The sequence below is a fragment of the Anabas testudineus genome, chromosome 8, assembly GCF_900324465.2.
Source record: "Anabas testudineus chromosome 8, fAnaTes1.2, whole genome shotgun sequence".
Classification (NCBI taxonomy): domain Eukaryota; kingdom Metazoa; phylum Chordata; class Actinopteri; order Anabantiformes; family Anabantidae; genus Anabas; species Anabas testudineus.
Genome location: NC_046617.1, coordinates 17588824 through 17660912, shown reverse-complemented (window position 1 = coordinate 17660912; position 72089 = coordinate 17588824). Strand labels below are relative to the sequence as shown.

General features: G+C 40.6%; 2 protein-coding genes across 4 annotated transcripts; both read right to left on the bottom strand.

Annotated features, from left to right (window-relative positions):
• Positions 1-335: 335 nt before the first annotated feature.
• LOC113162829 (SEC14-like protein 1) lies at positions 336-10139 on the bottom strand. The gene is made up of 16 exons (XM_026361056.1): positions 9961-10139; positions 9071-9170; positions 6360-6509; positions 6117-6248; positions 5651-5779; positions 5244-5463; positions 4618-4727; positions 4224-4413; positions 3735-3823; positions 3570-3640; positions 3289-3460; positions 2539-2673; positions 2146-2280; positions 1658-1909; positions 1353-1531; positions 336-1098 (listed from the first exon to the last, which is right to left on the bottom strand). The coding sequence occupies exons 2-16, from the start codon at positions 9131-9133 to the stop codon at positions 996-998; spliced, it is 2130 nt and encodes a 709-aa protein (XP_026216841.1). The 5' UTR covers positions 9134-9170; positions 9961-10139; the 3' UTR covers positions 336-995.
• A 13603-nt stretch (positions 10140-23742) lies between these two features.
• On the bottom strand, positions 23743-69838 carry LOC113160348 (alpha-1,6-mannosylglycoprotein 6-beta-N-acetylglucosaminyltransferase B). Of its 3 annotated transcripts, XM_026357604.1 has the most exons (18): positions 69417-69838; positions 68212-68324; positions 59132-59276; positions 55089-55198; positions 53794-53867; positions 52205-52372; positions 50839-51003; positions 47098-47267; positions 38598-38729; positions 36447-36580; positions 35195-35325; positions 34411-34416; positions 33431-33586; positions 33098-33244; positions 32761-32877; positions 29476-29550; positions 24771-25036; positions 23743-24429 (listed from the first exon to the last, which is right to left on the bottom strand). In XM_026357604.1, exons 1-18 carry the CDS (start codon positions 69482-69484, stop codon positions 24231-24233), a joined length of 2376 nt encoding a protein of 791 aa, XP_026213389.1. In that variant the 5' UTR covers positions 69485-69838; the 3' UTR covers positions 23743-24230. The 3 variants fall into 3 exon arrangements, with proteins under 3 accessions (XP_026213389.1, XP_026213555.1, XP_026213470.1); XM_026357685.1 differs by lacking the exon at positions 34411-34416 and having other exon boundaries at positions 24231-24429; positions 69417-69484; XM_026357770.1 differs by lacking the exons at positions 59132-59276; positions 68212-68324; positions 69417-69838 and adding an exon at positions 55323-55390.
• Positions 69839-72089: the final 2251 nt, after the last annotated feature.

The window sequence follows — 72089 nt, the reverse complement described above, 5'->3', positions numbered from 1 at the left end:
TGCTCTTTTTAACAACCCTGACATGCCAGCAGTTAACCAAACTCCTGTTCAATCAGAATCTCAGAAAAGTCAACCCACCTGAATTTGAATTGTGATGGGATAAGGAACATGACACAACTTTGCAAAATAAGAAAAAATAATTCCAGAGGAATTTAATTAAGCTTTAACTCGAAGCATCTGATAAGTTTATAGAAATTAAAGTTTTATGTAAATCAGTTGTCTGCCTGGCCCAGTGCCAGATCACAAGGGGCTGCACTATATTGCATTCAAATTAGCTGCCTCAGAAAACTCAGCAGCTATGCCTAACAAGCCAAAAAACAACATTACATGGAATCTAGAGAGTGCTCTGCATATTTTAATAGATACTTTATATTGTCTGCTTGCCACACTTCATCTTTTGCTGTAAACATGATTAATAACCCTCTATGATTGTTCAAAAGTATTACTCCAACGCAGCACCAACAAGCAGTCGCTGTTGTCTCAGAATTCAGTACAAAGACACATTCTGGAGGATAACATCAATATCAATTCTGGTGAAAAAGTCTTTATTTATTAATTATTCTTTGGATTATCTAGAATACCAGACAAAGTGTGAGTAAAACACTGCAGAAATGAGAGGGATTCGAGTCACAGAGTACACTGACATCTTGTGGACAAAGAAGAACACTTCAGGGATTAAAACTGGGTGCATCAAACATACTTTCAGTCTTACAATGTGCAAAAGATAATCCTCTGTAATGTAAAAATTTTAATCAGATATTAGACATGGATGTGCATTTGTTATATGTACTAATATACAAACAAAATGTTACAAGTCATTTATCAAAGACAGAAAACGGCTACTTCAAGTACAATATTCTGAAGATAACAGCAGCATTCCTGCATTCCTTCTCTCAACTTCAGCTGTCAGATCAAATTCTAATTTGTATGAAAAAGATAACTTGTTTGTCAGGAGATTTTAGTTAAGTGTTGTCTCTGAACCTCCTGGACAGATGCTACCTTGAGATGGAACTGGCATGTGATTGGTTGGAGGACGTAGTAGCAGCACTGAGCTGGGAGAAGCTGCTTTGACAAGACTCCAGACTGGTCATGGATCCCCTACAAATTATGTGAAGAAAGAATTATTATTAGACAAGATTGCACTTAATCAAAACAGCTGAAAAACAGATTCCACGAGCACAGTACAACAGGTATAAAAAAATACATATATCTTAAACAGGTCTGTACAACTCATCATTTCCAGAAATATCACTACATTGATTTTTGATAAACCCACACTGGACCAGTGCATGCTGTGTGGAAGACAGCACCAGTATCATACAAAGAAAACATGACCAGAAGAATAAACTGACCTGAAGTCATGGGAGGCCAGCACCTCGGTGTAGTACATGATCTTACACTTGTGGGAGGGGACCTGCAGAGATGCCAGCACATCATCAACACGAGGAAGGCTGGAGGCGGTGCAGGCTGGGGAGCTGTGGAAACGCCACTGGAGAATGTAGAAGCCCGGCCAGCGTGTTATGTGGGAGCCCTGTTTGAAGAGAGGAAACCTGAAGGATCAATTTCAATTTCTGGTGGTGAAGGATTAAATACTTACAAAGTTTCACTAAAACTGAGAAGACAGATTTAATATAAGCACCACCATCTCCCTTTTCACCTGTACACTCTCTCCCTCCCTGCAGGGGAGAGCTTTCTCCACCATGCTGTAATCCTGGCCCAGCACCCAGCTTCTGTCTATTAGCTGGGCATTGACAGCCCCTAGGGATGCAATGCCATGGGCTCCAAGCGTGTCTTTCCTAGCAGGTTGAGGGGCCCTTTTGGAATGGTAGATGTTGAAGATCACATCTCCTTTACACACATCGAAGTCCCAGGTAATGACGGAGGAGGCCTCTGTGATCTCAATCAGCATCTGTAGGAAGGTGTAAAGAGATTAGAAACACAGAACAGCAGACAGCAAGTCATTAATCACATTTGTAGTTTGCCGCAAGCCTGCAATGTAGATTTGTACCAGATGGTGGCACTCTATTCCACAGTATATAATACTGTATGGTAAATGTAAACACACTGTAACTATCCCCTTGTTTTCACCTTCATGCACTCTGATAAATGTTGATCGGGGTGCTGTTTTAAAAGCTGACACTGTACCTCATAAGGAGCTCCCTTAAAGATACTGGCACTCTTATAGATGGAGTCGGTCAAGAGTCTATTCTCCTCACTCTCCAACTCCTCTGCTGTCCGATAGAGACATTTGGGGACCATGCCTCCCTCAGGGATGTCACACTACAGAACAATAACGATAAAAAGTAATGAAAAAACACAGACAACTGTACATTCATATGTGTTAACATCTGCAAGTGTGTCTGCTTATTCAATGTTTCAGTTATTCTGTCCCATTCAACTGACTTCTAAGGTTTAATAGGAATCCCTGTGAGAGTCTAAGTAAGGCAAGTGAAGGAAAATCAAACACTGAAAATGCTTTGACACACATTTTACATGTGTCTTTATTCTGAAAATCGATATACTGAAGGATAAACTCACCATGCAGTCTCCTCCCAGGAAATCAGGGATGATCTCTTTGTTAATGTAGTCCACTAAACCTCCTGGACCCTGGTAGTCATTTCCAGCATAAACGAGAAACTTCTTACGAGTGTTCTCATCGATCAGAGGGCTGACCTGGAAACAAGACACCAAGGATCCTCAGACAACATGAAAGCAACAGCAGGTTCTCTTATTATGAACTGTAAAATTCAATTCGACGTCTGTGAATTATTAATGTTTGAGAAATAAACAGGTTGGCTGGTCGATAATGTTACTAAGAATCCATGTTTATATTTTCTATTGAATTTATCATCATTGTGCTCTGACTACTTACGGTTTCAATTTCTATTTGCCAATCACCTTTAGCACAACATTTTAAAAGTGTGTAAATCTTTAATGCTGTACTCTTATTAATGTGTGGGTTTATTTTCATATACCTGTGTCCTTATATTTCTACTAATCTTTGTTTGTTTGCTAAATGCCATTAGTACTGTATCTTACTAACTATACTACTGCATTATGCTATAGCAGTGAATTTTTCCCATTGGGATCTGTTTAGTCTCTGCATATTGCATGGCTACAGTCGTCTTCAGTTGTTGCTATTAGATTTCTCTTGTATTCCTCTTCTTTGTTTACCATTTCCCCTTATGCACAATACTTCTACTTATACCATGTCTTGTGTATTGGAACCTTAAATAGAGAAATGATTAATTAAAATCACATTGACATCTAGTATTATTATATTCTCACCAGGGTCCAGAGCACTGGAAAAACTCTAGGGGCCCTCAGTATGAGGAGGCGACCCAGGGTCTCAGGGTAGTTGGCTTCCACTACTTCAATGATTCTCAGTAGAGCTTTAATGCCTGGTCTCCACAAGTGACGCATGTTAAGGCCCTCCAGATCCACCAAGCAGGTCCAACAGCTGATCAACATGATAACACAGATATAACTACACATACTGTACAAGCAAGATTGATTGACTGATTAGCATTAAACTAAAGAGAGAGAAATTAGAGTTAATGTTTCTGCACCTAATGGGTCGGCCGAAGACTCTGGTGTTTTCCTCACATCGCCTCAGTCCCTCCTCATTAATGGACAGAACCTGTGTCCACAGTCATCAAGTTGTGGTTAATACAACTGAAGATAAATTAAATAAAGACGTTGAAGCATTGAAATTGTGAATGTATTCAACTCGCCTGTCTCAGCAGAGCCTCCTCACCCAAGGCTCGCACCAAACCCTTAGTGTCCATTTGACCCAAGCGCAAGACATACAGAGGACGGCCATCTAAACACACATCGAACACATCATTTATAAAGTCAGATCTTTTTACACAGTTACCTCGTGTATGCATAGGACTCCTTATTGACTACATCAAGGTATTAACTTAGCATGTGAACATTCAGTCAAGTCTTAACTCTAACCAGAATGATCAGCTGAACTGTTAGAAGCAATGAGTCATTTGGGAGCTACAACAGATGGTGCTTTGACTTTAGAGTCAATAATTAACAGCCCGCTTCAACCAGTGTGCATTTTAGAAATACAGAAGACTAAATCTTTTCTCCTTCTTTATCTTTAACTTTCACATTCACCGATAGGTGTGTGGATAAACCACAGCGTAGAAACTGTGAGCAGTGAAATAATGTGAAAATCTAATGAGGTCAACAGTACATTGTTCACTTTGTACCTCTGTCATGGTGATGCCAGCCTCCAGTGTAGTAGTCATGAAGCACTTGTGGGCGCTCCCATGTGTCTAGCAGGAAATCCACCTGATGTTGCTTCCTCCAGGTAAGGGACTGGCACAAAAGCTCTCTGGCCTTGTCCAGGTTGAAATCTCTGGCCCTCAAGAAGCGCAACACATGCTGATCCTTAGGAATCTGTACAGCAACAAGCAGGGAAGAAAACATTTAATGCAAAGTTCTGCACTAAAACTGTACAGATTGTTCTCATTTTATATTTGTAATTTATAAACTCTAAAGTGTGAAAACTTGAGTCTTAGTTGAATGTGTGTAGAAATAAATGTATATTTATATAACTGCACAAGTGCTCCATTTTCAAACAACAGTATTTGTGTATATGACCTTGCCCTTGTGGGTCTCCTGAAGCCACTGGCGCAGTCGAATAAGACAGCTTTCCTGCAGAGGCGTTAAATCACCTAGGTAACGTCTGATGTAGTCAGCATCCAACTTGTCTACAGGCCCAAACACACACAATATACAGTGTAAAGTTAATATGTATTATATACATATTAATTATAATATTATCCATATTATATATAATATGGATCAACTTCAGATATCAGGCGTTGTGAACTAAATATGAAAGAGCACTTTCAACATGAGAATAAATTTAAAAAAAGTTCTTTCTACAAGTTTATTCTTAACTAGTATGTTAGAAAAAACTACCAATGGATGTATTAACTTATTAAATTAGTGGTGTGGACATATAGTCCATATTTACCTCATAAAATAATACTTTTACAACCATTGGATCAATAATTATTTCCAGGTATTCCCAGTTTTAACCATTACTTTAAAAAGAAGTGCAGTAAGTTATTTTAGCGCTCCGTGAATATCTCAGTTCTTCCAGAGTTTGTTTACTCTATGGTCTGGAACAGCAACAATGAGGCACATCTTTTAACTATGACACTGCACGTTTGTGTTGGCTGCAGTTGGTACTTAAATGTGACTAGAGAATACAAACTGACCATCAGGAGAGCCAGCCACTAGCTCTGTGGGACAGGCTGGGTCTTTACTGTGTAGCCCATCCTTGGCACTGTTCACTGGAATGGCTCTGGCAGCAGAGATCGGTGCCAGCTGAAGCCTGGTACTGCCAGTGCCAGAGACAACAGGGGGGGTCCAACGAGGTATGTAAGTTACTCCTTCTTCCTCCAGCTCTCTGAGGTAGTACTCAATAATTTCTTTACCCTGCAACAGTTGAATGAGATGAGACCTTGGATTAATGTGATTGTCTACAGGACACTACTGTAAATACATGTAAAGTCAGAACAAACCAAATCGGCCTATTGAAGAACACAAATACTGCAGGCAACTGCAATTTAACTTTGTTTAAAAAGAAGTCTACGAATGTGCTGTGAAAGTCAATGGTGCAGACCTTTTTAATGCTGCCAGCGTACTGTTTCATAGCGATCTTCTCTGCTGTGCTCTCAAAGCCAAAAAAAGACTTGATATCCAGACTGGCTGTCTGTTCAAAGCACGTCCAGTCTTCATTCTCGGGGTGAACCTGTGGAATAAAAACAAAAACGTGGAACGCACAATGAAAATTTTACTTCATAGCTGTTCTGTGTCATGACACAATCTCAACAGACGTTCAGTAATATTCAATAATTCTTCACCTCTGATTGTCATAAACACACAATGTGACAAAGAATTCTTACATTTAACATCTTTATTAAACACATCCATTAAACTTTCAAAGTGCTGGTGGAAAAGTAAGTGAAACCTTGATGTAATAACTGTTTGAACCTCTTTTGGCAGCAGTAAACTATCACTTGCTTAGAAGAGTTGAGGGATTGTGATCTTCATTTATGTATAAATGAAGATCTGACTGTGAGACTCACCGTGTAGTTGCAGCACTCCTGGACAAGGACTCTGTTGGAAAAAGTCTCATTGTGGACCTCGATGCGGAGTGTTCTCTCTCTGCGGTTCAGCGTGTTCTTTTGAATAAAATACAGGTAGTCTACTCCAGCAATCTACATGTAGAAAAGAAAAAAAAAAAAAAAACTCACTGAAGACGTTTGATGTCATCATTTATTGTGGTGCCATTACACCTGATTAAAATCGTTTCAGAAGAAAAAAAATACCCGTTTGAGGAGTCGTGGAGCATCAACGTCAATCGTACAGCGTCTCTCAGTTACCAGCACAGATCCATCCTCACTTTGGTTCTCACTGATCATCTCACTGTCTACAAACACTGGGATCAGGGGACACTTTGGGAACCTCCTCACATAAGCCTGAGAGGAAGAAACAAACCATAAAACATCTTTCTAGTGCCGTTCCTGTATTATTTGTACCAAATTTCTCTTACGCCTGCTTTTGCCCATGAAGGTCACTTACTGTGTATTTTGCCATAAGAGTAAAATAATGAGAGTGTTGCTGATTACATAGACAAGCTTTTCATTTGGGTCACATGAATTCTGTGTTAGGCTAAGATGCATTTAACAGGCAATAGCTTTTACACTTAAATTGTTACTGCAGCAGTGGTAGTTTTACCAAGCAATGATTACTTTTGCTTTACTGCTCACAGCATACTATATGACCATCTGTCCAAGCCAGGACTCACTTGTCAATATTGATTCAGTTGCTGAACAAGGGTTTCAGGATCCTGTATGTAACTAGTAGCAGTAACCGAGGGCTAGAAAGGAGACACAGCATCAAGAGCTGTCTGTATAATCTTTGAAACGATAGATTTGGTTCAATTTCTAGTAAGAAACTACTACTAAAACTCTCTTGTGGTACACCGAGTCCTAGATTTGACAACCACTGATAAACTGAAGTGGTACATGCATGCATGGAGTGAGTCATCCCAGTTACCTAAGACTTTAAAGATTTCAAAGTTGTTATGAGCCGAGGCTAAAACAGACCAAAAGCATAAGACAGCTAAAGTTTCAATAGTTTTTCTTCTACAAAATATTGAGTAGCGCACTCCTTATGCTTGTATTGATACAGCACAGCAACACGAGTAATGCAATCAATAAGAAGACGTTATTCACTAAGCAAACTAATGGGAAAGATTTCCTTGGTAAAGGAGCAGCATTGACTGTTGTAGTGTAACAGACACATTGTGCAGGAGCAATATGGGTTTTTTTCCCCTTTCATAGCTATTCACATAAAAGCATAACGGGAGAAAATAAATGTTTCCGCTGCACCACGTTATTATATTTGAAATTAGCAAGCCAATAAAAATCTGATATCTGTGGCTGTGCAACATAAAGTTTTATTTCCTCAGGCAATATTGATTAAAAGCAATTCCACGAGGGTCAGTCGTGTTCAGTACACACGTTAGTGTATCCGCAAAACAAATGAAATGCATTTCTGCTACATAAGTACCCAGGAAAGTCATAAAGTGGTGTCATGAAAAGGACAACAAGGACGTCACTGGTTAAACATTCAGTAATATACAGGAGGACACTGATTAGCACTGTTACCCAGAGTAATAACAGTCAGTGGCAGGATCAGCTCGGGGACTAATGAGAACGCCCGGAGAGAAATGGGAGCAGAGGAGGTGAATTCTTTTCACCAGATTCTTTCCTTTATGCTCCTGAGGCCTGATTCTTTTCATAGGAGCTGTTATTTACTTTTCATAAAAGGGCTTATTTCGAGATCCCTTTCAATAAAGCGCATTGATGCAGAAAGAATTTTAGACACAAGATGTTTCATGGGAAATTAAAGCTTGTGTAGGTGTTCGCTTTGGACTGTGTGGTGAAGGAGTTTCAGCCGGCAGAGCAAAGTGTCACTGCAGCATCTCGGTCTTTAACCCGCTGTGAGGACATTGCATAAGTCTTTAGCTTAATATATAACTGCAGAGAACAAGAAACAACAGCAAGAGCAAGAGCAAGAGCAGACTGTGGGGGAAAGCAGACTGACTCCCATGGAAATCCACTTTCATTTTAGTTTTGGCCTAGTTTTGCAGAATTCCTGTTCTAACTTTAAACACTGCAGGTGAAGTTTTCTTTTTTATCATCACAATAAGAAACTTTTCATTCAAGAAACCTAAGTGTCGCATGTTGAATGGATGTTTAGAAATCGGGATGTAGCTGGAACTGCTGCAATAAAATCTAAATCTATTGGAAGTTACCAGCTGGAAACATCTCTGCGGACAAACTCTGCTGTGGCCATTTTGTCAAATTATACATCATATCAAGCTAATCAGAATAAGACAGTTAGCTGGAAATTCAAAGCATTTCCTGTCACTAATAGCTTTTAACAATCACACAACATTCACTCCTAACTTCTTGAAGTCTGATTAGGTTTGACAACAAAAAAGCTATTCAACGGCAAAATCTAGGCCAGTAAAAAAAGGCATTTAAAATGAACAGGCTAGCACTGAATAAAAGAAGAAAATCCTTCTGCAAGTTGCTTAAGAGATGGAAAGTTTAATAAGCAGCTTTCTCACAGTGTGCTCTCTACTGTATTTGCCACAGAGGCAGAAGGAAAGAGGGCACAAGAGGTTTCGCTGCATATCCTGTACAACCTCGCAGCATTTATCACAGTGAAGTGCACAATACATCAAGACTGAGACTGATGGCCCTGGGAGGCAAACAAGGCCAGAGACATGTTGTTGGTATCTCCTCTATAATGTCACAGATGAGTGAAAGCTCTGCATTAGATTTCTTATTTTTAAATGGAAGTCAGGCTGTGTTTAAGTAGTGCACACAGAGAACAGTGCACCCTGTCCTCAGGTTGGTTATGTAAGAGCCTGCAAAGAGATAAGGTTCACAAACACCGTCTTAAGAGTTCAGAGGTGACAGACGTGTCTGTCTAAAGGAAAAATGCCTAGAACCACAATACTCACCGCCATTATCAACTCAAATGGATGCTTATAGACCCGAACAGGGGACTGGTATTCCTGCACCATGGTTGAAGTGTGGTCCCAGCAGCACTCAGCTAGATAACTGAGGAAAATACAGTAAAATAAAAGAAGCGTGACAACAATTTATATGAGTTAATGGGTGTGTTTCTGCAATAAAAAGTCACATTATGTCAGCTGAGACAAGCATGTGTGGAGCTCCAGGCTGCAGCACGTAGTGCAGCTAGCCATCGGTTTCTTTACAAGTTTTTAACAGGCGATGTTTAAAAAAAGCCCAGAAGCTCGTTTAAAAACACCTGGCATCGTTTTGAATGTCTCCTTATAGTTGAAAAAGACTCTTCTAATTATCTGGTTGGCTCGATATTCTGTCCATTAAATGGTTGAAAAGAGTTTTAACTCTTCTCTCAAAGAGCGACTGTGGTTTTGAATAAAAACAAACATGGCGGACGAACGACTGCGTTGATAGAGCGGAGCGGTTTACAAAACAAGCGGAAAATATTTCTTTTAACATGCAGAAGGTGACATATTTACATCCAGATAGTTAGGGAAGCGTTTACATATACTAGAGATATATTCAGAAGAGCTGTAGGTGCTTATAAACGAGTGTCTGGGTTTCTCAAACTATGGCGGTTACCTGACTTCAACACAAACCAATAGTTAGCATAGGAATGAATGCTAATACAAAGACTCACAAAAACTTGTGGCATTAGCATTAAAAAGCGTCATTCAAGAAGAAGCTGCAGCCGAATTGGAGAAATGTTTTTGGAGCCACATTTGTCACCCTTAAATAAACTTACTTACTGTGTTGACAGAGATACAATCAGAACAAAGTTTGTTAGTTAAAAAACTACACGAACGTCGTAAAAGAGACTTACAGCAGGAAGATTTAACGTCACGGTGCGTCACATAAACTCTCCAACTATCCGTGTACACATACTGTCAGAAGCTGACTGTGCAAAATAAAGACACCAGCAGTGTCAAATACAAAATCAAGTAATGTCCGAAGTTTGTTCCTTTGTCAGCCTGATAACAGCAGCGACTCCTCCTCTCTCAGGAAAACAGGAAGTCACGTCAGTCACATGTACTGCAGAGTCCTGTGATGGTTTGAGAGCTGCAGGGACTGGAAGTTAGTCAGACACATAAAAAGACAGAAACACATGCACATGACTGGTTTGACACTTGCAGATGAGAGTGAATTATGACTCAAATATTATTCCACTGATTGGGGACATGCAGTCAGTGATGGATGCATTAGGCCCCAGCAGTTAGGACTTAGTGTTATTATCCTTTCAGCTGTGAGTTCTCATAGATTTCTGTCAAACACATGCATTAAACATGGTTTATGCTTTTAATCAAGCAGGTTATTATTTGTTCAGCTACTGTACAACGGCACAATGCAGAGTCCTGTGATAGACTGGTGACCTGACCCTGCCTCTTGCCCAGTGACAGCTGGGATTGGCTCCAGCACCCCCACAACCCTACAAAGGAAAAAGCAGTTAGGATGATGGATGGATGGGAAATGCACATGGTCTAGGGCAATATAGAGTAACATGAAAAAGTAGGGTTGTAATGGTAAGTTAAATTAAACTAAACTTAATTAGACTCTCAATTCTTCCACAGTCTTTCTTTAATCAACTGTTATAATTCCCAGCAGCTCAATGCAATGCAATGCTCAAATGTCTTTATTTTGTCCCACTGGTGGTTTTTAATATAATAAACATAGTTATCACTATAAAACTACCTGGCATTGAATAAAGTTAAAAGTAAAGCGATTGATATATACCATGTACAAAACACCTGCAGACATTATATTAGGCTGAATTGATTTTAGGATTGTCTCCCTAACATGCAAATAAAGATGTGAATTCATAATCATAAACATTAGATGGTGCTTGTTGTTTTGACCTCTTAAAGTCTAATTTTACATAACTTTAACTGCAGCTTGGTGCTGAATGCCTAAAGGCACTGAGTCTGACCTTTACTTTTACTTTGCAGGTGTTAAGGCTCCATTTATTTTAACAATATGCACATATATTTTTCATGCAATTCTAGTTTCTTCACAAATGATTCTGCACAACTGCCCTTAACACTGTTACTCCCCCTGTAGTGAAAACCGATTGACATGATAATATTTTATCCAAGAACATTATCTTGTAGAGGAATTCATTATATCTTCACTGCCTCACATTACATTAGCTGTTCCAGGGAGATGCAGCTGCTCCCACACTGAAGTCCTGAAGCAGCATCTGGGGTGAGGAAATTCAAAGCTTCTGGATCTGGCAGCCTACAAAAGGTGCTGGAGTCCAGCAGGGGACATCCTGAGAGCGGGAAGTTGAGTTCAACTAAGCTTGTTTCTTCCTAATCAACCTCAGGCACAAAGAATAATGTTACCAACTGCTGCTCTTGGCAATAGTCTCCCCACGATTGTGGGTAGAATCGTACCACCTTTGTGCAGCTACACAGTCACGATGGAAGGTGTGGGTTCATGTCTCAGCCAGACTTTGCTTTGTGAGTTAAAGCAACAAACTGTACTGTATTTCTGTGTTATTCTGGTTATTTTAGCTTTTTAAAAGATTGGCTTTCATAATGGTATTGTGAGTGTCATGGTCAAACAATATCAAATCACCTTGAGTATGATTACAAAAATGGGACAAACATGTTGCACAGAGGAATGAAATGAACCCGTAGATCCCTCTCTGAAGGCCTCTCTGCAGCGTTTCTTCCTTTTGTTTTCACTGATGGTATAAAAGCTGCAGTGTCATCTCCATTTGAGACTCTAATTGGGATCAAGAGCCATAAAAACAAGCTCGACTCTATTACGATGAAAGCGATTACTCTGGAATTCATATCCTGCCATATCCCACTGCCTTGTCTGAGGCGCTCACATAAACAGTGACTCATCTGTTCCTTCTGATTAAAACAATCACCTATATTCTCAGTTGTTTGTGCTAATAGTCACAAAAGAAAATGTGAACACTCAAGTTTAGGGGTCGTCTAATTTCAGCTCGGCTCATCACCTCCCAGAGCTCATCATCCTTTTTACAATCCTCTTAGCTCCCCCGTCTAATTAACTATAATTGTGATTAAAGCATATTGGATGTATTTCTCTCCTGAACGCTACCCAGACTTCACAATGACTCCGCACACCTTAGAGACTGTTGTTCAGAGCTGAAACCTCTGGCAATAAATCTCGTGGAGATTATGCAGCCATACAGCTTTTTATTCATGCATTGGTGATGCAGAGCATAAATAAACCTCTATTCATCAGCTGTTCAGCTACAGTAATAAAAGATTAATGAGCGCAGAAGATCTGTTCAATAAAACTGTGCATTAACACAGCACGGCCGACAATGACTCCTAAATGAAAGGACTACACTGTATGACCTTCAGTTAGTGATTAAAAAAAGTGAATGAACACAACAATATTATCCCAAATCAACAACTATTGCAGTTGTTTCCTTTTTCAACATAACTTAGATCTATTCTACCAAATAAAAGAGTAAAACGCAGGCGTGGGAATTCAGATGAGGTTGCTTGTAGCTATTCAGCTTGAGTGGTTAGTTTCTTCTGGCTCCTGAAACTTTGCTGTTTCCTTCTCTATTTCTCCCAGGAACGCACCTGAGGGATGAACTCGATTTGAATCAAAATGGGGCCACCTCAAGAAAACGAATAATAGACCAGGCTTTAAGGAATCTGAAATTACTTTTCTAACAAACATAACATTTATCCAGACGCCTCGGAGTTTACCAGTGTGAATTAGAAGACTTAAAATTCAATTAAAGTACCTTCATATCCACCGTTCAATACCCTGAAAAAATCTTCAATAAAATGTGTGTGTGTGTGGTTGCATGACTATGTGTGTGTGAGCAGTGTGAGTTTTATACCCGTGTGTGTTCTATAACAAATATTGATTCCCGACCACGGATACTGCACCAGCTGGCAAGAGGGGAATAAGCACATCAACTAAACTAGACCAAAAACTGAAACTGTGACCTGATTAAAAATGTACTTAAAAAAGATCTTTAGTACATTTACACTAACCAGCGATCAACAGAGCACTTTACAGTAGATGAGCAGAGACGTTCAGTAGCTCGTTAGCAGCGGATAAGTTACTGTAATAATTACAGTAATGGAAATGATAGGCAATAAATAATGGAGAAAGAGAATAGTGAAATGTTTTACTGACATTAGACAACAGCAACACACTGAGCTGTTATCATTGCTCATATAAACAATGAATAAAAACTCCTTAGTTTCCATGCAAATATCTACAAGGAGAGAAATAAACGTTCCCCAATGAGAACGCTTTCATCAGAGTTAATGAACAAGTTGATGTGAAGATTTGCCAGCTGGTCTGAAGAGACACCACGTATTTAGTGTGATGAAAAAAGTAAAGGTCAAACTACAAGGAGCAAGAGTGGGTGGTTGGATTCAACCCCTGCGAGCTCCTGAGATATTCTTCTATTTGTGTGTGGGAAGCTTGTAGGTTGGATGGGGCGGTAGAATTGTCAGGCTGGGTAAACACTATTAACATGGTACATAATGACTGATTTGTCCGATTCACAGGGGTTTTCTTTAGTCTCACACTTACAAAGGGGGAAGGTGTTGTTCATTAACTGTCCACTTGAGGTCCCCAGTCCATTACCAATATATAGAATATAAAAAAAAGAAATCATTATAATAAAAAAGTCCACTTTTTCCAAATGAAGGCTCTTGATGCAGGTAAATATAAAGTGATTTTATAAGATTAAAAAAAAAAAGTGTACTGGTAAAAACATATGAACGTCATGCCAGCAATAATCCTCTGGATGTACTCTAATATCTAGTCTGTCAGTGCTGGAAGGTGGTTTGGTGCCTCCAGGATCAAGCTGACACATCAGACTAAAACATCTTCTCTTGGGCTTCATTCTTAAGACCAGACTGCAGCTGCACCAGACTGTCCGATGCCGGATTAAGATTATAATTTAGAGCAACTCCTGAAAGTCTGAGGTGCCATGTAAGGCTGTGAGTGGAGACTATATTCTGGGAGCCAGCAGCGGAAAGGAAACAACTGAAGGTATCCAGTAGAACCCTGTTTTCTGTGTGAGATCTTTGAACCTGAGGGATTTTTTTAAGGTATTAAACCACGAAGAAATCGTGTAACTGTTTAATTCAACTGGTGCAATATAAATGTAATGTCTGAGGGGCTCTGCTTGTCTTTTTCAACAGTGAAGTGATTTCCTCCCATGGTCTCCTCCACCCACATACACTAACCCTGTGTATTGGCACCATGCTTTTTGCTCAGTACACTCATGAATCTAATCTTAAGGCATGTTGGTGAGGAAAACAGAGCAAGCGAAGAAAAACAAATGAGGCTGAAAAATATAGTTTACAGCTTTGTCCTGATTAAGACTGGGCTTAGATTAATGTCAGACCTAAAGAAATAAAAATAAACATATACAGTAGCCTAGAGTTCTTTACAAATATATATAAAGGGAGCCTGGAGGAACAGTAGAAAGAATTGTGTAGAGTCTTTATTTAAATTGCAAATTTTGCTTTTGTACCCTAAATTCTTTGATGTGATGTGACTGCCCCCTCTCATCACCTTAAAACTAAAATATCAGTATCATCCCACTTTACAATCACTGCAGCACCACAGCACACATGCAAAGCCCAATGAATTACATACATCCCATCGATCTCCATAGAAAAACTCATATCAAACCACTCCAGCTTCTAGCGTGTCCCCAAAGACAAAATTAGGAACAGAGAAGAAAAATGAGGTGTGATTTATGAAGTTCCAAGCCAATCCAAGATTATTTTAGTGCATACTTGTTCAAAGAAACATCAAGCAGAGCCAGAAACTTAAAATTAACCATGTAAAATGAATGTAAGACAGGAAATCACATTATGGCCCAGGAGCGGCTTAAAATAATTACATCTGAGAGCAATACATTCCAACATTGGATTAAAGAGGTCACGGAGAACAGGAAACAGACCAAGCCGAAAGAGAAACGAGATGAGACGTGAGCAGCTAGTCCGCACACGAAGCACTGTTCTGACACAATTACAACAGATGCTATAGTCATGCTTCTTGAAGCTTAACAGGCGTGCCGGCCCTGGAAGCATACATCTCTACAACACCTGTGACACTATTGTACAAAAGTCTGCTGCTACAGAGCACACCAAAATGATCACGGTTAAAAATTGTTATGTAGTTTGGACATGCATACATGTACGGTTCATAATAAGCGCATGGCTGGTAGCGATGCTAATAGGTTAGGTGCAGGTGATGATCTGGGGTGCAGATCTGTGCAGACAGCTATACCTGTCAGAAACATTTAGCTCTGCTTTAGGTCAAATGATCTCAGAATCACTTCCTAGTCAATCTATAATGCGGTAATCGTCTTAATAGCAAGACAGATTCCAATTTTCTGGACGTTGAGGCGCAACATGACAAATTACTCTTCCTCTAATTTCCTCAGAATCAGTCATTATGATGTATGCTTCCAGTGGTCTTTTATTTTGAAATGAAAAAGATGCTGGAGCATGCAGAGGCCAGGCAGCTGTGCAAAGAAGAACCCATTCAGGAGATTTAAAAAAGGGATCATCATCTCATCAATGCATCTTGTCTTGGCTCCACAGAGCTCTACAGAGGCTGTATTCTCCAGTGTTTGTCAGTCTAATGGAGTTTCCACCACAGCATGCTATATTTACCCTGAGTTAGCATTCAGGTGGACACAGGTTATTATACAGATTGACTGTATTTACTGTGAGGGTGTGAGGGACTGAACTGACATGAAGAGCGACAGGCAAATAAAAAAGAAGGGGTTTCTTTACCCACACCCACAGTTTTCAGTGTGTCCGTGTTGGCACCAGAGCTGAGGATGAACAAATAAATCCGAGTGACATGTTACTGACACGTCTCTCCTCTGTAATCTCCCTCTCTGATCAGCCTTAATTGATCTCATTTGAGCTGGTTAAAGCGTCCCAGCACAGACGGACACAGCTGTTGCTCGGCTTGTCAGCGCGCACTAATTACATGTCATCACGATCACGTGACACCAAGTTAACCTCTGACAATAAAGTACGGTCTCAGAAAAACAACAGCCTCTGAATCTCTGCTCAGCTGAGGCTTGATGTCTTTACCTGTGACCACACAGGTTGTGAAGCTCAATGTGAGGTGAGAAAATCAGTAGCTGAAGACCAGACACTGCTGAATCCTCCCCTACACACTGAGCTGTTCATACAGTACAGTATATACATACCAATGCCTCATGCGATATCCTTCATGGTGATAGTTTTATTGAAATTGCCAGTATGAAAAGTGAATACGGCTGTGTCAGCTGTGGGGGAGGCAACACTTTACTGTTGCCACACGGTGAATAACACACACTTCTGCACAGAGTACTGATATTTAGGGGGATGTCAGGTTGTTTTTATTACTTTAGGACACAGTTAGACAAGCAGTTGTCCCCGGTTTATGGTCTTTGTGCTAAGCTAAGCTAAGCAACTACTAGTGACAGCTTCATGTTCAGTGCAAGTGAGAGCGCCATAGATTTTCTTAACACCTGGCCCGAACTTACAACTAATTCTATCATGTTGCACCAGCTTAACAGTAAATGTAACGACAAGTAAATGTCACAAAACACAGTCCCAGCTTAGAATTATAGTGTCAAATATAGTGCACACATTTAGTTAACACTGTTGTATCACATCATCACTTTTATCTATTTCTCATATTAATTTATTTCTACGAGTTGAGTTAGTTTGTCTTCGTAACTTCCTCTTATTTCAAAAAGTCTTGATCAGACCATTATTTCTCTCTTGGGCACTGACAGACATACGTACATGGACAAACTGAGGACGACCTCAAAGTTCCCACTTCTCTCTGGTAACACAGGCCAAGTGTCCAACAAACACTCCACCATCCAACCTTTAGCTGACTCATGGAGTGAACAGGGGAACTGATTAGCCAAGTGTTAAATCATTTATCAAACATCTTTTGCGTGCTAACTGTGAGCTGAGGTACTCATTTGAAGCATTTCAGGCATAAACAACAACTTTAATCTTGGGTAAACATCTTAATGATTTACCACACAGGATGTGAATTTTGGCACAAGGCCATTTGCTGCTGAGGGATGTCTTCAGGAGGGAGAAGCTGACAGAGAAGCTGACAGCAAATTCCAATCACAGCATCACTGAGGCACCAGATGAACACAGGGCTACGCAGGAAAAGCCTTGGGTAGAAACCCTGCTCGTGTATAGATTTACATTCATTATTATTGCTGAATGAGAGCCAAAACCGTCCCTGTAATGTAAAAATGTTTTGCATGATTACTCAAGCTAAACTATACTGTCAATGCTTGTGGAGCATTAATGAACTGAAAGTTAATAAGTCAGCTGACGACTTTTTGAAACTACTCACCAAGTTTTAGCATCAGCTAGTTACAGCTGATTCGACAGTGACAGCTGACAAAACCTCCAGGTAAAAATGAGAATCCTGCTGTTTTTAACAGTTTTAGAAAAAAAATAAAGAAATTCAAGTGATAAATTTGCTGTTATTCTTATGAACTGCTTATCCAGGGTTTGACAGGCAGAGCATTTCACAGCAGGTACGGGGACAGTGTTGGTCAGATAATTGGGCTGTACGGTGAGGTCTACAGCCGGAGATAAAGTGAAGACTGAAGGAAATTAGAGGGTCAAGGCTATGAAGGGGCCCCAGAGGACACTTTTCCACTGCTGTTTTTTGGTATATAATCCTGTCTGGCTTGTTGGTCCAGATTTTAATGATACTGTAGGGTCATTAACCTTGTCTCAGCCTCCCCGAAAGGCAGTAAAAACCTGCTACACCAAAAAGCTGACTAGTGAAAGCTGCCAATTGTGTTCCAGGATAGCAGAAATGTTTGCACTTGGGCACTTTTGACCGATGTGACCCTTTAAGTGGAAGAATTCATGAACAATTCCATCACTTCAGGGACAAACTGCAGCCTTTACTTAAATCTCTCTGCAGTTAATTTCTCCAAACATCCTCCACAGAAGCTGCACAGACACATTCAGTCTCTGGCGTCGTCTCTTCTGCAGCCCTCTCACCTCCTGCATCAATCCATACATCACTAAATAACTCATGAGAACATGCAGCAAGCGGGCTGTAAAACTGCACGATACCTTTGATCTTTCTCAAAACTTTTACATCAAGCTCCTCACAACACTGATCTAAGAAAATGTGTTTTTTTTATCATTCCGATTTCAGAGCTCTGGTCTTTTACTGTATGGACTTTTTGTAGATCACTTTGAAGCCAACCAGGGAAATGCTAATAAAAACTGTCATGTACACATGCTGCTGTTTCCTCTTCTATTAACCCATCTCCTCCAAACCTCTAATCCTTCAGCTTCAACTCTTATTCCTACGTTTCCATCATTTGCCTTCTCATCTATTTCCCTCTAATTCATTTTTCCTGCAGGACGGTCACTTCTTTTTCACCTTCTCTCTCCCCTACGTCCAGTTCCCCCCCCATTTTCTCAATCACTTCTATTCCAGCTTGACAGTGCTCTCAGACAGCAGGGTCACCGGGGCAGGTGGACTATCTATAAGGAATGAGGACCTCTCTCTCTCTGCCCACCTTTTGGTCAGGACATCAAGATTTTCAGATTTAACTAACAACCTTGAGCCCCACAGCCTGGATCTCTACTCAGTAAGAAAACTGCCACTTCTTTTCTACAAGACTGTGGAGCGTTGGTTCCTGTATGTCCAGCGAGCTTCACACTCAGCTGCTTAAATTGTCTAATGGAGAGGCCTTTGCAAATGCACAGAGGCTGACGGCTGTGACAGATGCAGCCTTGATGTCGGTGGCTTCTGCTGCCAGCTGATCCGTGAACGAGGTTGACTCAGTAACTGAGAATGACTGCAGAGTAGCCTCTTGACTTCTCATTGTGCTCTACACTGCCACTCAGAACATGTATTACTGAAGAAATACAAACAGATAGTGCAGGTCTAATTTAAAATGTGTCCATTTACTGTGAGAGGGTGGAATATCCTGCAGAACGAGGCACAGCCTGGAGTATATAACTGTCAGCAGGAGGCTGGAAATGTAGCACAAATGAACCTGAACACATGTCACAAACAATCTTCCTAGGACTCATGACTTGGACCTTTGACATTTTCAATGTAAGTGGAACATTCACAGAGAGTTCATACAAAAGGCACCCTTACTATCTAAAATGACCTTAACAGTGGTGCAACTGAATGTAGGGACAATGAGGCTGAGCACTTCCCCACATTAAGTTACATACAGTAGCTTTAAAGCAGCATATTACTCAAAGCATCCAACTGCTCCCTCAAGTGTAACTTCAGTTTAAGTCAAACAGGCAGATGAGGCTTCTAGCGAACTTAAACTTATATGTTATTGCCATAAAACAGCTTTTATGCAAATAGTGAATGAGATTATGATGTTCATAGTGTGTATACTGTTTCTTCTTTGCAGGTATTTGACCTAAAATACAAGTCTTTGTGGTTCAGTGTCTGCTCTGTTTGCACTTTCCCCTCACACCTACCTGCGATGCGTCTGGTTCTGTTGGAGACAGGAGACCTCTATCATTTACCAGTAGAACTGTCTGAGAGGTGATCCATTCAGTACAGCAGAAACTCACACCTCGAGCCAAGTTTCCATTGCACTCGTTCACTTTAAGTGAAATAGAAATATTAGGAGCAGTGACTGTTGGAGTTGAAGTGAGTTTCTGCTTTAGCCTCAAGTGGGTTTTGATCGGCAGCCATGCTCAAACACGGAGAATGCAATTACAAGAATCCCACGGAAAAATGTCACGTCTTTCATTTTTCTGTAACAGCTGCTGAACTTTACCTTTTTATTTTTAATTCGAATGTGATAAAGAAGCTTCAAACAGTAAGATGCAGAAACAAAAATAAAGAACTGAGGTGGCAGATAATCACTTCTGATCTATTAAAGATGTAACTAAACAGTTTCACTGAGAAAATCCACTATAACTGTACTGTATCTATTGTAACTAACAAACTCCAACATATACATTCAAAATCTGCCCTGGATACACACTACTAACCTCATTCACCACAGCATATTTATTTATATACTGTACATAGTAAAAGGTTTCTCAAATTGACTTATATTTCTACCACTCTGCAGTTCTTTAGTCATAACAGGCAGATTCCATTAAGTAAAGTCCATGAACGTGTCAGTTTCTCAGACACCTATTATTATGGAGGAATGCATCCAGAATACACAGAAAGAGTGGGGCACAGTCATTATGTGTGCTGCATTTATCTTTGTGGGAGGAAGCAGAAGCAGAAGGCAGCTGGTCTCCACTCTGTCACCTGTACTGAAGACGTCTGCTGCGTGCAGAGACAAGCGACTTATCCTCTCATTTTGGGAAAGTGGTCAAAGCATTAAATACAGGCTAATCTATTTAAAAAGTACATTTACACAAATGGTTCTTATGGTTACTACCTCTCAGGTATTTTTTGTTTTTTATCAGCTGAAAGACTTTTATTCTCCCCTTTCTGCATTTAAACTTCTTTTAACAATAATCTTCTTTTCCTTCTTTGTGGTATGATTAGGTTCCTGTGATGCTATGAGTTTGACTATCAGTAAGAGGGTTCAGCTTAAGAGTGATGATTTTCTCCAACCATATTCTATTTCTATCTTACCTTGGCCTGAGAGTGTGGCGGCTGAACCAACCAAATCCTGACAAGCACATTGTTTTTTTTCTACAACAGCACTCATGACCCCTTATATTTGACTCTGAGGAAACTTGGCAGGTCAACATTTCAGTCTCTCCTGACAATTAAATGAAGCAGACATTGGAGTGCTGCAGATGTCTGTTGAAGCTCTTGTAGAGAGGCTGCAGCATTTAAGGCGCTGAGAGTTCAGGGTTGAATGTCTTGTCCGGTAACAGGTTGAATCAATAACCAAACCCAAACCTGAACATGATTTCTACATTTCTGCCCAAGCCCGACCTGAACCCTCAGGTACAATACAAACAAGGAAGGTTTAGCTGTTAAAATGTATAATGCACCATGTTCAGCACCTTGGTTTAGCATGTTAGTATGTTAACTTTAAAGTAAATTGGCACTATACTCATAGTACAGGAAAAGAGATGATTTTTTTAGAAGGAATTTTTCTCTCTCTCTGGATGTTTGTACCAAATGTTTGCACCAGATCTATTTACTGTATTTTCCATATGAAATACAGATTGCTGTAGTATGCAAAAGTCATGTATAATTATGTGCACTCTCATACCTTACAGGCATGAATCACATAAAATACGGTTTGACAAACTCTAAATCAAAGCTCCGTACCTCCAGGCTAAGTTGTGGTCAGCACATATTCCAGTAAAGCGTTGAGATCTTAAGGCGAGCATGTGTGTGTACATGAGTGTGTGAATGGTTTTCCAAAGCTCGAGGTATAACAGGGCTCCATAATCCATTACTCTTTCATTTCAGTCCACTCTGTTACCTGGAATAGTCACTGCTGACTGAGCTCTTTCTGGCACACAGCGTGATCCACAGCAAGGTGTGGAGTCTCCTGTCTCAGGCTGAAGTCAACAGGTTGTCAGGACAAAGCACCTGCCAAAGGAGCACATTTTATCTGCAGGAAGTTGGAGGAAAAAAAAAACCTTTGTGTGATTTCTGCTCATTCTTTACTGTGGCATTTCTTTCTTTTCAGGAAATTACAAAACCTGAAATACCAATCATTTTTTTATCTTTATAGAGCTAGAGAATAGAAAAATCCTAACTGTGGGAGCAGCTCTTTAGGTTTAGCACCAGGAAAATATACTGTATCATTTATATTATTTTCTTTCTTAACGTTCAGTCACTATAAAAGCCCCAAACGATTCACAGGCTTCCTGACAATTGCTGCCACACATGTTCTTTCTTTTTCCTTTGGTTTCTAGGGATCAAGAGAAAGTTCAACATTAGTTCAGAGATTCTAGATTGGAGAGGAGAAATGGGTATACTGTAAAATGGTACTTACTATCAGTCAAAAAGACACTAGCACCATCATTAAACGAAAACTGGCAAATTCCAAGTCTATCTTTTGAGGGCGTCTCATTAAAATCCTTTTATCTAAGTGAAGGGTTTTGGCTTCAGTGGAGCAGCAGCTCACATGATAATGACTTTGCGACATAACATTTCGATGCGTATTATAATGCTCATCTGTAAAGATGATTTAAAATAGCGCTGAATATTCAAATTCATTTAATAGTTTCATTTACAAAGCCCACACAAACAAAAGGGGGTATGGAAAATAGATTACAGTGGAACTGTGCCTGGAAAGTTTCCAGTTGAGTCATAAAATATTTCAGTACATTTGCATCTGAGGACTCTGCAGAGAATACCAAGATAAAAATAATCCACTGTTTATATGTCTGTCAAAAGTATGAAAAGTGGGTCTATTTATTTTTGTTACAGAATCTTCAGTTTTTGAAGTTGAACAAAATTAATTGCACTGAAATCTAAATGCAATTTGCAAAATTAGAGCAATCAGTAAAAGTACATGTCTTGATTATGTTTATGCACATGGTTGTGACCAAACTGAAGAAAGTTGTTCAGCATCGCACAGTAGATTTACTGTAACATCTTTTCTCTAGTGGTCTTGTGGTTCTGCTCTGTGGTAAAATATTTTTTAGGGTCAACTAAGGCTAATAACAGCTTTCAGCAACCAGAGTTTGACAAATTAAGTAGGTTCCTTAATTACATCCATCACATCCTTCACCTGAGTCTTTTTCTTGTGTCACAAGCAGACAGAAACCTGCGGCGGCTCAGCTGGACCTGGACTTGGCCCACTGTCCAAATAAAAATTAGGATGCACAGATGCCACTGTCTGCACAGAGTGTAAGCCCTTTGGGACTAGAGGTGCACACCCCTTTCCTACTGAAATTGCACAGGAAGCATAACCTTGCATTAGCAAACACACTGGAACACAGGACTAATGTTTTCTGTTAACGGGCCTGAGTAGGTCTGTGCAGAAACAGCTGCATTACATTTACAACATTAACAACGTCTACGCTGTATTTCTGATCAATATAATGTTATAAAATCAGTTTTTCTTACCAAAGAGAAAGTTTTGAATGGTAGTCTATGATTATTGTTGCCTGTTTGTCTGCCATCAACAATATGGCGTCTTTCATGAGCGATATTCAATAACAACATTGCAGTGAAAGCTGTGATTTTATCTGCTACCGTACGTCATTGCACATACTGCAGCACATTTCTGAACCGAAGGGTTGATGTCTGCCTCTGTAATTTTCACAAATGGTTCTGCTATTAAGGAAAATATCTCTTTATCTACAAAGCACAACACACTATGTCTTTCTTTAAGGGCTCGACTGTACAGTGCCGAAGAATATTGTGCTATTTATAACAAAATCAAACTCCATTGTCATCTTGTATCCAGAGCCTGCTCTGCAAACAAATGAGCCTGAGCCAGCAGTGTTTGCTCATAAATCAGACTGAAAGAAGTAATTAGGATATTTCCCACACTAGGCTCTGAGAATTGACTATAAAAGATTGATTATGTCTTATATTTTAATTGAATCCTACTTTTCAAAAAGCAATAAATTTAAATTACTTTCACCTATACCCATGTCATTATTTGCAAATAATGGCAGCATGTTTTTTTTTTCTATTTCCTGTATTTTATTAAGCAACACTTATGTACAAATATATTCATTACAGGACATGTAAAATAGTACATCTCAACACAGAGTAAATGGCTTTGGGTGCATCTAGTACAAATATCCAAACTCCACGATGATACTGTAGGTATTCACACAACACTGATCAACTTGTGAAATTCAAGCGTTTGCATTTTTTTTTTTAAATCAAAGCTTTTGATTGCTCATGATTTCTTTACTAATCTAACTCACCCATTGAATGACACATTTCATCGTGACCCATGGTCCTACTTCAGCCGTGTAAACCCTTCAAAGTATCATGCAAGTTCCCTGAGAGGTTATTAACACCTTACCCACTTTGGCAGTCAGTCCTAGATCAGAGGTATGAAAGTGGAGCCAGTGTTTATCCATTACAGCATTTTACCACATACTCTCCTGGTCAGAAGGAGTCTCCTGGGGCATCCTGGATCTCACCAAGTATTAGAAAAGAGTCTCCGTCCATGAGGTCCTCCTCTGGTCATAGGCAGTCCCTGCATAGTGCCACCTGACCGATACGATAGTCCCTGCAGGGGCAAAGGCGTTGGTATTTGGCACTGGAGCCGGCACAGCTGAACAACAGCGGGTCCTGCTGCAGACCACATTCAGCGTGCTCTGTTGAGAAGGCGGGGAAGAGGTGGTTCATCTCCGACTCCAGTCCCTCACACTGGAAGTCCAACCTGAGAGCAAAGACACAGGAGGAGGAAACAGTTCACAGCCATTTCTTTTAGTTTTAAATGAAAACGTTGAAAAAGCATCAATCAAAGTATGAATATAAGGTTTGAATATTAGTGCTAACAGGAACATCAGAGGGTAACACTGATTGATCTAATGTATTTAATATTAATGGTAAAATAACATTTTTGGGAAATAATAAAGAGGAAGAGCGAACCAGTGTCTCCTTCTGTGCTGCAGTTCATCACTTTTAGTTCATTTTCTTATTGTTATATCAAAGGTAACACATTTTCTGGGCAAAACGTGCAGTCTTTTAACAACTTGTCCAAACGTAGAAACATCTTACGCGCTGAAGGCCTCCTTAATGTTGATGAAACGATACAAGGCGGGTTCACACATTAGTCCTGCGCTCTGGCATGCCTTCACACACGACTGGCCTTCCAGGGAAGCCAAAAGCCGCAGCGCGCTGAGAGGAGGCCAGGATGTGTAGGAGCTGACGTTAGAGGCCCAGGTTAGGATGCTGGAGTTGGGCAGGAGGATGAAAGGGCCGGGAGAGGTTCCCAGCCAGGATGAGTTTACCGGAGGGAACGGATCTTCAGGAGAACAGAAGTCCTGGCAGCGCAAAGATAAAACGACCCAGCTCAGTTATATTTTCAGTGTGCAAACACTTTGACCCGTGAGCTAAAATAAACACTATGACAAAAACGTTCCTAGCAACACATACGACTTCTGCACAGCTGATACAGCAAATAATAAAATAACCATGACAATGCTTATCAGAACTGACAAGTTTTCATCAATCTCCCAGGAAATGATTTGAAAGCAGTTATGGCACCCAATAACAAACGAGGTTTGGAGGCAGAATTAGGCTCCGGTGAGCGCTCTGATTACATCCCCCCTTCAGCGGGGGCTATTCATAAGACCCAGGTAATAACATTTCTCTGACATGTCCCTCTGGCCTCCAGACCTGTTTATTAAACAGGCTGCTAGTGCCCGCAGGCAATAACCAGGTTTCCAATTTCTCCATCTCTGCTGCACTTCCACTTCTAAACACAGACAACATCTGTAACACACACACACACACACGCAGATATGGTGTTGAAGTGGAAAGGTGCGCTCTTTGTAATTATATCATTTTTAATTTGACCGGCTTATTTTTATGTGTGACTGAGAAGAGGTACTTAAACTTTAATAATTCAATGAATTCTCTGCTTATTAAATTTTTATTACATTAAAGCAGAAAATGTCCAAGCTTCCAACACAAGGTGGAAAGACCTTTAACCATGTTATGTACACATTATAGGCTTAATTAGAGAAGAAAGTGCAGGAAAAGTCATTACCTGAACTGTCTGTTTTAATCATACTGCACACGAGATCTTCTGACGTCTTTGTGTAACTACAGTTACAGTGCTTGGAGTAGTCACATTTTTCACTTGCTACAGTATAATGGACATTTTAAAACAGCTTAAATTGTAAATTAGTTTAAATTTTAAATTAGTTTCAATTATGTGTTAGTTTTTGGTTCATTTAGATTAAACATGGACAGCACTGATGGCCGCAGTAACAGGTTGCAAGACAACGACTGCAAAATATAACTTTTCATATAATAAAGTTATTTTATATAAGAAAACTTTTCACCTGAAAATAAAAGCTGAAATGTTGATCTTCTGTCTCACTGTTCTAATGCTTTAGGAGGGGAGTGTATAAAATGTTCTCAGTCCACAACCCTGTCTTCTAAAAATCATGTTCCTATACAGGAATCCCCACAAAAGCTTATCTGCGATTGCAGTTTAGTTGGAGACGGATTTAATCTGAGGAGATTTACTCTTAGGGACTAAATTCAACACCAACCTTCACCATGGCTCATATTGTTTTCATTATTGGTAAACAACCAGGACCTCTATTAAAGGGCCTCTACATTTTAGGATTCCATTAGAAATCCATTAGAAGTCCATTCATTCAATTAATCAGAACTACTCTAGTTTATTATTATTAGGTTCTAATAAAAACAGACAAGTTGAATTAGCTTGAAAATATAAAACTTACACATATCATTAAAATAATTAAATTAATTAAGATTAAATTAAAATAATTTTGTTCTAGTTTTTTGTGATGTAATAGTATGAATGTAATAGTAAGAATACATTTATTTTCCCCCATGTTTAAAAACCAAAAATCAAAGCAGCATCTCTCATCTTTCCTAAATGTGTATGAAACAGACTGTGACTGGCTGGAAAAGAAGGAACCACCTTCACCTGCATCTCTAATTAATTAAATGAGAAATGTCAGGTAGGTTATTTCTCAGCTGAATGCGTTCAACGCAATTACTGTGAAACAGTAATAGGATATTTAAAAGTGGGAAAACAAAACAATATACAATCATACGAGTCGTTCCCATGGATGGGATGGGAAGGGAGTGAGCTGCCAGAAGAGTACATTAAACGAGGATCACAGTGGGACTAGAGCTCTGCCAGTGGAAGGAGGACGGGGGAAGTCTTAGAGGAAGATAACAAGGATCGGAGATTCACTCAGAAAGTAGGAACGAGGGCAAGAGATGTGAGCTACTTGCTAAGCTACAGTAGAAATAAAATTTTGAGAGTCTGAAAAGCAGATAAAGGAGGTTAAGAAAAGTGGAAGAAGAAAAAGGGAGGGGAGTCTGATTGCGAGTCTGACCTTGTAGACGTCCGACGGGCAGTCACATTCCCCGCTAGTCACAGCACTATGTGTTTGTGTGATAGCTGCAGGGAGATTGTGTCAGAGGCTAACACATTTCTGAAACTGACACTGCCAGATACTATACCAGCCATCACAGAATGATGAGCCAGATGATGCTACCATCTGTAAATATACAGTATGTGCGTCTTTGTGTTGCTTTTTATGTGTTATCTTACCCCAAGGACATCTGTATGAGTACACACACTGGATTACACGAGGTAGCACAATTGATAAACTCCATTTGAAATGTGTGTAAAAGGTTCAATAACAAGTTTTTATGTATGAGCATTAATATTTCATCTCTTTCTTCACTGTCCTCTAGAAGCAGCATTAAGAAAAATTAGTCACAGCGTTAGTCGATTATGCTTGCAGCTGGCATCTGCAAAGGATTTAATATCTGACCCAGGCAGAGTATCAGGGGGATAAATATTGGCCAAGCAACTAAGAAAGCTCAGCCCCATAAATAGAAGTTCAGAATATTAGCTTAATACAGGAGAACTCATTTGACATGTGCACGCTTTAAGGACGCGGGTGTCACTATTAATTCATTATTGGGCTCCACTCCACTCCAGCTGCCGTCATCTGCCCGTCCTCTTCCACTTCCGGGGGCATTCTCTGCCCCTGCATCGCCATCTACAGCCTCAGTGATTACTGTCATTATTTCTGCTTTTTAACTTACACTCATCACGTTTGGCACAAGATGTGTGATCATTAAGTTTGTATCAGTGAGGGGGATGAATGGAAAACTGCTTTAAACAGCATTTGCAGCCATTACTAAAATCCAATCATGCCCTGTGCACTGATGCTCGTACAGTTTCCCATGTTGTATGTTGATGACAGCTTCACCTTCCAAACCAGGCTGCAGTATGTCTAGATCATTCTCCACAGGCTCCTGGAGAAACCAGGTGTTTCTGAAAGCTGTGAAATGTGGGCTCCACGCTTCCGGAGCTCCTCAGCTCCTGTTATGCCTGATGGTCCTTATTCATTCCCTGGTTAACCTTCACTCTCTTATTGCCCCTAAACTTTTACTCTGTCCAGTTGTGTCCAGTGTTAATCTGAACAATGACACTAGAGACCTTGAGCAGCTTTTTTCTTGAATCCAACATTCCTGTAATCTGTGAAAACCTTTGTGAAAATGAAACAGATTCGCAGCTTGAAACAAACAGAGGCTGAACGTGTCGATGACATGATCAATGAGAAATGTGAAATGCTTGAAAATATTCACTTGAGAAAATAAAATTGATTAGTTCAGGAACATGAAAACTTGCAAACCTCTTCCCATCAGTTGTCAAGAAAGAGCCAATTACTGTAATTCCCTCCTTCTGTGAACAGAGAAACTGAGACTTTGTCTTTCATTCTAGTGCTTTAATGTTATGTTTTTATCCTCACCTTGATATTCTGCTTTACTTTTATGTTTACCACTATCGAGACACACTTCAAATGGGCAGAATGTAGGAGGCTGAAAATCACGATGTTTGGCAACACTAGTGTGTAAACACTAGTGATTTATTTTTAAGTTTTAAAGTTATAGCACAGAAGAGGGTGGATATATTGAATGTAAATTATTTAATTTAACAGCTGTAAATGTAGCTCAGAAACTGAAAAACAGAAGCTCTACAGAAGCTATAGATGCATTGATCACAAATATATATTTTAAGATAACAAAGTATGAATTGACATGTAAAAGAACTGTGACAATGTAAAACAGCTGCTTCGATGAACCTACACACAATTATTATCAAAATCTGCAGCTCTGCTTAATGAAGCTACTGTATAGGGAGTTTCAGTTCATTGTAATGTTTTGTTCTGGTTCATGAAAACGTTGCTCCACAACTGCTGAATGTGTAGAAAAATCAACTCTTATCTTGTTGCTTATTCACATACCTATAACCACTGTAGTTAGTCATGTCAGCCCAAAGGCTTTGTTTTGGTCTCTGGCATCAAGACGTTAGCAGAATATTCTTTATTTCCTTTGGCAGAGGTCAGCATGGACACTCCAGCTGGTCTGCAGCAATGCACTGTGTGTTTTGTTTGGCACATACAGGATGCATGCATACCATTTTGGAGACGCTCTGACCTAAATCATCTTGCCATAACAATGTGGCCAGATGACGGTTAAAGCCACTTAGAGATCCTTAGTCTTCTTAGTCTACATCAACTTCAAGAACTGACTGTTCACTTGCTGCCTAGTATTCCCACTCGTTACTCTGCCAATGTAATAAGATAATCAGTGATTTTCACTTCACATACTAACAATTACTGTTCTGGTTCCAGTTCACAGTTCACATATATAAGACCCAGAATGCTGGCTACATGGAATTTATTTCGAGACCAACCTGGTTCTGAATGTAGGCATGAACTCTCTCCAGCATCCCCTCACAGGTGTACTCATAGGGCAGGAATGGCTCCACCTGTAAACACAGATGTGCACACAGATGAAGAAACAGTGGGAGACAGAGTGTGTATGTCTTCACAGAACTCACAAACTGAGCATCTGATAATTAATCACAGCTGACATATTCATTAGAGTAATTGTGATAGGCCTATATCGTGCCACAAGTCTCACATTAAAATCAATGACCTAATACATCACAGGTGACAGCTTTGAACATTCATTATATTTAGTGATGACTATATCAATATGTCTAACAATGGATTAAACTGACAGTGGACCACAGGTCATCCAGCGCTGAGAGGCTCACGTTTTTTGGTGGATTCTGGGCCCCTTGGGTGCAGTTATTGCTGTTAAGGTCTGTCACTCATGACTTTTGATAGAAGACAGTTAATTAAAATTCGCTGACAGATCACTGATCAATAGCATTTCCTCTTTTGTCTAGTGATGTGAAATAACAGCCTTGTGAGAAATGGGAGATCAGAGCGGTGACAGGAAGCAGGAGGCAAGCGCAGGTTGATTCTTTAGAGATACAGCGGCAAGAAAAAGTATGTGAACCTTTGAGTGTTTTTAGTCAAAATTAACTCAAGAGCACAATAAACACTCATCAATGAGGTAAAGAAACAACCCAGAGTGACAGTTGAAGATTTGAAGGCATCATTGAAACTAATTAACATCTGTGTTCATGAGTCTACAATAGGTAAAACACTGAAACAAGCAAGGTGTCTATGGCAGGACACCATGAAGGAAGCTGCTGCTTACTTTGCATTGCTGCACGGCTGAGGATTGTGTTTTGTAGACTGATGAAACTAAGATTGAAAGAACACACAGAACTACATCTAGCATAAAAAGGTCACAGCATGTCATCATGAAAACATCATCCCCATCGTAAAGTATGGTGGAGGAAACATCATGATGTGGGCCTGCTTTACTGCTTCAGCTTTTATTTCCAAGGGTTCACATACTTTTTTTCACTAGCACTATGATGTTTTTATAGTTTTTCCTCAATAAAGACATAAAAGATCAAGATCATCATCAATTTTGTTTGTGTTATTCCTTTAGGCACATCATATTTGTTTATACTCCTGACTTAGGTATAGATCAAATCACTTTTTATGACAAATTAATGCAGAAAACCATGAAATTCCACAAGGTCCACATACTTTTTTGCCACTGTATGTTTATATTAATTACTGCTTTTTTACCCTACTGTGTTTTGATGACATAGATAATATATTAGGATAGGATATATTCTGTACAGATCCCCCATGCAGAGTCCCCTCTGAATATCTTCCATGGCTGCTGGAGTGAGATCTCATTGTTTACTATCAAGCCACTAAAGCACCCGGGCTTTTAAAGTGATAAATGGTTTCTTTTAGTGTTGTGTTTCTTTTAGCACTCTCTTATTACTTTATTTCATCTGAGTTTAATGAAATGTATCTGGCACTTCATCAGCTATTCCACAATGCAATTTGCCTTTTGGGCATCTTTATATAATAGAAACAAACATTTTTAAAATAATTGTGTAGTTTATACACATAGACGGACTACATTGCCTGGCCACAAAAAAATATACGAGCAACATTCATTATTTCAAGCCATCACTGATGACATTCAATAAAACTTCATTCACGTTCCCGAGGCTGAGAGCCACCATGTCTAGAAAAAGGCACACAAGCCGAGCTGGAGAGAAAGATTAGGTAGGTGTCACAGACATTTTACTGCTTCTTTATCAGCTGCTTTGTTTTTCTGTTTAGTTTTTTTTCCATCATGCACAGTTGCCATGGTGCCATTAAAATCGGCAGCATCAGTGTTTCAGACAGGCAGAGTGGTATCACAATGATACATCAGCATCACTTGAGCTCACTGACAGAGGAAGCCATCTAACATCAATATGAGCGACAGTGCTATGAACAAACCTCATACTAAACGGTGCTGATTAGGAACTATTATGAGCTGACTGTAAATATGTATGAGTACCCAGAATATACAATTTCCATACTATATGTGTCTGATTTTATGGTGGGAATTAAACTTTAACACTGCATAAGGACCTACTGTGATCCAAATATGAGGCTTAGATGTAAAACTCATTAGCATATCTGCAATCTTGCCTGTTTAATCTACACGAAAACAGACACAAGTAGGAGACTCCAGCAAATAGTCGGGCACATAAGCCACTGAATGCATGTATTAAAAACAACTACCATGTACAATTTGTTCTAATGAAAGTTGCTCAGTGGCACATTAGCCAAAGCAAATCTTATTCTTCTTATTGCTGACAAGAACCTGACACAAACCTTTGGTCAGATAAAACATGACACATTAATCAGTGAGTCTTAGAGGTGTTGGATTTTAGTACCTTTGCACACAGCATTCACAGTTTATGCTAATCTAACTGTGGAGGGGCTTCAATCATCATCTAACAGTTGATAAGAAACCAAACAACCGCACTTCCTTATGAAACATATATGTGTGACACTTAGCGAATGATCTGTCTTGTTGGATTCTCACTAAAACATTTAGACAGGTGCACCAGTGCACTGATGTGTCCCAACTGCAACTGTATGCTTGTCAAAATCATTGCAAATAAAACTGCTCTTACTTTTGCTTAATCTTTAAAATGCAAGGTGAAACTTGTTCAGTCTGGCTCATCAGCACTGTTTGTTTCCTCCCCAAGGATCCACTTTTTAAGCATTTACCAGGGCCACAACTGGTACTTCATTTTGCCTCTATCAGCAGGAAACACAAGGTCTATTTAGCACACCTGGCAGGTAGAGGCACACATGCATCTTGGCACTGCACGAGGTTTGGCTGTGACTTAGTGTTGTTCTGGTGACAGATTAAGCACAGCATGATTGATTAATATGATCTGCTGCGGACAATGCGTACTTGTAGGGCTGGCCTCTGGAAAGCTGCCATGTAAACCCAGGTGTGGGCACAATTTACCTACTGAGCCACTCAATATCTGAAGCAATTAGCATTGCAGAGAGCGGGAAGGGAGACAGCTAAGCATTTTGCTATGCTGGGTACCATGATTAAGAGCTCTATTAAAGGCTGAGGGCTTCAAAAGTAGGTCAAACCCAAATGTGAAGTGTGCAAGAGCAAATTATGCTCTCACCTAGCCTATTATGAAGCAGTGCAAAGTGTACTTTGTTAGACTATAATATTAGCAAACCATTATTTAGGTAGGGAGCTTGGATGGCAAACTGTAAAAAAGCTTACTTACATTAATCTTCATAATTTCACGAATGGTCTCATCAAACTCTTCAGTGTTATTGAAGTCCACGGTGATGACATGTGGTCTGCCGATATACTGCTCTGCATAGGGATGCTGAGAGGACACCTGAGGGAGGGGATATATACAATAACAATAAAAGTCTTAACAGCAAATTAAGTCAGTTAATGAGTGTTTTTTATTTGTACAGCGCTGAATTTAAATTTCAAAACACGTTGATTAATTAGAACTCTTGGATATGTGATGAGACATTACAGTAAATTATTTTTTTACTGTTCTGTAATAATGTTGTTAACCACCACATTATTCAAACATGAAGAGTAAATACCTCCCTGGAGGTGGGTTTCCCCCTGAAGAACTCATGATTGAGCGAGCTGTGAGGGGGATCGAACTTGGGTTGCAGAAAAATGCAGCCATTAGCTATGGCCTCCAAAGGGGCGGGACCTTCGTATGGAAACCCAAATCCAATGAAAAGCTTCACAGAAAAAGGAGAAGATCATAAGACAACACACTGAGCTGCTCATATCCACTCACATAACACACAGTTCACCTCACAAACACCTCAAAACTCCAACAAAGCATTTGAGGATAGACTTTGAAATGATGTATATAAACATCGGAGCCTATTCTGAGCTCATGAAAGCTTCAGTCACGTTCCCACCTTGGCCTTTCTGAGAAGCTGCTGCAGCTCCTGCTGAGGCAGCAGACCGTGGTTCTTGACAAAGGCAGGCACCTCTGGGGGACGCTGCGTCTCATAGTACACCGTCCCATGAATCTCCATGTAGCGATGCAGGATGGCCAGGACCTTTTCCTTACCCTTTAAAGACACACAGGAGAAAATGAGTTAAGCATTTAAGAAAGGGCACATAAAACAAAGTGAAATCATGGCAAACACTGCACATATAGTGAAATTAGTATTTATTGGAGTCCATTGTTTTCTCTATTGGTTAGTTTCAACCACTGACTGCTAACTTTGTGTCTTTAATTAATTAAAATGATGTCTCCTGCAGCAGCAACAGTGCTGTGAGTTAAAGTGATTAATTAGTATTGCACAAGATCACTGTGCAAGTTATGTATACTCTATTTTCTGTGACAATTTACTTGAATCATTCTGCTGATGCAAAACTGAATTAGTTTGTCTCAAAAAGTGTTTCTTGGGGTGATGTTATGAATTATTTACCAACGCTATGTCTTCAAGGCATAAATCATTTATAAATGTCATCCCAGTGTTATTCCTCATTTTTCATCTTGGACTATTTTAATGTCTCCAAGAAATGTGGAGATAAAATCACAATGAAATGAACAACCTTAAAATTAATTACTACAGAAACAGACATGACTAAATGTGTTAAAAATGTATTTAAATGGAGAATCTGATTGGATGTTTCACTTTACTGCTTTACAGATGTTTACAGAATATGCTGGCTCATATTGGAAATCCCTTTTTCCAATACTTGTGTATTTTTTTAATAACTTCTTCCTGAAGTGAAACTCAAAAGGTAGGCTCAGATACATATTGCCAAATATTCAATTCTAGCTGTGAAATACATATAAAAAAAAAGAAGTCTAGCACCAGTCTTTTGGGTTTGAGTTTTGGGGTTTGGAGATTCAACAGCATCAGTGAAAAGCAGGTGTACTTACTTGAAGCTGTGTGGATACATCAATGATGCATCATGGGATGATGAATACAGAACAGTACAGGACGAGAGCAGAAGTATGAAGAGGAGGAAAGTGAGTACGGAGAGGCAGATGTAGAGGAAAAGAGAGAATATGAAATGAAGTATTAGTCATTCCTCTCATAGGACCTTCGCAATCCCAAAGTCTCACATGAGAATCTCAATGCTAAGGAGGAGGAAGAGGCTGTTCTCAACGAGGGGATATTCATTGTCTGGAGAGACCCTGACACTGCCGGCTTTTACACGACGATCTTTCAAGCTCACAAATGTTACACTCCAACTCGAGCTGCTCTGAGAAACAGGGGGATGCTACGGCAGCGTAGGAGCAAAGCTGCAGTCAGATTCAAGTAAAGCAAACCTTGGGGGAGGCTGCAGCACACTTCAAAGTTACAGTAAGAGCGAGAAACCTTGCCAGCAGCTCCGAGGGAAAATTTACTCTAAACAAAAACAATTGTTCCTCTGCCATCACACTTCAGGCCAGATTCCTGGAGGACAAAGTCGTTTGCAGTAAATGTAACATGATGTGGGTGTTTCACAGCTGAGGGATGTAATTCAGAAGTTCTCCAAACTTTGCTTTTATCCTGATTTGATCACATCCGAAGCACCTTCACAGCAATATACTGCACGTTACAGCTGTGGCTATTGTGCCGCAAATATACACAATGCTGGATGTATGAATCTGCTCAGGGTAAAATAGCAGATAAGAAACATTATTGACAGTATTGAAGGGACTAATTTAGGATACTGACCTTCCACATGCTGGCTTCTTTACCGTACACAAGGGCCATATTGTTAACCTTGTTCCGCTGAATGTTCAGCCTCTCTGTCTCGTTCAGCTGCTCGGCCACAAAACCCATAAAAGAGTTGTCTGGAGTGTGGGCTGCCAAGGACAAACAAATCAATTGGTAATGCAAAGTTACAAAGTCCAATTTGGTGTCTCAAAAAAACAAAAAGTGACTAAAAGAAGTGTTGTGGAAATCCCGACTGCTGTGCATGAAGAGAATCCATAATAAAAGCAGCACCATGGGAAATCTGTCGAGCTGAGATACATAACGTTTTAATTTATTATTCCATCTGTACGATAGAGTGTGGTGAAACTTCTAAAATGGTGCATTTACTGGGGTTGAGAAAGTTGGATGGGGTTAGCTGAGTCAACCGCGGCTGACAGCGCTAACTGCATCAGCTCAATAACCCACAGATTGTGTGTGACTCCACATCATCTGGGTGGTTGATTTCAATTGCATACCAACAATAAGGTGAACCAACTTTAGAGATGTAATGCTTTCTGCTTCCTTCTCTGCTGTAGTTTTAACAAACACAGAATTATGGATTGCAGCTTTTCTATGCCACCAAACAACACTATGAATGGGAACACACACACACACACACACACACACACACACACACACAAAGGAAATCTACAACAGCAGGGAGATGTCAAGTAGGATGGAGAAAGAAACTGTGTTTTCAGCCAATTTTCAACGTGAGATGAAAGCTGACATCTTTCAGTGTCGTGCTTTGTGATAACAGTTCAGTATTTTGGAAACAGCGGGGGCCGCCCTTTTGTTGCAGAATCAATTGGAGACTGGTATAAACAGCTGAAATTTCTCCTGCCACCAATTTCAGCATAAATTGGCGACAAATTCAGCTTCAGAAGTTGCGTCTGTGTTTTTGTATTTCTCTGTGCATGTGCTACTTTGTGTGTGTAAGGCCGGAGGTGCTTTGCCACAGCGGGCAACTTTAGGCATCTGTGCAGGCGCAGCTGTTCTGAACGAGTTCTGTGGTGCATTTGTGCCCCGAAGCCTCGCCTGAGACAGCCTGAGGACTTCTGTAAGCTCACACAATCTGCTCTCAGTCTCCATCACATAAACACGGACATGCACATCACTTATTTATGTATCATGTTTTGAATATGATGTATGCATGCATGTATTCCAGACCCTCCTTATAAGCAGATGTACATCATCAACACTACTGAGGAACAGTGTTAAACCCACTTACGGAACATGGTCATGTATTGCTGGCCGTGGAGGTTCCAGTAGCCCCAGTTGGTTCTGTAGCCGTGCAGGGTGGCGTACTCCTCGTGGTTGTAAGCAGGCTCAGTGCCGAAGGTGTCAATCACTCGGATGTGGCACCTGGAACAAAAAAAGAGCTAAAATTAGAACAAAGCTGTTTTTGGCTTTATAACAATGCTTTTACTGAAATCAGAGAAAAACAGTGAAATAAAATAAAAAGAAAGCAAACAGCTGGATTTCTGCTGAAAAAATGTAATTACATGACCGAACATGTTACAGGGTTTGGTGAGAAACAATTGCATTAAGTTGATTTATTTTCCATAAGGTAGCAAGACACTGTACGTGCACGCCTAGAATAAGTCTGGATAAGCCGCTCACAAAATTAGACAATAGCATCATGCACATCATGTAATAAAAGAAAATGAATGACAACCGAGCGAGTAATATCATTCTCATTCTGACTTATGAGAACTCATCTCAGCATTATAACAGTGTCTTGGTTTGTAAAGCTGTCAGTGGTGATGGATATCTTACATGGTCCTCATGGTGAGAGATCTGTGCTCTATGGTCGATGCTGTTCTCCGAAAACACATCTCGTGGAGATGCTGAACTCGTTTTCTCTAGTCTCTTTGGATTGACTGTAAAATGCTTCAAATTCTCTCAGATAATGTTAAAGCAACAACAAGAGGGAATATGTTCTGCTACTTTAACACTAAAACATCTTAAAATTGTTGATGTTTTGCCAAATCATCCTAAACAGAAACAGAATAAAGTGCGTTGGAACATTTAGTTTACAACAAGCAGCGTGAGCTAAGACAGCAAATTGAATATTCACACTGTAAAGTTGTTGATGCAATTCAAACGGACAAGATTTATCAGCGCCCTGCATCTCTAAGCAGCATCAGGGTTGAGGATGAAATCTAAGTGTTGGTGTGTCACTGTTTGGCAGCTAAGAAGTGTGAGTCGATCAGTTGACCTTGGGCTGATTGAAATCAGCGGAGGCTTTCGCTGTTGGACAGTTTTAAAAAAGAAAAGCAGAAGAATCACGATGAATGGCTGTGAAATGGGTGCACCTGCAGCTTGATTATTTAATGAATCTGGCGCCATTACACATTCGCAGTAAAACAGAATGAGAACAAACTGGAATTCAGCCGCACAAGAAAACAGAAAAACTGTCTTCCACCCTGAATAATATATCATTATTCTCACATTGTTATAACTTGAGGATTCTGTTTTCTTGGGCTCGTTTTCTTTTTCATGAATATATTTTTCTCCCCGAGTTGTAATTTGCATTAAAAGCTGCTTGCATAGTTTGTCTTTGTTTGGAGGATTTGCTTGTACACTGTGACTGCTCCAGCGCTGCCCAGCTGGAATAAAAGAACAAAAACTTTACCAGCTGTATTTATTGTGCGTGAACAGAGCCTGCAGCCTTTCAGAGCGCTGGAAGATGTTTTTAGCATTTACAAATAAATGATGTGCATTTCATTATAGTACACAGAACTGTGCACTTGTGCCTGTGCTAACAGATTTATTTTAATCAAATAACCTCAGTGTGATGGATATAAACTGTTAAACCCTGTCATTGTTTGTTTTTGTCATTTATTAACACTTCTGTCATTGCAGACCTTAAATTCAGCCTGTTTACTAGCGTGTGCATTAATTAAAATCATTGTCGCCATCTTCCTTACCTCAGATCTTTTGGATAAACTCGTACTGGACCCTGCTGACCAAATTTTTGTCTGATCCTGTGTTTTTAACTCTTGCTAACACAGTAAAAAGGGTCATTTTGAGATAATAACCCTGAGATTGAGCTGTGCTTTTGTGAGTGTGTGATATAAACAGCTGAGTTTGATATTCTGAGGAAAAAAGGAGGTGGCATCAACCCAGAAGTCGGCATCTGACTCATTGATCAGTGTGTAAAGAGGTGAAATTAGATCCCCTCCCAGAAGGAGAATTTGCTGATGCACAGTGGCGTCACGGGCCCAGTGTTTACTAGCCTGTAAAAATGGCTAGTCAATATGCCAATAGTGAAGTACTCCATCAGAAAGGCAATTACTGGTAAAATGGATCAAACAAACAAAAGAATAGCGACAAGTTTTGATGAAACTGAAACAGAGAGTCAAAGAAAACGACTGACTTGTGCTTCCTCAGTGACAGACCCATGTGCTGCTTCATTTGCTGCAGGCCGTGATAATCTGTGTAGATGAGGTCAAAAGGCAGAGGTCCGGTCAGCGGGCAGCTTCCTCTTCCTGGAGGGACACCCAGAAACCTGCACATAAGGTCAGATGTGCATTTGAAGTTATAATGAGCCAAATAATGTGCAGAGCAGCAAAAAAAAAAAAAAAACACAGTGATCCCACAAAAGAGATGAAAAATATATAAAGCAAATATAATATCACTCCCTGAGAGAGTTGAAATAGATGTTTAATGAAAGGAAAGAGTAAGGACACTCGGGTAGAGCCACTGTGTCGAGTGCTTTAACAGACTGGAGTTCATCAACAGCCACACAATTAGTAATTATCAACAGTAATGACAGATCATTCCCGTAAAATACTGTCAATCCACCGAAACTGATCAGGTGACTAATGGATTATTATGGAACAGTCCTACTTCTCATCGCTGTTCTCTGAGGTTTTTCCTCCCATTTATCTGAAGTACGAGTGAAAAAAGGGTGCATGTGTGAGTTCAGTGTGGCGGGGAGAGAACCCGAGAGAGAGAGACGAAAACAGGAAGAAAGAAAGAGCCCAATGGAATTGTGAAGCGTGTCAGTTCTCTGAGCGAGACGATGGAGGAGCCGCTCAAGCAAACAACACAGAATCCAACGCTACCAGGAAGCAAAGTCTCACAACGGGGAGTCTCCTAATTTGTCTTCACAACTTGTTCGGACTTGTGGACGAAAAACATGCGTACAGAGACAGAAATACGAGATTGCCTCAGTAGGGCCTTCTGCATTTTCAGTTCATCTCTGCACTGATCACAACCAGGCTGCTGTATATATTAATCCACTTGTATTATGTTTTCATATAATGACTTGATGAAGTCAGTGCTGTGCGGAGATAATGTGCTGTGTTTCCTTTGTATTCTGTGCAGCGAACCAGCCTTGATCAGTCTTGATATCAAAAACCTGCTGCCTTAAAAAATAAGGCATAAATAAAACCAGACGGGAACCGTTATAAAAAGAGCCTTTTGTTACCAGGAAAGACAGCAGATGTAAATTTATTGTCTGTTATGACAAAGTACAGCGCAGCTTCAGAGCGCTCAGCTTTCAGTTAGGATCAAGGTAGCACTTTGTTGGAGAAAAATGCAATCAAGCGTGTCGGTTTTCATTATAAGAGAAAGTGCTGCTTTGTCAAACTTCAGCGTCTCGTAAGAACCACGGCACAGAACAAAAGCAGCACGGGAGAGGAAGCGCGAGAGGATGTACAGTTTACTTTGTCTGGAAATAATGTGACATGAAACATTTTAGAGGAGTTTTATTTCTAAATATAAAAATACACTTCCATAAAAAAGATAAAGTCTTAAAGTGGCCAACAGGACTGAAAGTATAGTTGGAGATGTGGTTTTAGCTTTTAGTCTGTCAAACTGCCTCCACTTTACTGAAGTTTTTGCAGCAGTGGTCACAGACCCATGACCTTAAAGTCCCCCTCTCTCTCACTACCTGGCTCAGAAACACATTGTGTACAAACCCAGCATCCACACACACACACACACCTGCAAAGCAAGAGCCTATTGATTTTTCTTTGGACAGTGAACATATTTAGTCAGCACTGCAGCCCTGTGGAAACAGGCATGGCGGCCAGTTCCCCTACAGTAGATGGGATAATGAGCAAGAGTGTGTCAGCCAACGGTGCTTTAAGCTGCGGTTTCATCAGTCAAAGGTACACACCCAGGCATTTCAGTGCTTACACAAACAGGAGCTCCTCACTTGAATTGTATTTCTGTTCTCTATATTGTGTGCAGAATGCAGCCAGGTGGATACAATTCAGTCGAGCAGACAGGATCTTACCAGTCTGGCTGCGAAAGAGGAAACTACTATAAATAAACTGGATTTTTATACTGTAGATTTCAAAGCGTTTTCACTAGGAAGAATGGTACAAGAAGATTTACTAAGAGATAAGATAATGTATAGAAGGTGGCTAATAGATCAAGAAAAACTGAACTTACAAATGCAGTATGTTATTTTCTGTTCTGTGAACAAACTGAGGGGTAATTTCTCGAAGCTCGCCCCTTCTGGCCCAGATATAAATCAAAAGATGTCATTTACTTACTGTAAGTCAAAGGTTTAAGCAGGAGATAAGATGAAGTTCATGGTAAACCTGAGACCTTTAGAACAATACTAAGAGATGACATGTTGTGTTCTCTGTACCTCTGAACACCAAAATCATCCTCAAGTCCAAGTGGATGTCTGCACCGACAGATATGGCAAAAATGGGATGAACGTAAGGACGAACAACAAAGCGAAACAGCCCCTCACTCACAAATACCACACAAATTCTGAATGAATGTGCATGGGATCTCACCAGTATGCACCGTATACGACCATTTCACTATGTGGGTTTGAGTTTGAATTACAGCCTTTATGGGCTCTCATAGTTTAATGCTGACGTGCTTTAATGTGAGAGCAGATGTATTACAGTGACTGAGTGCAGAACTGTATGTGACTTCGCTCCTCACTGATCCACTGACGCTGCCGCCGTTCAGAGGTTTAATTGGATATATGCAAATCCAGGAAAACTTTAAGGGAAGAGTAAAGGGATTAAAGTGCATTACGGAGCCACGAGTGTGAAAATGGGAATGCACACATACTGTAACACACGAGCACTCATACAGATATAGTAAGGACACACTCAAAGACACAAACAACTCCATCTTTGTCTGTTTATCTCCTTCACAAATGCACTAACACAACATTAAAAGATCGTTTTATCTTTTTTTTCACAATCAACACATCCCCATGCACAGACCAAGCTAATGTCTCCATGATGCACTGTCGTCTAAATACTATTAACAAACACACGATGGTGACATTTGTCTTTACTGCGATGAACACTCTGAATGTAGCATATAGTCTAAACGCGGAGAACATCTATGAGCATGCTCAGTGCGACACAAAGCTGCTCTACAAATGATGAAAATGCAGCTTGTTTCAGAGTACATCACTTTGGCATAATGAAATAATACAGTATGCCACCCGACTGTGTTTCTTAATTGTTCTAATGCAGCAGGTTTTAGAGAACACTGAAGTTTATCATTCTTTTACTATACAGACAATAAACGTCTTCAATAAAAAGAAAATAATATCTGCATTCTCTATTAAAACACGTGCAAACACAGCGTGAACATGAGCTCAAGGAAAACAATGAGCTGCTCAGACGTCAGACATAAGAAACACAAAAACTGCACAAAACAAAGGTGCAAAAGCTGCATTCATTTCCTGACTCCACTTGACAACCACCATTGCGCACAATTTCTGTTTCACAGCCGGCCTCTGGCACCATGGCTACTCACAGTTTGGGGAAAAGGGGGTGAGCCATAGAAACAAATGAGTGAGCGAGGATCCACGGTCGCACTGCATTATGTCGTAAAAGAAGGGTGCATATGTCCAACAGGGAGTGGAATTGGCAGAGGCAGATTTCCAGGCACATATGAGTGGCTGAAACTGGGGGGCAAGACATTTAGTGAGGGCTGCAGGGAGACTGGATAGAGGGCTCACAGCGTGAGGAAAATGACATGGGCAGGGAGGAGAGCTGATGTGCCACTGTGTGCAAAGCTGGCCTGGCAGAGGGGGCAGGGCCTGCATGTTAATCAATCACTTGCAACAGCAGGATAGGAGGAGGAGAAGACAGAAACTCAGATGTTGCTGCGTTTTAATCAGATTCAGCTGATGAGCCACTTTGGTTTGTAGTAACAGGCTCAAATTTAATGTTAAAACAGCTCCGAGAAATAGTCACAATCACAACACACGGTGAGCTCTTTTTGTTTGTATGGAACAGCCTTGTTTAAAGAGAAACTAGGGCTCATTAGTTCAGTTTTTGTAAAAAAAAATACAAACATAAGTGTGTTTATAGAGGAAAAACATTAATTATACAAATATGTGGGAAACAGATTTTAAACTTTGTTATTTTTACTTCCTAAGAAGCAGTGGAGTGCAAAATCAGCAGCTCATTTGGGTTTTCTCCTCACTTCTCTTTTCTCTTTCTATTCTGGAAGCACTTTCTGAGCTGTCAACATCACAAGAGGATCTCATTTTCTTAAACTGTGGTAAGCAGAACGGTTTTGCTGCAGACACAACAATTTGGGGTGCGTAGGACACAACATCTGCTTGAAAACTGATTTAAGACTTTGGAGAATCCAGACCATCCAAACAACAAAAAAGCCTTGAGCCTTAAAAGCCCGACTATATTTAGAAGCCCTGTCCATGCTAAATGTTTTATAGTTAATGAAGGAATATCACACAAAAGTTGCACTTTCTACTCATTGATGGTCTACGCTGGCTAATTTTGACAGTGCTGCTGTTTCTGCTTTTCATGTCGAAGCACGGAAACAAAGGCACCTCGATGAGAATCAAGCTGCAGGGTGAGAGTGCATCAGCACTTACAGAGGAGCACAACCTAACAATGGCAGTATAATAAGGCTCTACGCTGGTGCAACATCAGAATGCCCGTGCATGTCTGTCATTATTTCCACTGTACAGGCTACGCTGCTGATTACAGATGCATTTGAACCCACACCTGACATTTGATAAATTGCTCGTTCTGGTGGTTACTGGTCTCAAAAGTGAGGAGTGTTTGTGTGTTTGCAGCAAGAAACAAGGTGAAATTATCTTGAGACTGTGTTAATGTGCTTTGCAAAGTGCTCCACAGAAGCCCACTAGATATGCAGTAATTGGCATAGAAATGCCACGGGCGAAACATCTACAAAGCATCACTCACCTCCTGCACGTCAAACCAGAGAGAGTTTGTAAAAACAGAGAAATTACATCAGTGTGAGAGAGAAAGAGCAAGACAGGGAGCGAGAGCTTGAGTGACACGTGGAACCATCCTGTGAGAGACTGTCAGTATCTCCTGTGGGTGGAGGGAGTCGCTTTAAAATATTGGTTTCTTCTGATTACCTCTGGATAACAACACTAGTAGGTGTGTGTGTGTGTGTGTACATTACTTCTGCACTCTGCTGACAGAACTTGGTAAATCTGACAGGCTGCAGCTACCTCAGCCGCCCTTTATTCTTCCCCCCCGTGCTTTTTCCCCTTCACTCCTCTGGTGTTGAAATGTACAGAGCCCTGGAGGTGCCATAAGGGAGGAAAAAAATACTACACAAATTTCTCCAAACTGTTGTTCTCAATTTATTTCCTTTTGTTTTAGGTGTCAAGCAGCTGCTTTCAACTCAGTCTCAAGCAAAAGCCACAAAACTAGTGCAGAGTGGCTTTAGAGGTTAATTGATTCTTCAGCACACAGCACGTCTGACGGGTTTCACACACCTCACATCTCAACATTGTTCCATGAACATTACTGAGGGCATTCGAGTCGAAGGGACACAGAGGCCTCAGCCAAATTACAAAACAACTTGTATGTGGAGTGTAACATTTCTTCACCTCGCGGGCTGCATAGAAACGCTGTGCTCTGTCGCCGGCTAATTACCCATGACGATTTGGGAGGAGATGACGGGACATCCCCAAGCAAGAAGTGACAGCTGTCTTTGCTGCTCTGCAAATTGCAGTGATAGAATAAAAAATAGTGAATAGAAATGGTGTAAACTTCAGTCTCCACCTCAGTTAATGATACTGTATTTCTTCCATTGTTCTTCAATTACTCCTCACATCCTAAGCTACCAGCTTTATTACTTCAGAGCGTAAATGGGTGTAAGAAAGTCCAATTGATAAGTATTTTATCAATTAAGGTAGAAGTGAAATCCATTTCACCAGCTCTCCGGTTTTTTAACATTACAAGAGAAAAGGTTAATGGGGAAGGTTTTTAGTTGAATGCTTTTCACAGTGAAATCCTGCAAGACTAAAAACTGTGGAAATTCAACATAGAAAGGAAAATTACCATTAAGCACAATGCACTTACTTCTTTGGTTTGGTTTTGTCCCAAAGATCAGATAGTGTGCTGGTTTCTGACTTGCAGTTTAACATTTGCCCATGAAAATGTGAGCCAATTTGCAGAAATTGTACAGTAGCACGATCACGACATCCGTCTGACTCAGAGTGCTGTTCAGTCTTTTTAACTTCGCAGCCTGTGATCATACAGTGGGTTAACAATTCTCAGTCTGCAGCCATGCTAGCAGCTCTGTAACACTACAGATTTCAGCTAATTGGTAATATCAACATGTTAACATGCTCACAGTTGCAATGCTAACAGGAGGATGTTTAGTATTGTGCTAATTAGCACTGAGGACAAAGTACTGATCAGATCAATCAGAGAGCCATTAGCTGTGCAGACATGTAGATCGCCACATTTATTCCAACTCAATCTCAGGGGAAAAATAAAGTCTAAACACGATTTCATTGCATCCTACCAGAAGAAGATTACAGACAATTTTAGACCAAAGGTAGAGCTGATGCTTGTACAATGAAAATCATTTCCTGCAGTACCAGGACCAACAGGTTAAGGACATTATTCATAAAGAAGACTTGTGCAGGGTTTAATGCATGATGATCTGTTGTGCACAGTGCGACTGTACAGCATGTATCAATGACCCTGTTATATTTTATTTTGAAAAACACTTGTTTGACCTAGTAATATAAAGACATTTAGAATTGGAATGGATTCCTATGTGTCATTTATTTATTTGTCAATTTGTACATACATTTATACATACATTAAATATTTATATTTATACATTTGTACATTCACCACATTACTTCACCTCATTGCACTCTCATTTTTATCTTGATGAACTAAATCCCAGCTTTTGGTTATAACTTACACCTCCACTAGTCCCTTAAACGTGGGACCTGTGGTTGTCACAAAATAAACTATTTATTAAAGCAGGTCAGCACGACTCGTCAACGAAGCAAACACCAACTCCCACTGTAGCTAATCTGTTTTAGTGCAGCAAACACTAAACATATATTTCCTGTCCACATAAGAACCACAGCAGCCCATCCACTGGTATTAAGTCTCTTTCCAAAGCCTCGGTGGAAAAGTGAAGAGCAGGAAATGTAAATAGATACAAGCCCGAGGGAATCTGTGGGAGCACAACCCACATAATGATATGTCAATTTAATAGTATGCGGGAGAGTAAGAGTAAGGGATGGAGAGACATATTCCTGTTTTCTATTCATTAACAGCCTTAGAAAAGAGATTTGGGAAGTTTGGCAGCTGCCATCAACTGACTAATGTAAGAAGTGGGATATGTGCTCTGGATTGTGCTTTTTGGGGCCACAACAGGAGAACGAATGATCGGATAAATCCACTTGGCTTCAGTTTCATTCCTTCTTTTTAAGGGTGACCATTTAATTTCCTGTTGAACAGACCAATATCAGACCTAATGCATGATGTTGCACTAATGCAACATCCCTGCACAAACTGCAGACACTACTCATCTGTTGGTGCGTATTAGCGCTAACCTTGGCCGATGTTTTTTTGCAAGTCTCTGTCAGAACTTCTGCATTTTCTGAAACATTTCTGATGGCGCTCCCAATGGAGACAGACTGCAGTGATTCAATACTCCATGACACCAATTAGTGGGGTAAATAATAGCGCGGCCAGCAGAAGCATTCCCACCGCGGCATCTTCCCCACCTCACTGATCTCCCCAGTCTGTTCTTATCAAAGCAGCTTTTCTTCACAGCCTGAAATGTAAGATCAAAGGGCAGCTCTAACTCATCAATGCTCTTACCTCTTCCCTACAGCAATGCGAACATTGCTCAATAACAATCGCACATTACCATCAGCCTGTCTGCTCCAGCTACGCAGCACCCACTGGCAGAAAGGAATCGACAGCAAATCTAGTCTTGTACACAGTCATTTTCTTGACCAGCTAGCGTGAAGCGGCTGCAGTCCTGACAGATCACACTGCTGAGGAAATGTCCAAAGCAGGACCGGACCGGTCCACTGTCTGAACTCCTCTTATTGTGCCTCAAATCAGTGTGACAATCAATAGGCTTTAGATGAAACCATCATCGTCTGACTAGAAGGCACATTGCGCATATATGTGTGTGTGTGTGTGTTATCCACTGGTATAAGCACTTGTGTTTGTGATGACAAGCCTGTTATCACTCTGGAGTCAGTGAGCAGGGGCAGGAAGGAGATGCACAAGCTGTAGAGATGCTGTCAAGCCCTCAGGCTGAAAAAGCACTCTGCAGGTAGGAAAGATAGCTTATCTATGTCTGGCCAAAGGTGATCGAAACAGTGTGTGGGCAACAGCGCTGCGGCTGGGCTGCTGATCGCTTACAGGGCATTCACAATGAACAACAAAGCAGTTTCCTTCAACAATAAAGCTAAAAAGAAAGAATGGTTTGCATTTTCATAAAACAACAGATGTTCCCTAGTTTACTGCGACAGATGCTCCAAAGAATCTCACATAAAATTTGAATGGGTGCAACGTCGACACGCAGAGATATGTATTGTTCACGGGCTGCAGCAGCTCTGCCTAAAGCTTGAAAGTAATTTGAGAAAACATCCAAACTTGGCCTACCCATGCAGCTCCTTCAGAGAAACCGAGATCTTGAGGTTGTGTCCCAGCACATGAAGGGCTGTGACGATGTCGGCCCATTGAACCATCTCGCCCAGAGGACCCCCCTTCAGCACCTTGGGACTGAAGACATCTCCAGACTCCTCTGTCAGAAAGCCCACGTGGACAAGAATCTGAATGCAGAAGGAAAAAGAGGAAAATTATGGCAAGAGAAGAGAGGAGAGCACAACAGCACACGGGTTTGTTAAAGCATTTTTGTTAAACCATCTCTGCACTGTCGTTGTAGAAAGGAAGTCATTATTTCCATATTCTTTTTTTTCCAGGCAGTAGTCCCATGATGCACGATGAATAATAGAGATTTTGTGAGAGCAATTTTCACAGACTCTTCAAAAGATTCACATATGAATAAATCCAAATATTTAGCATGGATCAGTGAAGTCAAATTTTAAATATAATTGAGAATCTAATGAAAACGAGAAAGCAAGTGACTGCATATTCACACTAAGGCAACTCACGAGAAATATAATCATCTATGCATGGAGCTGAAATGAAAATTGACCCGCAGAGGGCTAATTGATATGCAGAATGATACATGAGCCCTTTAATTGCTGATGAGGAAGAATTGAATTTCTGAGCCGTTAAATATGTAATGAAATTAGATTTTTCAACAGATGGCAGCATTTAATTATTTTTCTCAATTAATTTTGTTTTGACAAAACGTTGATAGGCTCTTTTAATTCACCTTCGTTGGTGTGGGGGTGTGGCTTTCCCTTCATGCACCTGTTTAAACTGACCTATCAGCATCAGTGTTGTGTTTTATATTTCATCTGTAAAATGACATGCATGCAAAATTTCCTCCACTGCTCGGTCGATTTCTGTTTAGCTAGCAGCTCTGTATAAATGTATGAGCCCCACATGTTGGATAAAAAACACAAACACCAAGGCCAAATGTTCCCACTGTTCAGTGGAGAAGACGAAGGCGAATTCACAGAGCAGCAATTTGAATTCACACGGACAAGGTTAAAAAACAACATTTTTTAGAACGTAAAAATATTTTCAGGGGAAACGGACCTAAAATGTGCACGAGCACTAAAAACTAAACAAGAGACGAACTAAATAAAGTTTGTTTGTAGCTTTTTGGAGTTAGCAGCATTATTAACGAGTAAGACCCAAAAAGTGACATGTACAGGTAAGCTCACATGATGTTCATCCTGTTGGAGCTGTCCAGCTAATTAACATTCAAGCCTGCAGCCAGTCTGGTGTTGGTCCGGCACTTTTCCCTGGTGAATATTTTTTCTGTGGCTCATTAAAAAAAGGCATAAGAGCAGGACAAGCCTTGTGCTCATGTGTGTTAGAAGAGAGGACTCTACAGCAGGAAAGCTAATGCATGTTGTTCACACACTGCGGCTCTTAACCGGCCTGAGACGTTCACTTTAGGACCAAGCCAAGAGAAAACATGCAATTTAATGTCAGCTGGATTCAACTGGGAAGGAGCATGCGTCATCTTACTCTCTGCATTTCATACTGGACAAAAACAAGTCATGGTGTTCGAGTCATCGTGCTTCCAGTCTGAATACACCACGATAGAACACGACCATGAGATCTCTCTCTCTCTCATGATTCACAGCTGACTCAAACATCACATGGATAAAAAGAAAAGAGCAAAATATGGGTTTTTCCAAGTAAATGCTGTTCAAACGAGACACAGGAAATTACAGAAAGATATTTCTGTTTTAGTAATGAAAGGAAAGTTTGTAGGTTCCTGTTATTGGACAGTAGACATTAAACATTCAAATCAACACTGCAACGGTTTACAAAAAATATCACTAATTAATTTAATTTATCACGTTTTATTTATGCTTTTTTACTATCAATCCTCATTGATCTCTCTCAACAGAAGGATTTATGGAGAGCTGTCAACATGTTCTGGGGGAGATGAGATCTACAGTCCAATACTCAGCCGTGCATTCTGCCTTCATGTTGCTGTGAGAAGCAAACCCGCTTCGAATGGCAGGGTGCTGCATTAATATAATGCCCCCTAGGGACATGCATACAGCAGGCCTGCAAATGAGAAAGATGAACGGAGCATCAGGCAAAACCATCTCATCAGATAAAGGTCTGTTTTTGTCATAGATGGATTATGAGAAAACGTAATTTTATTTAACATCCACGGACTGAAAGAAAAACAAAACAACTACAAATGAGAGCGTCACATCGCTGGTGATCGTTGTGCGGCCTTTTGGTTATGTCTGGTCTCTTCAAGGTCACTTTGTGGTCATTGAGCATCTTCTAGTGATTATTTTTTATTCAGTTTTTGTTGTGTTTTGTCTCTTTGGGATCATTTCGTTCGTTTTGTGTCCTTATTCGAATCATTTTTTCATTATTTTGTATCTTAGCCATAGCTTTTTTTAATCACATAGGATAATCCAGCAAAGGTTTGATAGATCAGTGAACTGGATTTATAAATACACTTGTGCAAATGATTTCTTATTCTAATGTTCAGGCAAAGGCCATTATGTCTTTGATAGGTGTTGAGAATCTATATGTTCCTTATCTACGTATACAATTATACTAAATTAAGTGATGCAAAAAATAATAATGATGGAAGATGTAGGAAGATAATTCCAGTTTTGAGGTGATACAAGGGACGTGCAAAAAGTATTTTGGAAAATCAATACAGCTAATGTCACAGATATTGTGACTCACGGGCTGTAGTACAGTATGTGTAAAGCTCCACTTCCCATAATGTTTCCGGATAGCTTCTTTCATTAAACTGCTCTGCACTGTCACAGTTTGTGACTTGTAACCACACATTGATTAATTCACGAGTATAATCTTTGTTCTACATCTTCTTGGATCTAGAACAAAGTGACGTGAGCGACTGGTTGAATTACTGACTGTCAACTGCCACTTACAGGGTTTAGCACATTGTTATTTTTAACACTGTCGCGTCCAAAAAACACTAAACAGCTTAAGGCAAAGAAGAATGTTGGCACCTCGCAGGCAGCGACAGAGGAGCTTTTCAACACTATATAATTCACTGTGTCATCGACATATTAACGAGCCATGAAAAGGAAAAAATAGCTCTGCACTCCCAGGATGTGTAGCACTATGTTGTGGGTGTTGTGCACAATATTAGTTTCATTTCTTGTGATAAAATTCTAGGTGATAAAACATTTATTGTATTGTGTAAAAAAAGACTTGTGCTTTTTCTTATATGTTACTGCATCTACTAAGAGTTTTTTAATATACAGTAAACAGCAGAAGGGAGCTAATGTGATTGTCATGCTGCAGCAGGCAGCACCTTTTAACACTTTGTGGAAATGTTCCTGTGAATGTCAGTGGAGAAAGTGCACGGAAGACAATCAAGGCTGGCAAGACGTTACTCTCCATCATTATCTACTTATGTGTGTAACTCAACATACTGTGATTCATATCTAGGATAAAAGAAGATAATGTTAGTCCAACAAAATGTCACAGCTGTTTTTTTTTTGGTAACTTAATGGCCTAGCATGTGGGCATTAAAGGACTGTCTGTGTCTCTCTGAGCTGTTTGATCCTGTGCTGAGAGTTTTTTAACTTTAAAACCTAAACAGATAGATTTACATCAAATTAGGAGGTGTCTGGTGTCTTATAACTACTCTGAGAAGATGAACCCACAACGCGGACTTGTTCTCTTATCCTACGCGTTCATCCACCTATATGTGCAACAGCATTATAGCGTGTGGAAAAGCCTCATCCTCACCCTTTTTTGCTCTCTCCAGTGGTTGCGGAGCTTGTCATCCAGCCGTCGTGCAGCAGAGGCCCACTGTGCTGCCAGCCTGCGTATGCGTCTCTTCATGAAGCTCAGCGACTCCTTCCCAGTGCCCACCTGCTCCAGCAGAGTCCCGATGTCAGACTGGAAAACAGCCTGAGATACAGGAGGAAGAAATATTGCAGAGAACTTGTCAAGTGTCCACTATTCAGAGTTTATTTTTTATGTACAGCAGAAACTACTAAATAACAATAATAATGTATCTTAGTCTGGGGGCTAACAAAACACAAGTCAGTTTCCTCCATGTGAAACTGTCCTTATTGGAGGTGGTTAAGAGCGTGTAGAGCACAGAGAGGCTGTCATATCTTGTTATCAGTTTGTGCCCGGGGCTACGCCTCCCAGACAGCTTTCCTTAGGGATTCCAGGATCATCCTCATAAATAGTCAGCTCTCATTTTGCATTTACCCGTCAGCCCACTAATCACTGCATCACAGCGCAATACTAGCACGCAAGCACTAATCAATGAAGTGACTGCATGGGGGAGCACGGAGGTCCTATAAATACACACAGGAGAGACCGATACACACACAGTACTAAAAACCATCTCACCTCTCTCAAACACAGAGATTTTATAAACGAAACTGATTCCAGCAAAGACTAAATCAATATGCAGCGATCTACTGTACTCTCACAATGCAGGTGAATTATTGCTCTCGAGAGCTACTTGTGTATGGTGCAGCAAAATGCAGAGTACCCAAGGGAAGCCTTGGGATTAGTCTCAGTGAATACAGGCTGGCAATTAGAGCAGATGGCAGAGCTGCAGAGTGAATTCACAGCAGGGCCAAACTCACTGGCCGCACATTACTCTGGAGAGAAAGAGGGAGAGGAGACAGTGGTGAATGGTGGGATGGACCTTGAGCAGTGATTGTAATCATAATGCATCGAAAATCAAATGATGCAGGAAGAAAAATGGCAATGAACACCAGGGACAGCTTTTCAGATTTGTCCAGAAGTAATCGCCCAGCAAGACTGAACAGTGAAGCACTTGAAGTTGGACAGTTTCAAAGCACACTGTGGCACCTATGAACCAGATCTACAGCACTTCTCAGTGGAGTTTCATTCTGTTCTCCCCAGTGTGGCAAAACCAGCTTGAGTCTAACACAGTGACAAGGGCATGCTCCCTTTTAGATCTCCCACCTGAGAAAAGCAGAGATTAGGATGTTGGCTGCTTGTGCTTTGCAGGAATCAGACATCTCTGTTACCCCTACAGGCCGTTACTCTGCTCTGCTCTTATTTGTCCCCGTTTAGTTTATTGTGTAGTGTAAATAAAATTAGTTAGATGTAAGTGCTGTATTACCTGTTTCTTGGGTGGAGGCTTCAACGTGGGTGTAGCAGTTTGGTTCCTCCAGGCTAGTGGAGGGCAGAACCACTCAACTTCACTCAGGTAGATGAGGAAGGAGCAGTCGGAGCCGTCCACTCCGTAAAAGGCATAACAGGGGTCCGAGGTCCAACGAGAGCGCATCCACTAGTGGAAAAAGGCAAAATGTGTCGCTTCATCCGTCCACTGTTCATTCCTCTTCCTTAAATTGACAAAATCATGCAAATTGCAATTCGATGCCACTTTTGGTGACTCCTTTATTCTTAATTGATTAAGTCTAATTTAGATCAGGCTGAATAGAAATATCAGCAAAAACGTTACGACGGGGTGGTCGTAGCGATGATTAGATGATGATTAATGGGTCAAGGTCAACAAAGTTTCCAGCATGCACTGTTCCTGGTGATAAGCTGCTAAGAGACAGAGGACATCCAGGTGAAATCAAATGGAAATCAAACAGTGGAAACACCTGCTTCTGTTACTTGGCTGAACTAGATTAGATTCCTTTCATTAGGTGGTGCAGGAAAGGGCGAAGACTCCACTAAACTCCATCTCAGACTCTCTCTCTGCTTTGCTGAAGGAACATCCATCCTAATCTCAAAGCAGGCAAAAATTGAATTTCATGGTTTTCTGTATTAATTTGTTATAAAATGTGATCCGATGAAATTCCATAGGGTTCACATACTTTTTCTTGCCACTGTATATGTAATGTTGAAATTTCTATACTCACAGCTGCTTCAGAAAGAATTCACTCCTTCCCTTTTTGCTCACTGAGCTCTAGTTTTATAAAAGTCAAACACTGATCTCTCTATAAAGATTATTTGCTGTGGCACTCCAAATCATGGTCAAGTGCGTCCTGCTTTATTTCAGTCCAACTGCACAAACTGAATCGACTGGATATACTGCACATCTGTGTATATCAGCCCCAGAATTAACAGAATGAACGCTTGTCTGGTCAAAAACCTACCTACTCTGTAGACTTCTATGATTCATCTGTGGTGAGCCATGGATCAGAGCGACGGTAGAAAACCATTTCAAAAGCTTTGAGTGTTCACAGGAGCGCACAAATTTCCAAAGAGAGACAAGTGTGCAAACAGTGAAGGGGTCTGAAAACTGTCTGAAGCCACTGTGACCTCTGTAGAAATTTAATTTACACTTCTTACACTCAGTTATTAAATATTGAACAGAAGGTACATATTTGCGCACATCCTCTCTTCAAACCCTGGACCTACATGTTTCCAGCTTCCAGACAGTCGACTGAAAAATAAGCACACTGGACGTGCTGTACGTTTTATTCTTTGCATATCGATTGTCTGCTGCTATTTTAATCAACTATCATCGCTACACAGTTTAAATCCTTCGCTATGTTCTGCTTTATATTCTCTTAACACTTGCTGTCAACTACAATTTGTTGCCACGACAACCCAGCTTTCCACAAGGAGACTATAAACATCCTGTTATCTTATTATACAAAATGTATGTTGCACCAAGGTGAGGCACACAGAGAGGACGAAGGGATGTTTACTCCCAGTGCAAAATCGTTTGGACTTAAGTGAGATATAAAGACTTACATCCATCTTGCTTGGACAGTCAGGATAACGGGGGTCTTTAGGAGTCTCACACTGTCCTAATGCTCCATCCCTAACTGGAGAAAAGAGAAGTGCATTAATACACACATGCGCTGATAAAAGACCACACACGTCCGACACCAACACAAATCAGCTTCTATGTGTTATTATAATATGTGGGGATTCTATTTAATGACCAGATGACCAGCAACATAAAACCTGACTCCAGGAAACACCGACCTAATTAATCCCGAGTGGTTAATGCTGATCTTTACTGTGTTTCTCCTGGGTTTTAAGTCTGTTTGTCTTTTGCATTACAGTATATATCCGCCTGCCTTTGGGATGAACAGAGATAAATTAAACTGTAAAGCTAGCAAACAAGCTCCTGTAAAAGCTTGGGCTCCCCTGCTGAATGGCCCTATCTCAGCTCCAGCCCACTCGCTGGATTTACTATAGATAGATTGCATTAGCGTGATTCATAAAATCCTAATCTTCCCTGCTTTTTAGTGTCTTTTCTGCTGGTCATCTGACTCACTATCTCCCTTCCCTCGTTTCCCTTTCCTTCATTTCTTCCTCTCGAAGCCTGGCACCACTAAGCCCAATTAAAGGAGCAGTTGCAGCTCCTCCACCGGCGTCCTGCCAAGCATCAAGGAGCACAATCTTAGACAAATAATTGCCTCCCATTCTGTCTGATTAGCATAATAACAGCAGACCTCTCACAATGTAAAGTACTGCTGCCCTTTCATTGTGAACTTAGTCAGGTTCAAATTGATCTTATTGAAATGATATCAGACACTATGACAAGAAAAGTTATGCAACATGTTTTAATGAGACAGTAAGTTGAATTGTTTTCCGTCATAAAGTGCGACGTAGTGGAGAAAGAAATTACTTGTAAATTAAATTGTGCTGTCCGACTTCTATTCTGTGCCCAGTAAAGGAATCGAGAATGAAAACTAATAAAGATGGCTGACATACCCAGATCCCATTAACTAGGCAGCAATTCATCATTGTGATTTAAGCATCCTGCCGTTGTGTAGTTATGATATGGCAGCGACTATGGAGCACTGTGCTGTGGCAATCGAGCCCTTCCACCATATTTGAGCGGGTAATGTGCCGTGAATAATGCCTGTCAAGTTCTACATGATCAACTGGCAAGGCCATGTTCGACACAAATTGTGCAGTCAACCATTAGACCGGATCCAGGCTCGAGGGTCTCGCTCATGTGATCAGAGATGAAACGTGTCTCTAGCTTGGATGGATTTGAACTGAGCTACACCTGTAGCACACGTGTGTCATACCTCTGCTGTTGGCCATGCTGCGCTGCAGGATCTGCTCCACCCTCACCGCCATGTCAGACATGTTCTGGGCGATGGCCTGGATGCGCTCCACTAGACCAATGGGCTGAATCCTGGTCATGCATGTCACACAGACACAGAAAAAGAGGAAGAGAATATTTAAAAATATTCCAGCAACGACCTTCTTGTAATGACCTGAATTCTCTGCTATCGCACATCCTGAAAAGACAGATATACATTTCTGTTTTTGGCGTTCTTCCCATTCAGTAGCATTTGTTGTTTCCCCACCCGTCACAGTGAGCATGAAGAAGTGGAAGAAATGCTAATTGTCTGGAACTTGAGGCGTGAAATCGAAAAAAGCTTTTAAACACTGACAGATAATTTATTTGTTGAGATAAAATAAAAAGTGAGTCAGCATATTAAAGCCGGTCCCTGAGAGACAATTAAGTTGTTTGCAAATGTGCTTCACTGCACTTGACCTCTGCGGCCTAAAAGCTGTTGGCAAAACAAGCAGGAGCCAGTATTTACGATGGAGAGGGTGATACCAGGGACGCAGAAGGCAGGGGTTGAAATTTACACTATGGTGCAGGTACAGTTCCCACAGATTTTGTATTATTAATATTTGTTATTATGAATCCACATATTGTTGATTTACAGGATTCATTGTTCAGACTATTAAAAATCTATAACTGACAAGTGTCTTGTTCCGTCTGGCAAACAGTCCCCCAAACCCACTCACTGACTAATAATTGCACCTCCGGCTGAGTAACAATTATTTTGATTGGCAATTAATCAGTGAATCATTTAATGTCAAAGATTGTGTCTAATATTTGAGACATATTCAATCCATAATCATATAAACTTCCAGCACATTTCAGAAGCTGACACAGACACATTTGTGACATATGCCAAATAAATGACAGAGTATTTATATTATAAGCAATTAATTTTCTGCTGACTGATGAACTGACGTAGAAGTAACTGTTGGTAGTACAAGCTTCTTTAAATGGCTAATGTGGGGCTTTTATTTTGGTAATAGTACATAAACTGTAACTATAACACTATACCTGTATAATTTTATTGGAATGATAAAATATGGTTTAGTACTTTCCAACAGAGTAAATGTTCAGTTGCAACATCTTTTTATGTAGTAGTATATTGCTTATTAAATAACTCTAAATGTGGAAATCCAATCAATCTAAATATGTGTACATGAATAACTTAATCATAATCCATGCAAGGCCCAGGAGAGAAGCGGTAGCCAATCCTTTACGTTTACCCTTTAAGCCAGCAGGTCAGCACAAATTAACTGTCAATTCCACAGACACACCGGTGTACAGCACAGTAAAGTACACACACTCGCACACAGTGGTGTTTACAGTGGTTATTTTAAAGTAAAAGGCATCCCCATATTACATTTCCATTTCCATCCCTGTGACTCCAGCAGAGGCTATCAGTTGTTGAAGAGCAAGAGGACAACCTAATTACGTTTTTAAAAATATTATACCAGCCGGGCAAGATTTATCCTGCCTGAAGATCTCATACTAATCTCAAGTGTCAACTCTTACCCTGAGTCATGCAGAGTTTTTTAATCACCTGAGTGAGGTAAAATAAAGCCACGAGCGTGATAGGTTTTTCCTGCCACCAAGTTGGTTTAAAAACTATTTGACCTTTGTGGCAGTAACATTTCCAGTTTAGTCCCTGAGAGGCCAATTAAACAACTGTTAGAACAATACAATACGAGTGAGCGTATATCCACAGGGTATTTTGTAGAGAAAACTTAATTCTGTAGGTGTAATATTAAACTTCAGATAAAACTATGCTGAATTTGTGGTCAGGGTGCAAAAGCAGGAGTCAGGTCAAGAGAGTTGCTGCACCTATTGGTTCATTATTTGCCGTCAGCAGTAGTTACACAATCGCCAGACATATATTTCGAATTGCAACCCCTCTTAGAGTTGGTTGTAATATTGTGTGGGACGGCACAGACTCTCTTCAAGTCGATTTCTGATCCTGGCTGTGCGGAAGACGAAGGTGATGTCCAGGAGGGAAGCAGACAGCAGAAACAAGAGGAAGCTTCCTCTCCTCAAACCCCGAGAAAGGTGCAGGCATCAGAAAAGGTCTGTTGCTATGGAAACCAAGGAGCATGCACACACACACACACACACACACACACACACACACACACACACACACACACACACCTCCGGGCAGGCGGCTTCAACGTGTCCAGTAAGACCCATGCCCTTCCTCAACCCGTTTGTTCTCGCACGTCATCTTCTTCAGCCCCTGGTTTCTGTGGCACGAGGCTCTTTTCACAGCATGACTCTACCGGGATGCCCCGTGCTCTCCCTCCTCTCTTCACGATGCATCTCTCAGGCCTTCTTCGGTTTTATCTTAACATCTCTATGTGCCAGTGAATTTCACCTTTTGCACACCAGAGCTGAGGAACTCGACAGAATATTCTGCCGTGCACCTGAAGTTCAACCTTGAGAGCTTTGACCTGCTGTTCTTTCGCAGCCTGTTTCTATCACCGCTGATATTACCATGAGCACATCCAGCACTGGAAATAATGTTACCTAAACAGTCGAGTAAGATATTTCTTAATGTTAAACACATTCAGCATTTATAGAATCCAAATCTTTCTAATTAAAGAGAATCTTTTTCCTCGTTCAGAAGCTTCAAAGAAAGCAGGTCTATAATAAACTAACACCAAATGAGTCTATTTGTTTATTCAGATACAGACATTTGCCAACTTAGTCACCTTTCTTTTCAATGATCTGTGTGATTCATCTATGGAATCTGTTAATTCCTTTCCTCGTTGTATCGTAGGCTCTTTTAGCTGATGCTGCCAGCCCAGACTCCAGATGCTGTTCAGAGATACATATTGTTCCTTCATCACCGTAAACCTCACACTTAAGGCCAACAAGTTTTCAATTGGATTTAAATCAGACTAATGTCATCATCAGTCAGCTCTGTTGGCTAGCCAAATCTTAAGGTATTTTTGGCTCATTCTTAGTGCTTCAGCTTGTGTTCCTTATTTAATAGGAGCTGTCACTTTGCCAACAGCATTAAGGACTTTGCACCTTGTGCTTCTGCAGATTTCAGGGAAGTACGATGGCACTGGAGGCTAAAAAGGGGTTCGTGGAATTTTCATGCGTAATTTTCTGCAGTTGATTTGCAGCTTTTCTTGCCAATACATGCTTTGCATGTGTAGTAGAAAATTTCTGCAGTAATTGATCACTGTGCCGTGATCTGGCTTCAGTATTTCAGCTACTTCAATAGTGTTGCAGGTTATCAAGACATTTGACAATTTCTATCTTCTCCATGTAGATTAAGTTTTTTCTATTCTGACTACAGCAAAAAGCTGGTTAAGAGTGTGCAGCTGTTATCAAAGCTACTTTGAAGAATCTATCATTTAAAACATATTTTGATTTATTTACACTTCACTGCTTAATTCTATACATGTTATTTTAATGTCTTGGTATCTTCAGTATTAGTCTGCCGTGTATGAGAAATGAGAGAAAGAAGAAAACATTAAATTAGAAGGTTTTTACTAATTAATTATTAACTAAACTAATTAACTTTTCTACCATGCTGTTTTCCCTGAAACCAGGTAAATTCACCTTAGGAAAAAGCTTCTTCAGATATACATTCATTTTAAATTCGGTCTCCTTGGTAAAATAAAAATATCAAGACCTTCAGCTACTTTACTTAACAAAATATTAAATTTCCTTATTCTCAGCATATAAACATTTACTGTACTATACTGTATTTTATATACTGTTATATTTTTCTGATTTTTTAGGATCCTAAAATTTCACTCCATGTTAGAGCTCCAACATCATCTGCATAACAATCTCACTCAAAAAGGAAAAAGATCCATACCATCTCTCTTCAAAATTGGAGATCAGGCTGAAATAAAATCCACTTTCTAATTCTTCACCAGAGACTTTCAGGGACGACCCCTAACATACAGTGGTGCTGGACTAACAGGCTACAAAGGGAATGTGGTCTTGTTAATACCAACATGCAGAGCAGTTCTGTACCTGTCCAAGGCTGAGCTGAGCTCATCCAGCCTGTGGGCATCTGTGGTGTTACCCAGTTTAGACAGAGCATCCATCCTCTTCATGATGACCTCCAGCATGTCACTAATTTTCCTCAGCACCCCACGAGACTCTGGACCACCAAGTACTAAAGAAAAGACACAAATCATATACAGGAAGATTAGAAGAGCAAAGAGTCACAGACTAATGATAAATTAGATTAAAAACCAGTATGAATTTTACACTTTAATACCATTATACAGCATGCCTCGAGCACTGATCAACTACAACACTCAAACCAGTCAGTGATGGAAAAAATATTGATGATCTTGTTATGGCACCAGTCAATAGTTTGGATATATTGGCAAAAAAATGAACAGTCAGGGTTTGAAGCTGATGTGCTGGAAGCAGCACGAGGATCTGAGCGAATCTGACAAGGATGCTTTGATGGCTAGACTCCTGGGTCATCTCCGAGCAGCAGGTTTTGTGGGGTCAGTGAGGTCAGTGACCAGTGAAGTGACGACAGGGACACAGGCTTCCAAGGCTCACGGCTGCACGTGGAAAGCGAGGGTTGACCTGAACCCACAGAGGAGCTACCGAGGCACAGATTACCAGTGCTGATTTTTTGGTGCCAGATACCAGAGGACACCTGTGAACTCCACACCTACATAGTAACAGGGAGCTGCTTCTAATGTTGTGGCTGATCGATTGCTTATTGTTTTTAAAACAGAGACGTTATTTACTGTATTAGTAGTTAACATGCACCATAGTCGAACAAAGTCACCAAGGCTGCTCCATGAATCTGTTTTTTATGTCCCACATTACTGTTGGTTTACTTAAAAATATGACTCCAGCCTAGTTTCTATTTTCTTTTGTCCTTCATGAATAAATCAGCAGCTTACAGAACACAGGAAGAGGCAAAATACTCTGACAGTATTGGCTTTGCCTTCCTGCTTGACTTAGGTTATTAGCGACCTCACAGATGGTAAACCAGAACAATGCTGTTAGCCAACAACTAGTCAATTAACCTGCAGCCTTCAGCTACAGACGAAAAGGTCACGCAGGTCACAGACTGGATACAGCTATATCATCAAGATCCTGACCCAGCAGTGTTTTCTGTCGTCACACATGGTTCTACTCTCACTGTCAGCTGTAATTATTAACAGCATCAGAGCTCAAAATCAGCAACGCGCCTTCACTGCTAAGAAAACACAATTAGCTCATTGCCTCAGGCACAAGGTCTTAGGAGTCAAGATAAATAATGCTACTCTCAGGACTTGGGAGTGAATTTGTGGTTCGTACCCCTGAGAAGAATAGCACAAACCAACAACTGCCTCATATTGTTCTTGGGGACTTGGGGCCTCGCCTCTCAGAGTCCCCTCATCAATTGCATTAGGCTTTCGAAAGTACTGTGTGTGCAGACTCACTTCCCCTGTCAGAGCTCATTTCTCACTGGTCAGGCGAAAGCCACCTTCCACAGGATAAAAAAACCGTATTAGATCACAAGTAAATAAAATAAGGAGAGAGAGAAAAATCTCCTGCTCTTGGTTTGTGTGTGTGCATGTGTGTTGTTGAGGAGAAAAGAGAAACAAGAAGTAGAAAAACTCTTAAAGGTGAATTGTGCTAAAGAGAGGCCCCTAAATCTCTTCCTTTTATTACTTGCACATATTTTCTTCGTTTGCTTTGCACAGTTTCAGTCATTTCCAGAATAGCTCCAATCAAACTGGCCTAAAAGAAGTCTCTCTTTGAATAATTCAACAGTCACCCAACAAATTTTCTCTCCACAGACAGAACAGAAATCTACTAAATACATTTCCCCATTCATATTTGTGGCTTTTAGCAGCAGCTTAGCAATACAGTGAAGAAGAAAAATGATGCAGTGTCGAAAAGGAGAGCAGATTTAGCAAAAAGCAAATACTATGGGGTAATATATGATATTACTATACAGTCCAAACTTCCCACAGCCTGTTAGATGTTAAAGTCTATGACAGATCTTTTAAGAATAATGATCTTCTAATTATTTGTTGTGACTTCTGTGTAAAAGAAAAGACTGCGGCTATACGAAGAGGATTCAGAAAGCTGGATAAGTTAAGAGGATCCTCTATCAGCTGCCGTATATTTCGTGCAGTAAATCTAAACAAAGCCTCTGGGCTAAAGTGTGGGAAGAAGAACTCACATTTCTTCACAGTAATGCTCCTCGCACACATTGTGCTCGTAAATCACTATTACCGAGACAGCCTTCCTACACAGTACATTTTTAGAACTGTGCCTTATATATGTTTGCAATCAACTGTTCATCAGTCTGGCTTTTACTCTTGCTTCCTGCTGCCTCTTGGGACCCATTGGATAATTTTTTCTTTCCAATGCACGGCCCGTGGTGCCAGCAGTAGTGTGGCAGGAGGCGATAGTATCTATGTGCTTACGTTCCTCCTCATAAGGCTCCTCTGCGTCATTCCTCATCTGCTGGTTAATAAAAGGACGATTTAGCAGCAGCTAATCTCCTTTAACTACTCCATTTTGGAAAAGCCAAAGCACAATCAATAATATGAACAAATTTCAATTAGATCATCATTTATACTGTGGCCACTGTGAAGCTTCAATATAAACAACTGCCCACAGAGAAACCCATTTCACCTAAAGAGTCTTTTAAAGTCTCACTGTGGAAGATTCAGCCAAGAATGAGGAATATATGAGGAATGGAAAATAAATGAATACCTGATCCGTGCACCTGCTGAGCATCTGCTCCTAATGATCTCATCAGCTCCCCAAAACACAATGAGTGCTTCTCATTAAATATCTCTTTGTTTGCCACACTTGCCTCTTATCTTTACGTCTTAGGCTGTTAAAACATGTGAGGAAACGCGTTTTTTTATTTATTTCTTTGTCCGTCACCTCATCTGAAGCAGCGTCACTTTCTGATGATGACGGTACACCTGGATCAGCTGTCAGTCTGCAGGTGCAGCTACCGCCAGCACAGAAGTGAAGTGACGGCCTCCAACAAGACAAATAAATTGGTAAATACCAGTCTGACGAGCATCTGTGCATTCATTAAAAACCGGTACTTAATGTTTATATCGTGAACATCTTCATCAAACCACAGCTTGTGAAGTTACTGCTCAGTCAGATGAATAACACAAGCTAACAAGGCATAGCATTTAGTAACATACACATCACATTTAAGGCAAAGTGGAACGTGAATTTGAAATGAAACACTCAAACGTGTGGCATTAACCATTCAGGGATTACAGCCATTTTCATACGCACACATAAATAATGGAACAAATGGCTGACAAAGCAGTTGCATGCCCAAGGGCGGCCTGTTCTCTCATTACTCCATGACTAATCAAGCAGATAAAAGACCAGGAGGAGGTTCTGAGTGTAACGTTGGCTCACTGGAAACCCCAACACGAAAGATACCAAAGGGGTACAACAAGGTGTCAGTGCAAGCGAAAGAGGTCGTTATTAGTCTCCAAAAGCAAAATAAACCCAACAGAGAGATGGCAAAAAGATTGGAGGCCGCTGACTGCAGATGGATGATGACCCAAAACACACAGCAAACGCATCATATTGTTCTTAGTGGTGACTTTAAACTTAAGCATTATTTTGTTAAGCTTCAAAAGTCTCTCAGTCATTGTCTGCTGGCGCATGAAGCTCATCATTCAGGCATTTCCAGACACTTCATCTGAGCCAATTAAGCAGTGACATGTGCAGGAGATGCCTTTATTCCTCGGTCTCACTGTGCTCCTTTAGATAAGGCTGAATTCACAGAACAACATCAAACAACAGGCTCAGTATCTTCATGATTGCAGATTCAGGGGTTCAGTAGATTTCATTAAAATCCCCAGATAAAGTCAGAATGAGGGATTCTTCAGTTCAAATGTTTAAACAGAGACACTTGATTTATAAAGAGTCAAGTCACTTTAAAGACGTAATCATAAAATGTAAAAGGGTGGCTTCTTGCAAAATACCTGTGAGAACGATCATGGACAGCGTGCACTCTTTGCAATGATGTCTGATTGCTGTTGCCTTCAAACATTCAACCCCTCTGGGAGGTTTAAAAATAGTGACATAGCATCTCAGCACAGTGTTTTCATTTTCTTTATCTCGCAGAGAGGCTCTGCCTCACTACACTGGACTAATTCTAGCACCCGCAACTCCAATACTCAGATGAAGTCATTTAAACAGACGGTGCATCAAATAGTGCATTTCCTTTTAAATAGCATCCATCCCCCCCGTAGGTAGGTACTGTATAGCAGCCTCTAAAAATTGGAAGGCGATGCATAAAAATGGTTGTAATTCCTAAGTGTTTCATATTATCAGCTATATACTTGTGGACCTGGTTGTACACTGGGGCTCTACAACCTCCCATATAACAATTCATTTTACACTGAGCTTTCTAAAATGGAAACACAATGTTTCCACAGTTAGTAATTTATGCATCAACAAAACTATTGATTGTAGCGTTGTGTCATGTTTGATTTATATTCCTCCTCCCCCACTGGCACAGTTGAACCCTACTCACATAAATCCTATCACTCCTGATGTGCACGCCGGCTGGCTTGTTTTCTCCGAGATGGAGTTTAGGCTAAGACCTGTCCATCTCACCTGTCACCAGAATAAATGCACACATTCTCTTGTGCTGTTAACTCGAATGCTCGCACATGCATAAATAACCCTCTCCCCATCCTCTCAGTACTAATTCAAATATTCATTACAGAAAAGCCTGCTGGAGATCGAGTTCCTCTCCTGTTTTTATGTCACCTATAGTGGAATTGCCAGATTCAGAAGCTGGTTTCCTTTTGGCAGCTCCAGCCTCTTATAGAGGAACTCCCTGCACTGTATGTGCTGTAGTTTTTTAAGCTTTGCTTCCTGTAGCTTCAATTAAAACCTCAATCTTTTTTTTTTCTTGGCTAACACACCCCTCACTCTCCCAAGTAGACGTTTAGTTACAAGCATGGAGACGTTTTGCTGTGCTACAGACACTGGAGCACAGCAGATTTTCATTTATTGATTTGGTGCAGCTTTAAAACATGTGGCCAAAAGGTGTTTTATTCTGTGAAAATAGCAAAACAAACTCAGACAGAAAGCACAGAATATGCTACTATTATCTTATAAAATACACACACCACTCAATTTACCCAGAAACACACAAGTGTGGTGTGACAGGACACAACTGTTTTCTCTATTATGCGCTCACTACTCAGACAGAACCATAAAAATAAGACGAGCATTTGCATAAACACATTTACTGTTTTCACGCTGAAAAAAAAAAAAGGTCTTGCATGAATGCCAAAGTAACTCAAATGGAAAATGCTACCTAAGACTGCAAGTGAACTTTCTGACCCACTTTGCAGCTCATCCTACTGTCACAGTTCATTCAAGATCATTTAGTCATTCTCTGCTCCTCTTAAAGTGCAGTCAAACCAAAATCCACCTTCCATTCGTGTCTACAGTATGTAAATGTGGGGCCAGGTTAAATACATTACACAGTGTTTTACACATACAAACACCTCCTGGACTGTACCACTGTGTGTGTACGACAGATTATTCTGGCACAAATTAGACAGAAATACTAATAAAAAGTGTTCACTGTTGATGTGCAGAGCATCCGTCTTGGGATTTGAGGTCAGGGTTTTGAGGCTAATTCAACTTTAGGACTCAGAAATGCAGCAATTGAAATTCAGTTGAAATTTTCAACCGGAAACTTGGAAATTCCAATTTCACAGTTCATATGGAACTCACCATTAGTAAGTACACTTCCACTTCCACTCTGCAAGAATGTTTGTGTGCCACTTCACTGACTAATAACTTTACTACATGTATGAACGCTGATGTGCATGGTGTCCCTGTGCACACACTTCATAGTCACACTCATATAAAGTTGATAAGTTGCAGCAGCTAATTTACAGAAACAGTTGCAATCAAAGCTGTAGCACTTAATTTCCCACTGTTTCCCTCGGGAGACAACTTAATCAGCTGACGGATCTACACCAGCACCTCTACACATACAACTGAACAAACAGTCTAACAGACAAAATACTAACATCCAACAGTGGTGACAACAATCTGAGGTTCTAAACTCTGTCTTCAATCATTTTACTGTAATGTTAAAAAAAATAACACCAAGAGCAAAAAAAAAAAAGATGCACATCAGGCTCGGCCTCGAATTCCTACTTTAAATAAAAGATGCTGAATGCTGCAAAGCTGTACACAGAGCAAAAAGCACATTTGCTCTGGGATGTGTTTCAGCGCCAGTGCCCAGCTTGGCTCAAATAACAATCAGTATCAGTACAACAATCAGCCCCTGTTGTCGTACCTGTCTCATTGGTCTTTTCACCAGATGACAAGTGAATAATGAGCAGTTCTTTTCTTTCCCATCTCTCCTTTGTCTGACACACAGCCAAGCATCCAGCTGCTCATTCATTTCCAGTCATTGTTAACCTACCAATGTAGCATCGGAAGCAAAGGTCAGTTCATTTTATTCATACAATCTCCACACGCTGGAGGAGGGTGCTTATTGCTTATCCCATTTTTCATTCAAAAGAGGCACTCACATGTTTTCACAGGTTTGATGGACACACAAATGCCACACCCTCACTGCGAGCATGTCAGGAAAGACTCATTTCCATGCATCACTTAATGAAGATTGCTGAGCTCTGGAATAAAGTTCTGTCCGTGGCTGTGAAGGAATCGCAGTGGACAGGATGCTGAACACGATGCACCTGATGCTCTGCTACTCGACTCGGTGATGGATTAAAACCGTGTGGAGGAGGCAGATCTTCTTTTGCATTTAATTCTCCAGATTTTCTCAAGCGCCACAGTGTAAGTAGTTACTTTTTATTCTTTTAAATAACTCAAACATGCATTCACCACAACAAACATACTGTAAATGTGCAAACATAGATGTAATGGAGCAATAGAGCTTGCTGGTAGGAATAGAGGAAACATTATCATCTGAAGCGTTTGCTCTTGCTCTGACTGGAGCATCCTGGGCCTATTTCTACCTTTGTTGCTAAGCTGTCATTAAGACCCCCCTGGTAAAAGGACACACTATGAAGGTGGTCTTCAAAAGAGCTTATTAGAAAGCTACAGTACAGCTCTGGAGCCTTTAAGATATCTGGGATCAAACGCCCCCACCGTTCATGCTTCCCATGCTGGTGAAAATAGTCTCCCTCTGTCCCCCTTCCTTCTTTTCTGCATCATTAGTTTTCCTGCACCTTCAAAAGGAGGTAATGAAGGGAATGCATGCATTTTAAATTTGGATACAGCTCAGTCTCCGAGTGCACTGTTATTCTGGGTCTCGCTTCCTAGAGTGTCAAGGGGTAAGACATTACATTATACAGTACATGGCACATACAGTACAGGTGAAATCTGTAACTCTGCACAAAGTAGAGTCTGTGTCTGACTGTGAGACTGGTTTTAGAGACTTAGTTCATTGTTGTTCATCTTAGTGACAAAAACAAAGCAATAAATAAATAAATCAATAATAAAAAAAAAACAAGTCAGGTAGAGGTAAAAAGAAGAGGGAGACAGAGAACTGAAAATAGGAAGACAAAAGGCTTCTCAACTACATTTCCTGCATTTGCCAAAATAGGTGTTTGGGGTACTTGTGTGCCGTTATGTCGTCTACGTCCACAGGGTCGACATGCGGTGGCTGAATGGGTGTGACCAGCAAATGTGCTGCACCACTGAACAATTCATCCCAGCTAATTCATTACACTAAGTCTCTGAGCTGCTAATCCTGATATTCAAACATGTGCATGTACACAAACACACGCACCCGCAGAGAATGAGAATTCACTCCTGGTTAGCAGCAAGACGGCGTTTGATGAGATAGAGGTGAGATGCCTTCCTTTATCTGGAGTTAATTAGACAGCTCTCCTGTACTATGTCGTGACAAACTTCCTTTTTTCTCTCCCTGCTTCATCCTAAACCAGCTTTGCACTTAATATTTCATAAATGGATGAATAAATAAGTGAGATCCTTGACACTCTCTCTCATGGTGACACCTGATGCACCATACAACACTCCCTCCATTGCACTTTGAAAATGACACTTTTCAGGAGAGTTGCACCAACATTCATTAAAGCTTGTAATAACCAAGTACAACCATTCAAGTCGGTTCCAGAGGTGCGCTGCATGTTTGCACTGGGATGATCTGATTACAGTTGCTTCATTTGAATAGAAATGAACAGGAAATTGGTGTAATATTTTGCAAATACAAACTACAAACAACTGGTGCCCTTGGATGGGTTGCGATAGAGAGCATTGTTTCTCCCCGTGCCAGCTGGTATCTGTCAGAGAGGATGACATGCAGTGTCAACATTGTGCCAGGCGGCGATAAAAAGGTGAGACACAATAGTCCAAAAGCTAACACTGACTCTCCCACATGGCCTGTGCTGTGGCGGTTTATATGCAGAGGCACATAGTGCAAACACGGAGAACGTGCCGAGAAAGATAAGTTTCTCTCACGGACGGTGTCTCTGAAATATTTCTGATTTTTCTCTGCTGTGCCTTTGATCTCTGTGAGGGCAAGGTCAGCGGTCCTATGTTGGACTTTTTACAATAAAGTTTATTTGTCATTATTAAACTGAGATCTTCACAGTTGTGGCTGCATTACATGACACATTGAATAGTTGAGTTTATTAACACTTCCTCCATATGAGGAATGCTTTGCTGTTCTTACCACTTACTTGCAGGGTCAGTGTATAAAGATGCACAAAACAGGAACATTAAATACCACTACTACCTCCACACTTCTCACCTAGTGCAACTCCTACTATTAAAAAATGAGTTCATGTGGGTCAGAGAGAGTGTGGACACTGAGAAGAGATGAAAGTAAGTTTTAAAAAACAGATGCAGGTGTAGATTAGAGGAGAGAAGAGGCACTCCAAGCGACATGCCCCCCCACCCCTCAAGCACAGTCCTGATGAGCAAAGTGAGCAAGTCTGTCAGCCGGCTGGCGGCAATCAAGGAGGCCCCACGAAGCTCTCAGCATGTTCCCAGCGTGTTCATTACTCGCTGACTAAAGCCCCTGCAGTCGCAGGCTACCAAGCAGCACAGGCACGTAAACGCTGGCTTACCTTCTGCCCGGACGGTGAAGGGAGAATCTCCTGGTCGCTTGGCCGAGAACTGGCCCCCGAGAGAATTCATTAGAAAGCAGAGGCTGAAGAAGCCGATCCCCAACACAAAGATCCTGCAGAGGGGTTAGAGGGGGCACAAACAAGAGGGTGATTAGGGGCCAAAGAGTTAAGTTAGGAGCTCATCAGAAACAAAAAGGACAGATGAGGTTATAAGACAATGTGATGAAAAGAAGCACAGGACAGTTCAGTTGAAGGATCACATCATTCCTAAGACGTGTGTGAGGCTTTATGTGTGCAGACATGTTTTTAAAGTCCATATTGTACCCACACAAAAGCACTGTTTAATCGCTTGAGTGTGTCATCTCGAAGAACCATTACATGGATGGGTTTTCTGCATCACACACTGTGCTCAGCAAGTAAACAGGCGAAATAAAAGCATTCAATTATAGGCGAACGGCTGCACTTTAGAAAGAGCAGTGAGCACACAGCCAAGATTTTCTCGACTTGTGGAGCTCGGAAACCAAAAAGCTTTGCACCGATTAGCTCAAAACCAGCTCTTCTGCACGCTCCAGTAGTCACGCTGAGAAGGTGTTTGGAAAACAGAACTGGTTGGAACTGCAGGACACACCGTCATGATTCCTCTCTGCAGACCAGAGCTTATTGTCTGCCTTCTCAAAATTCAATCAGTCAGCGAGAGCCTCTGTGAGTGATGATGATACTGAACATTAAGTGGGAAACACACGCAATGCAACACACCTATAGGCAGACTGTATATGTCTGTAGCAGCCACTGAACTCTACAGTATCACATGAATAGCACCCACTCCTTTGTATTCACCTACAAAGCTGTGAATCACTGCCACGCTTTAATACTAATGAGCCCTTGAGATAGTGTACAACCCATTTTCTCAAACATGGAAGTTTTAATGAGTTTGTGGCTGCTTGACTTGTTTTCCACTGCTTCCTACAGCTGGTGGTGAACTTTTAACTTGATAACCAAACGTTAATTGGTCCACAGCGTGTATCCCAATTAATGGCCACAGTCTGAGCTCTGCTGCTGTATTCACACACACAATGAACCTCTGATGTCACTCATTCATTACACCTGTTTCTCCTTTTTGTTCCATCATGAATGAATGGGGATGTATCATCATGAATGAAAATGAACACTGATCTTGTATTTGCGTGAAGAGAACATGTTCTTACCTGAACGGTTTGAAAGTAAGAAGACATCTCCTCACCATAATGGAAAGCTCTGCGCTGCTCGCAATCATTTTCCACACACGGACAAATCACCGGGTCTCCTTAACATTGTGCAAGTCTGTGTGACAGCCGGTGTCAAAAGCATCAATTTCAGGGTCCTGAGGTTTGTCAGGTGCAGTGAAATGACCAACTTCCCTCCCCGACCTGACCACTGTCCGCGACGTGCTGTGAACAACTTCAGCGCAAATGCAGCCGGTGCGTCCTGCAGCGCAGGGTCGATTAGTCCTTCGGAGGAGACTCTGGAGGGGAAGCAACGGGGGGAAAATACTGAATAACAGCCTTGAAACTGTTACGACTGTATCTTCATTCACTTAAACATCCTGGACACAAAACGGCGTCAAGCGCAATAACGCAGAGCTGCTGAGTAGTTGGACTAGTCGGAGAGGATGGATGATCTCCGGTGGCTCGTTTACTAATAGCGCCATCTAATGACTCAAACTGCCATAAGAAAGTTGAATTCTTTTTTTTTTGTGTGTGTGTGTGTATTTAAAGACATCAGAACAATAAAATAATAATAAAAAATAAAATAAGATTTATAAAGACGTGTGAATCAAGTAAAAGTAAGTGTTTAAATATTTAGTAAATATATATTATTATGATAATGTGTTGTCTACATGCAAACAGCCACAGGAGAATTTACCTTAATCTTTGTTTATAAACTTTATCTTATATAGTTTCATCATTTTAAGGGATGTCCTATTACAACATTGATCACTTAGACTATGTCTGTTTTATCCACAAGGATACCAATATGATTATCTCATGACAGGTACAGTTATGCTTTTGCAGTACTTACATAAAAATATGTCTTGGTAAAACATAGAAGGATAAAAATAAGAGAGTACAAATGGTGTCAGTATGCAACAAAGAATGTACAGTGGGATTCTTTAACGATCAGACTAGTGCACACACACTGGAGGGCCAACAGGGCGTTAAGGAGTCCAACAACATGTGGGGAGAAAGGTGCTCCTCATGCAGGAGGTTCTGACTTCAGGCTCTAAACCAAAATGAAGATGATAACAGGTCTACAAATGTTCAAAGGAGAAATGTTGCTAATTTACAGGAAGCTATAAATAAACAAAGACCATAACAAGACAGAGGCTGTCGTAATTAATCATAAAGGAAAAAGTGAAGATCAACTGGAAACTGTCGTTCACGGTCAAATCCAGTGTCGGCCCGACTGGACGGCAAGCGGCAGCATCCTCTGTTACCATGACAACGGCTCTCACTCATGCTACTGTATGTTGAGTCTTGGCTCTGCCTGTTGCTGCTATGCTATTTCTTGGCCTGCAGCCCGGCGAGACGGGCCCTGCTGACACCCCGAGGCCCGGGCTGCACTGCTGGTCGGATCACATTTGCTCGCTTTAAAATGACAAGATAACAGGTCTTCATCTGACTGGCTGCAGGGCTGGTAAATAATACATTTAATCTAGCCACAGTAGCTTTGGCTGCACAAATGAGCAAACACTCCCACAGTATCAGAGGTAAGCAGCAGCACCCCTGTCCCCTCTTTCATTTAGTTTTCCCACTATCCTCCAGCACTGACAAACACTTCTCATCTACATTGTTCCCATTATATTTTTGTCCTTGTTCACAGTCATCCCATCCTTTCAACCTCTCAACCACTACATTATCCTCAATATTTGTTATTTCTATGATGTATATGTTCTCTCTACCGCTCTCTCTCCATCTATCTACTTGTCTCCTGAGTATCCACTTTAGACTCTCTCTCCCTCCCACTGTTTGGATTGGACACCCTCTGCTTCCCTGAAGATTCATAGAAAGATGCCCAAGGACAAAGAACTCCCAAAAGTACTGTCTTTCTACTACTTCAGTGTATTTCTATTTAGGTCATGTACCTGAAGCAGCTGCAGATAATTCAAGCTTATGTGTTATAAATTTAAATTCACTTACAACTTTCCCTGTGAAGTAGAAATAAAACCTTATTATCCTGAGTGTTTGGTACTAAAACGTGTTTCTACTTGTTTGGAACATGGGAGATATTTAGGTACTAAAGCCTAAACAGTACTTTTTAGTACTTCAGCCCACAAAACCTTAAAGCAATTGTATTTTCTGCGGATGTAAACTTTACGGTGTCCAAAAGAAAAGGTAGATTAAAAAGGACAGATAATTATTTAGGCAAAATCAAGTCATCTAAGTTTAAATGAATCAATTAATGATTTTTCAATCAGTGTTTAATATAAAACTATTCACCATGGTTACCACAACTGATCTATGTAAGCAGCTTTATTATCTACCTTATTATTAGGATTGATCTACTGTAGTTTAGTGGTTCCCATCCTTGTTTAACATCATCAGCCTTAAGAGGTGAATTGATGAAGCTCTCCTTTATGTTTTCATTGATTGATTCTTTTAATTGAGTTGATGTTTAGTTGATCTAAGTGTATGTTGATCACTTTTCATGACACTGACCTGTCATCGTGTGAGTAAAGCTGAAACCTCATCTCATCGCAGCCGCCTCAACCTGTCCTTTAGTGCAGCTGTCAGGAGCCTAAGAGATTCCTCGACAGGCCTCTGCTTGGCCTTTATTTCTGACTGTCCCTTCTCCCGTTTCCCCTCCTGCTTCTTTCTAATCTCAGTTTTTTCACACAGTAG

Bases quoted from the DNA above. Each gene is read 5' to 3' on its own strand.
- LOC113162829 (XM_026361056.1), bottom strand. From the start codon at position 9,133: ATGGTGCAGGAATACCAGTCCCCTGTTCGGGTCTATAAGCATCCATTT. The intron at 5,780-6,116 runs GTGAGTCTCACA...TTTATTCCACAG, and splicing joins AGGAGTGCTGCAACTACACG to GTTCACCCCGAGAATGAAGA. The intron at 4,414-4,617 runs GTCATATACACA...GTTGCTGTACAG, and splicing joins AGGAGACCCACAAGGGCAAG to ATTCCTAAGGATCAGCATGT.
- LOC113160348 (XM_026357604.1), bottom strand. From the start codon at position 69,484: ATGATTGCGAGCAGCGCAGAGCTTTCCATTATGGTGAGGAGATGTCTT. The intron at 68,325-69,416 runs GTAAGAACATGT...ACCCCTCTGCAG, and splicing joins CTTACTTTCAAACCGTTCAG to GATCTTTGTGTTGGGGATCG. The intron at 29,551-32,760 runs GTAAGTAAGCTT...CTGTGTTTACAG, and splicing joins GTGAAATTATGAAGATTAAT to GTGGAGCCATTCCTGCCCTA.